At 43.0% G+C, this 71,587-nt stretch overlaps 4 protein-coding genes and 1 pseudogene across 4 annotated transcripts in view; 3 read left to right on the top strand and 2 right to left on the bottom strand.

The window, feature by feature from the left end:
- Positions 1–1,871, bottom strand: part of LOC149274398 (CD82 antigen-like) — a 10,324-nt gene extending 8,453 nt beyond the window's left edge. Inside the window, exons 1-3 of the mRNA XM_089505551.1 lie at positions 1,806–1,871; positions 1,401–1,473; positions 13–137 (exon numbers count right to left, since the gene is read on the bottom strand). Of these exons, the coding sequence (XP_089361677.1) occupies positions 13–137; positions 1,401–1,473; positions 1,806–1,871 (264 nt within the window). The remainder of the gene's footprint in view (positions 1–12; positions 138–1,400; positions 1,474–1,805) is intronic.
- Positions 1,872–36,292: 34,421 nt separating this feature from the next.
- Positions 36,293–39,345, top strand: LOC149274397 (NADH dehydrogenase [ubiquinone] 1 alpha subcomplex subunit 3-like). The gene is made up of 4 exons (XM_089505537.1): positions 36,293–36,356; positions 37,329–37,409; positions 37,922–37,999; positions 39,254–39,345. Exons 1-4 carry the CDS (start codon positions 36,293–36,295, stop codon positions 39,343–39,345), a joined length of 315 nt encoding a protein of 104 aa, XP_089361663.1.
- A 1,438-nt stretch (positions 39,346–40,783) lies between these two features.
- LOC149274396 (TCF3 fusion partner homolog) lies at positions 40,784–42,709 on the bottom strand. The gene is made up of 5 exons (XM_089505554.1): positions 42,473–42,709; positions 41,948–42,018; positions 41,781–41,850; positions 41,095–41,349; positions 40,784–40,918 (listed from the first exon to the last, which is right to left on the bottom strand). The coding sequence occupies exons 1-5, from the start codon at positions 42,707–42,709 to the stop codon at positions 40,784–40,786; spliced, it is 768 nt and encodes a 255-aa protein (XP_089361680.1).
- A 2,161-nt stretch (positions 42,710–44,870) lies between these two features.
- On the top strand, positions 44,871–50,822 carry LOC149274395 (U4/U6 small nuclear ribonucleoprotein Prp31). Its single transcript, XM_089505550.1, has 13 exons — positions 44,871–45,044; positions 45,349–45,409; positions 45,673–45,756; positions 46,101–46,198; positions 46,771–46,877; positions 46,993–47,162; positions 48,122–48,279; positions 48,366–48,455; positions 48,793–48,920; positions 49,004–49,076; positions 49,474–49,602; positions 49,873–49,971; positions 50,697–50,822. Exons 1-13 carry the CDS (start codon positions 44,871–44,873, stop codon positions 50,820–50,822), a joined length of 1,497 nt encoding a protein of 498 aa, XP_089361676.1.
- Positions 50,823–58,613: 7,791 nt separating this feature from the next.
- On the top strand, positions 58,614–71,445 carry LOC149274394 (CCR4-NOT transcription complex subunit 3-like; annotated as a pseudogene).
- The last annotated feature ends 142 nt before the right edge of the window (positions 71,446–71,587 follow it).

Genomic DNA, 71,587 nt, shown 5'->3' with positions numbered 1-71,587 from the left:
TAACTTTCTTACAAATCCCAGCAGGCACTTGATTTCCTTCAGTGATCCAAGACAACCAAGAAATCCGAGCAACATGGTGAGGATCCCTACTCCGCAGAATACATAGGACCAAACCTTTAAAGTTGGTGAAGAGGAACCTAAAATGCGGTAAGTAAAAAGGCAGGAAAGGGTTAATCAAATACCAAGTGCTGATTCATAATTTTTTTTTAATATGGTTTGTAAAGATTTCAGCCCTAGCCTGGAGCCATCAGAATTCTGCAAGTTTGAGCAAAGCCTCTGATTGTCCTGAAATCTTCCCCACTTTTATATTCTAAGGTGTATTTTTTAATTTCATATTTCTTCCGTCAAGTTCCTGAATACCTTTTTTATGTGCCCCTGGTTACATGATTTCTATTTAAAAATTCCTAATGACACTTTGAGCAAAACATATTATGTTCTACATGACAAATACTTAGACACTGCAAATCACTATTTTTCTTAAACTAATCCTTTCCGAGCCTTGTTTCTTGAAAGGGCTCAGAAAATAAAAATGAAAATAGCATGGGTGGGACCATTTAATTAAGAAAAATGACATAAGTAGGGGAAACAAAAGCAGCAAGAGAGAATTTAAAAAAATAAATAAATATAAAATAATTGTATGCATACACCAATAAAAGGCAATTCCCTGGGGAAAAAATGTGTATTTACATTTAAAAGAAATAATAGCAGGAACAGAGATAGGTACAGTCAGCACAGACTTGAGATAATTTTTTCCCATTTATATTATAAATCCTATATTTTTGCGGAGTACAAGACATACCTGAGATTTAAAAATAAAAAAAAAGAATAGAAACAAAATATGCTTAATATGTTGGCAGAGCTGGTAAAAAGTATGTAAAATTTAACACAATTTTAGTAACATAGTAATTTAGGTTGAAACAAGACATAAATCCATCAAGTTCAACTCTTCTAGGGATCCTTCCTGCTTTTGATCAAAAAGAAGTAGCTGATTTTTTACAAAAATTTATTTATTTATTTAAAAATTTCACTACAGATTCTTTCATAGAGATGCATGTAGGATGGCACAAAATTCGTAACCTAGTTCCGGGGATTTTTTTTACCAGGCCTAACACAATGGTCACGGTGTAAACATTTGGCCCTTCGTTTTCCTATAAAAGACTTTTAACAGTAAACAGTTCAGCTTATTATTATTATGGACTTTGGGATTGGAATGTTCCATCGCTTGCTTGGTTACCACCATCTATTGCTTCTCTTTGGGTAAATGGAGAAGGTACAAAAAGCACGTTCAATCACAGCGATGGGATGAGATGTTCAACCAAAATCATTTCAGTGTTTGTTGACGTAAACAAAAAAAGATGTAAACTTTTCAGAGCTTTTCCAAAAGGGCTGATCTCACTCACCTATCATGGATGCAAAACTGCTCCGGTCAAACAAGATCCATAGTCCAAAACAAAGCAAAACGCCTCCCAAAAGCTGTCCAGAAAACAGAAAAGTCAGATAATTTGCAAATTTGTGGTATCACACTGATCACTGTACAAAAAATAAATTACATTGTGGGGGGGGTTTAATCATAAAAAAAGATTACTAGGCCAACCTTATGGAGGAAGATAAAGCGAGTAAAAATATAAACCTGGAAGTTCCTATTTGATACAATATCGCTAAAAAAATAGAGTTGGGTTTTCCTTTTCTTTGATACAGCGAGAGATTTTTTAAATATTTTTATTTGATCTTGTCAAGAAAACAGAGAAATCACTAAACTTGAAGATACGGTATGTGGGGGGAAGTGGAAAACCAAATTTACTTACAAAGAAAAAAAGATTGAAGACAAACAGGAAATATTTTGTAACGCTCAGGCAACCTTTGATAGCCATCCTCTTTCTTTTCCTGTTCGAAAAAAACAACAAAACATATAGAGTTAAAAAAAAAATTAACCGATTCTCACGTTTTTACAACATGTAATAGCGGAAGCTTGAAAAAAAAATAACCAACATACAAAAGTATCCGGAAAGTGTCATGAAATTGTCCTGAAATGTACATTTCTGTTAAAGTGGAACTAATTCAACTCTACCTAAATTAAAACCTGTATGCTGTGAAACAGATATGTGTTTTAACCCCTTAAGGAAAATGGGCGGTCCCTAAACCCATTGAAAATAATGCATTTTACATGTATGGGCTTTGTCCATTAAGGGGTTAATATGGTTTTAGTTATCAGTCGCCTTGCTCTTTAGCTCCTTGTCTTCATCAGGATGCCACTACAAGGAGGCCCTAGCTAGTGAGGTATCGGGGATGTCATCTAAAGCCAGTAGCCTTATATGTTCCAGTAGATTAAAATGAGCTACAAAATTACTTTGGAGGTTGTGTATAAAAGTGTATAAAAAGGTGTAAATCCTGAAAAAAGGTCTTACGGAGTATGGGCCGGCCTAGGCCGAGCAGGCTTTTGGCAGTTCAAGGTTGAGATCGTTTAGATCACTGTAGATGTTTCGGGATGGAACAGAAAATGTAACTTTTGGGAAGCTGGGCTCTGTGGCATAACTGGTGGCTCATCCGACCATTCCAAAGGACGGAACCACACTCTTTCCGAGAAGAAGAATTGAAGATGTTTTTTTTCCTTGGTATACATATAAGGTGGGTTTCTAATACGTATACATTTATTATTATTGGTTTTAACTCCTTGTATATATGTTTATTCAGTGAACTGCAGAACGTGGGTTTTGGGCAGAGCCGGAACTATTGCCCTTGGTGCAGGGTCCGGGATCATGTCGCCCCCTGACATCACATCTCCTCTCAGGGCATTGCTGTTGGGGGGTTAAAGTGCACCCCTAGTCTGGGTGAGCTGTCACTCTTGCCCCATAGAAGCTATGGCCCTGGATTTGGAGAGGTGATACATCGACCTTGTACCCCTTGAACCTTGAATGTATAGACAATTCAGCCCTACTGACCAGTACAACATTATTATATATCCAATACATCATTTCCATCCCGTAGTTCTCTCTAACCGCTTTTAATTTTTCATGTGTGTTTAAATATACCGTATTTTATATTTATTGTTGTCGTATGGCTTTAATGGTATTGTTTAAACCACATTTCATTTTTTGTCTTAGCCCCTTCCGATATTTTCTCTTAATAAAACAAAAATGATGATCTTGTAAAATTTAGTTCCCTTTAGTTCCCAGCAATTTTCTAACCCCCAGAAACAAGGAGGCATACAATTGAAGGTTAATACGCGTTTTATATGTGAATAAGCGTTATATATGTGAAGCTCAAGGGCCACAATTACATTCTAGGTGACCCTAACTGCAATAGCGCATCCTACATCTGTGACGACAAAACAAGGCAGGTTAAGACTGGTATTGCAGAGGGTTAATGTTTAACCTCTTCCACTTTCCATTCACTTCCATTTACGATTGACTTTATTTTTGTGTTTTGGGTCACCCCACTTACATTTGTTAATTTTCCACCAATTCTTTAATAACCCCTTCAATTCCATAAGACGTGTATAGGGCCGAGATAAGAACACAATACCGTCACATGGCGGTTTATGGCACTAAAGATTAGGAAGAAGATGTCATGGTTGGCACGGTAAAAAGAACCTATGTTCCCGGCAGACTCATTCTCTGATCCATTGGTCTTTAAAGGTGATGTTCCACTTACACACATTGCACTCTCTAGTATGTTAAGGAAATATCTTAGCTGTTCGTTCATTTTGTTATTTCCTCTGATGGTTTATTCACATAAAATCAACATGGTAACCCTACAAACCCTTTCACGTTATATGATGACTCTGTTAGTGCCTGGCACAAATTATAAATGAAGCTAAATTTTATACAACTGAAGAATTGTTTTGGGGAAAAGGTTGGGGATTCAACAGCTTGAAGGGTGATGCTCCTAATACCCCGTAGGAGCCATTAAAGGGGTATTTTCATAGCTTTCTGTGTTAAATTTGGCCAGCAATAAAATACTTTCGATTGCACATGCCTCGTTTGGCCATTACGATAATTGAACGAGGCAGCCTTTGAACACAGGATCTGAATTAACCACTGAATATCAACCACTGTAATGTAATTCACCACTTTCCTGTCTGTTGACCTAGTATTTCATATATTTATGAGATAAATGAGTAATTAGCGGTGTTACTCAGGTTGTAACATGCAAAGAGAACTTTAAGACCAAATTGCATCTCAGGGATTCCACCGGGTAAAATAACCCAAAAATCATTAGGCTCTTACATGTTATTAGATGTCTCAATAATGGCCACTGAAGAAATTTTTTTCCATCCGGTGAAATCAATGGATGGGCTATAATAGCTACTTACAACCTGCTTTTATTTTAACCTCATCTCATTCCAAGCAGGTAAGCACCTGTTAGGAACATTTCAGACTCTAAAGGAGTCAAATAATGTTTGGGTCACCCACTTAATGGACCGGTTTTCCACCCTGCCTTGTCCAACACCCTCAAACACAGGTGTCCCGATTTGGACACCTGAAATGTTGTGTGCTATGTGTACATGAATGGACAAACATGTCGGTCTCTCTTAAATGTGAAGGAGAGTGAGACAGCAATGGGGTTCGGGCACAAGGCCCTGCAGCGTGTATGGATGGCTGGGCTTTTGGTGCACTAATGACATCAGCTGATGATGATGATTTTTCTATTACAAGTTTTTATCATGGGATCGGCATATGGCTCCAGAATCTAAGATGAGACCAATGACTGATTAAGGTTTGAGTCTTTATAGCAGGAAAAACAGGCTGAGTAGAAGGGGCCAAATGGGGCTGATCTGCCGCCATGTTTCAAAGGCATATTAACAAATGGTGTTTATCATTATATCGCTGGCCTTTTTATTTGCTTCGTAATATAATTTCAAAAAGCTGTCATTTAAAGGATGCGTACACAGAGCGGCGGCTTGTCGGAGGGGGCAACATTTTGTGTTACACCACTGGAAACAGTAGCTTTTCAAATAGTCAACACGCTCACACAACTCGGTATTTGGGCTTTTTTTTCTCCTTTGGGCCTGACGTGGACTGATACAAGGATTGACGCAAGTCACGCATATATTAAGACTGCACTTAAATGCGCCAGCAAGGAGTATGTAATACTTCTGTGCTGGGGATTTTTTCTCTGTAGTCTTTGTGATCGAACGGAAACTGAGTTCTGTGTGATGATGGAAAATGGAAACGAGAGAGAAACATCTCATATCAGTGACCTTCCTCAGCTATGTAGCTGGAATAAATGAAGCGTAGCTGCCTACACCATGGGGTTTTCCAAGTAAAACTCCCTTTCTTATTGGCCAACTACCTTTCTGTCAAAAATGGGAAAAATGACTAAATATTTACAACCCTATAATAAAATCTACATGGATTTATCTCCACATCACAGGAAAATTGTTTTTGTCAGTTTATGGTGAGGACCTGCAAGTGCTTGTGTTTTGTAGGGTAGAACTTTTTATTTTTAGATTTTTTTTTTTATCTATAGGATCATAAAGTTCCCAGTATCGGTAAATATACACATAAACGGACTGTTACATTAATCATTATCCTATTATATCCAACCCCATGAAATTCATTCTGATCTAAGGGAACTTAATACAATAAATTCAATTAGGGAAATTAATACAAGGGGCAGAAAAGGCAGCTTTACCACCCTGTCCTACGGAACGATAGGCTAGTTGTTTTGCCTTATTCTACCGATCTCTGAGCATCACAACCATCACCCTGGACTAAAGCAACCTGATTGTCGAGCAGATGGAGAGCTTGTGTGGAAAGGAGACATGATAAATACATGCTGTTATATAAAAGTGCCCCATTTTAGTGCTGTCATGGCTTTTTATTATACACAAGCTAATTAAATTCTGTCAACATAAATCATTATCACAACTATTAAATCAGTATATTGTTTAGGAAATAATTATGTTTAAACCCAATGGTCTGGATTGCTATAGGGAAGCTGAGATTTTCTTGGCAAAGGTTACAGTCGAAAGTGCCGGGAGATGCCTCCTTTTGCCCCAGGCATCTGCCCTTCTGTGCGTGGTCTACTCTGTTCTTTTGTTCATTTTGGTGTCCCGTCAATTTATATTTGTTCATATAGTCAGTTGGGGCTGTTTTTGGAGATAGAACACATAGCAAATCTATGGAGGTCTCAATCCAAAATCCAGAGCTCAGTGGGAGAACGGAACACTAGAGATCTCGTTGACGTGAGATTGTTGAACTCTGGAACTCTCCGGGTCTGCTTTCAATAATTGGTCTTTCGTTAACATGAATGACTGCCATGCTATTGCTATACCTATTTTCTGCCTATACCCTGCCTACAGGGAAATTATGTACATAACGCGATTATACAGCAGATTGAAAAGTGGACGTATCTCCAGCCAGTGGAATGGCCCAACATATATTCCCCATTGAGGCAGTACAGTAAACATGAGGAGTTGGCTAACCCACTGCCATCCATGGCACCATATGCAGACAGCTATAAAGCTGGGATTGCAGACATGTTTTGAGCTGTTCAATAAGTTTCAGTCGATGACAGACGCTGTAACACATTAAACTGCTATTTGACAATAACAAAGTCCATTGAGGCTTCCGACCTTGGAATTCATTAACCTTTCTCCTCGGCACAATTTTCTTGCTTCACAACACCATCACCTGTGTTTTATACACTGACTCGACTAATACACCGTAAATTTTTACAACCAGCGCCAGCAATTTTCATGAAGCAGGAAGTTATATATTCATCAGGCTGCTCAAGGCCTGTCGCCTGCAAATATATCTAAATGAACCATCGTCAGTGCTTGCTTTGTTCTCGAGTCACAACATTAAGGGGGTTGTATACAAAACATTGTGAGCTTAATCCTATCCATTTTTTAGCCTTTCACTCTAGTATTTTCAACCCTAACAGTTATATGCATACAAATAAAGGGATGGGTATAAAAAGAACTCTATTCCATTGGCTGCTGTGGTGGTAAGACCAAACTTCCCACCAGTTTCCAACCCAACATTGTAAATGGTCAATGGTTTTTTAAGATAGACCCAACATCCCAAGACATCCCAATATATGCCAGACAGTCACGGTTTTCTACTGTCCCTTTCAAGATGCCCCGCTCTCCCACCTTTGTGGAGAGATGACCTCAACCTAGCTATGAATGCAAACAGCTCCAACATGGCTCCTTAACAATGCAATGAAGCCGTGGGCTTCATTGAATGCCCATATGGTGTCCTACGCCAGCTCAAATTCTGCTTCAATTCACAATGCTGTAACCATGCCCCATTTGCCTGTAAACACCCCCCTTTACGAAGATGCCCCAAAACAAATATATGGTGGACCTGGGCCTCTTAGAGTTTGATTTGATGTAAGACCTGTTTGGTCCATCTAGTCTTACTATTCTTCTACTTTCTGCACCTTGCTCTAAATTGCTTGTTCCTTGGCCCAATGTCAATGAAATCTATACGCAATATACATAATACACGAAAAATCTTTGGGAATCCAGCTATGCCATACTGTGCACACAATGGGGGGATGGTAAGGGCTTGGATGGAAGGTTTTGCTTCATGATGGACCAATGGCTGACAGCAAGAGAAAAGTTTCTTGAGATGATGAACTTGGAGGGACGAGGGAGAGTTTTCCCTACAAGACGACCCACTTTGTACATTTGCAACGTTGGGAACTTTGTCATACTAAGTGTTTTTTTTAGTATACCAACAAAATCGGATACTGGAAATTAGAATATGAATAAGGACCAGTTATTTTAATTACTATTACCATATAACAGAAACACACCACTTCTTACGATCCACAACACCAATTATTTACAGGCAGCAGTATGAAGTGTACGGATAATGGGAATTGCATGTCTGAAATGGCTGGAGGTTGCCTAACCCTGCACGTTGCCACAAACTTCACTGAACTTGCTTCTTGTGACATTATGTACATAAGATTAACGTGAGCTCATGAAATCGCTCAGCAGGGCTTCAGCATGTTGCGTGTCACCTTTACCGTGTTCTGGTTGGATTGTAATGTGAAGCACACGGTAAAGATTAATAGAACCCGTATGTGGTATGATTACAGGGGCATTTATATTAAACACTTGGAGCAATGAGGCGCTACAGTTAAAGTATTCATCAATTCTTTAATTGCTCATTAGAGGTGAGCATGCCAATAACAATAAAAACACTTTTAACCCCTTCGAGCACAAGGGCGACAGACACGGCATGTTCCCTGTGGTCAGTGATCTCTGGGGGAAGTGTTGCCCCAGTGGGTCTCTGGGTCACTTTCCTCTTGTTTCTGTAGCTGTACCCACTCCACACCCTATTCACATCTCACTCCTAACCCATTTAATGATATACGGAGCTAGTCCAAAGCCTGTCCCTCAGAAATCCATCCTGGGATTTTCCCAGGTATGTTCAGCCCTACCTGACCATGACGTTCCATACCATCGCAGTAGACTTTAAAGCCCATTGTTTACTTTACGCCATTGGAACATCATTAAGGTTTAAGGGAGATAAACAATACTAAGGTTTTGTAGCTAGGTAATGGACCTCACCCACAATGGTAAATCAACTGTTGCCAACTCCTTTAAATTCTTTTTTAGCATTCTATTTCTAGCATTTGAGTAAAACCCCCTCTTGAAACTCTATTTGGGTTTGTGGCTGAGCTAAGCTAATGAATTAAGGGTGGCTGTAAGGTCCCAATTTGGATTTTTTTGATACCTTCTGTAAGTCTTCATTGTGAACGTAGATACCTAACAATGTAAGCGACAGTAAACTAGACTAAAGAACATCCAGGCTCATTAAGTTGCAGTGATGTCAAATGATGTGGGTGATCTCCTGAACAAAAGTATTCTCGCTGCAAGCATCTGATGAGTAAGATGAAATGGAGTGGGTCGGGAAAAGAGAGAGAGAATGAGTGCTCAAACAACATCACATTTTCCATGGTGTTCCCTTCTTTAAGTAAAAAAAAATAGTCTTTCTTAGCTGTTTAGCGCTCTGGCAGACACATCCAAAAAAATTTGTTCTCCTCACTTCTAAAGCTTAATAATTGAGACTAATAATCATCACCACCCACCCCATCTCTTCTTTGATATTCCGGGTATATAGAACATAGCTATACAGTAAATCTGCCGTAATATTTCAGGTTAAGGTTATCATCTAGAACATCTGCTGAACGAATGGAGGACCTTTTCTTTGCGGTAAAGTAGGAGAATAAACCTATTTCCAAAGTTAGTTCCTACATGCAGGGACCATGCTTCAAAATCATTAATAAAAAGGATAGACTTTGTACTTGGATTTGCTAAGAAGTCTCCGACCTATGAAAAGGTACATAATAAAAAATGAGTCTTCCTCAAGGGCGTTCCCAGAACAGTGGAGACAGATTCTGCCCAGAGTTGTCTCCCAGCTAATTAAGTTGTCGTGACGCCAAATGATGTGGGTGATCTTCTGTGAACAGTATTCTCACCGTGAGCATCTAACCACATGGATATAATGTATCTGCTGGCGTGGGGCAGACAGAATGAGGACATCTCATTACGAAGCACAGGCTTTCATCTCTATGCAGGAAATTGATATCAAAGAGGTCTCTTTTCTTCGGTGGAGGATTCTACAATCCACTGAGGGCCAAAACGACCCAGTAATCACAATGAGATTTATCAGAAGAATTATCATTTCAGTCTCCGTCAGAAATTTTTACACCTGCGAGTGATTTTCTGTGTCACTTTTGTGTATAGTTGCTTAAAGCGGACAAAGCCCTACAGTTTGTAGCATAATCTAAATTAATCCAGGCTGTGCTTTGGGTTGGAGATATTTGGGTTAATAAATCTAAATTCAGTGGCAGATGGTGGCAAAACCTGTCAAACTAATTAATTTCTCATCACCCTCTTCAACCCTGGCAGCGAGGATCTGTACTGTCGGTGACAGGCTATGCAAGGCTTGGACTGGCACACCGAGCTCTGTGGGCCACTGGCCGACAGCGTTCAATGTGTGGCCGCCGGCTTCACAATGCATGTGCATTTTTACTTTTTACTGCATCTAACTACTGGATAAACCTCAGTTTTATACAAGAAAGTTTAAACGTTTTACTGGTTCCCTATCCACACCAGATGGACGCCCATCGTTCCCGTGTAACTGATATATTTAAAAGGAATGCCCGTGGCATTTTTTTGGATTAACTAGAATGTTGATGGCATGACGGAGGCGCAGCTGGATTTAATGAACAGGGCAGATGAGTTCATGAGTGCAAAGTGTCCCTCAAACACAACAAAAATGCAAAGGAAAAAACATAAAAAAGCAAAAAAAAATAAATATATATATATATTAGAATCCAGCAGCCTCTGGGCTTCAGCTGCCAGGAACTCTCGCTCTTCGGGATACGGGTGGGCTTAGTGACATCCTTGGGAGGTCCCTCAGATGTCGGTGGGAGATCTGTTGCCAGTGGGTGATCCCCTTTGGTGTGAATAGGCCATTATCTTTAAATTACATTTCTCTCAAATAGTTCTCGCAAACTACAGGTAGTTTTGATCAATTAACTTTGTAACAATAAAAGCTGGTAAGGTTACTGTTCCTCTGTAAAATCTCAGAGTTCTTGATTTACTTTCGCCATATACTTGGTGATGGTCCATTCTTCATCCGTTGCCGTGTACGTTGTGTCCATTCATACCTCTGCTCTGCCTGTATGTTCTATCGTCTTCTAATGATGTCCCGGCCTAACGCTTTAATGTAGTTTAATTATTTTTAGAAGTACCACATGGGGTTACCAGGGATTCTTGTTCCATGGAATCTCACTTCAAGCTTTGCCAGAGTCCCACAGCAGCTCACCTGAAAACCAATTATCTTACAGGGCAAACATCCTTGTCCTATAAACGAGACGCTTTAGAACATATGGAATTAGATAGTTCCTTACTGGTGGTGGCTGATACCCAAACATTGCCAACTAAAAATATCTTTAGTCACGTATTGACTGCATCTTTCCGATATTCTCAGGGAATACCTACTGGTCACATGGACCAAGAAAAGCTGCTTGAAAGGTTCTTTGTTCCTTAGTTTTATTTGCCTCAACACACTGTGGCTCTAAGTTCTCATCCATGAATAAGGCACAATTTATTACTATTTGGCAGGAAACCACTTTTGAGAAAAAGGTTTATAATAAAAGCTGGTTTATTTGTATTTTCTTCTGGAAAGCATATACATATAAAGCTGGTTTAAAAAGATGTTACCTTTGGTATCTGCTCGAAAATGTATTGAGAAACACCAATGAAGGTTAGTTCTAGGAAAAGAGGAAGTAGTTGTGTTTTGTACGCCGATGATGGAGTAAAACTACCACTTCTAAAAACTGTTTAAATAAAATGAATTTCCGGTTTACATTTTTTATGCGTTCTGTTAATAAGATTGTTAACAAAACTGAAAGTGTTATCTTAATTATAGTCCTGGTTATTTTTTTTAAGCTTGTATTCAGGATGTAAATAAAAAAGTATAACCCATACTTCAGGGCTATCTGAGTCATATTGGTTCTTCAGTTTCTGCTCCAGGCCTGGGGCTGACAAATTAGTGCAGAATTTAGAAGAACACAGAGCTTATTTATGAGTCAAATGTGATTTCCATAGGAGCCAAGAAAGAGATTTTGTAAAACAAAAAACAAAGGGGTTAATTCATCGATAATTAAAAGACCGAACCTCACTTGGTTCCTCCTAGAAGTTAGTCTGAGGTTAAGCCCTGGTTAATGTATAGTCCAATTTCTTATAATTCATCTCACATCATCGTGTTATGGAAGGCCAACAATCTACCTCTCAAATGTCTCTCTTTTGAAGCAAAATCCATAATTCTTCCCTTGATGTCTTTGCTCTCATGGAAGCCACAAAGTATGATGGGTACTAAAGTATTACAATGTAGTACAGTCATAAAAAAGTGATTTGTGTATAAAAGTGAGGGCTGGCACCTTTTGGCCTGGGAGGGTAAAGCCGATCCAAATTAATCAATGAACCAAATTAGGTCTTCATTTGTTTTCATGTGGGCAGCAAAGCTTCCGGACTAGGGGTGAAAGTCTTATTCTCTCCAATGTAGCTCTGGAAGCGTCAAACTATGCAAAGAAAAGGACCAACTATTGCCCACCACTCAAACACGAACCCCAAGCAGGTAAAGCCAAGTGGCCCCCCTCCCAAAACATGTGCATTGGCGCACAAATTTACACTCTCACACTTGCAAACTCACGCTTATACGCACACACAGACACACACTAACGCTAAAACACCCGCTTCCACATACACACTCATTCGAACATGCATGCACATATAGATACATACATACTCACTCTCCCCGCCTTATTCCCTTACCCTCTAACTCTTTTACTCCTTCCCACACTCCCTTACCCAAAGTCATGTAAAATAATTATTATATTACATATCATGTCCCAGCCTGCTGCTCTGCTGTCCAGCTTTCCAGTAAGGGTACAATCGGATGGAGACGGACGTTTGTTTCCCTTGGGTGCTGCCCTAGGCCTGCTCCCATCCTAATAATCCGTGACTTATAGGTCCAAAGTGCCCTTTAAAGCAGTCTATGGAGGCTCCATACTGTTAAAGGGCCAACTGGGGAGATCAGAGTTGTTTATAGATCATGTTTATAACGCCAGCTGCCAAAATAAAATTTCCACTGCTTATTTTTCAGATCTGGGTAAATACAATGTAAATTATTTTGGACAGCTTGGTGTTATCCCGCTAGGTGTAAACTGTAGGGGTCTGTCTACAAAAATGTTTACTCTGTGATAGGGGAACTGCCACATATTCTAGTATAATTATATTTATTCATTAAAAACACCTATAGTTTGTGGGGGGTTTTTGTTTAAATAACAGCACAGACCTTAATTAATTTTAAAGTTCCCTGGGTAGTCAGGGCAGAGCAGAGGATCTCCAGAACTGGCCCACGATCCCCAGTGTCCACAAAAGAGGGATAGTGGGGCAGCGACCTGGGGGAAAACTTATGACTGTCCTGTGACAGGACTCTTAGGAGGTATGATGGAGGGGCAGGGCTAGTCTCAGAGAGCCTTTAACTGGGCGGGGAGCAGGGGAAAGTGGGCGTAACATGGGCAGAGACTGGGCGTGACCACACGGAAAAAGACACATTTCCACCATTCTCTGACAATATCCAAGTTTATTTTTCCTTATTTGAAAACATTTTTTTTGTTAATGTAGTACATTGGATAGCCAAAGCCATAATCTATAATATATATATATATATATATATATATATATATATATATATATATATGTATACGGTGTATATATATAGTGATCATATTTATTTAATTATTATTTGTTAAGGTTCCTTACATATTCATCAGCTTTTCCATACATATGATGAACGTTTTTGGGAAAGCACCTGCACCCTGTTCTAAACACAATAAAAACCATTCTCCCCCCATCTAGCTCTAGCGACAGAGAACGGAAAATAAAGGAAATTAGAGTCAGGAGGATAGGGGGTGTGGAAGCTGGAAGGGGGATACGTGTTTTCTCTGTTTTTTATTTCTATTTGGCAAGGAACTCTCCCAGAAGAAACGTTCCACGTTGAACTTTATTTCCTGCACATTCTGGTTTTCGGAAAAAAATCATTTTTCATCCTACATATTGGTTCAAAAACAAAAAAAGGATGGAATAGCTGATCATAAACTTTCCGATGCTTAAAGCATCTGTAGGATCTTTGTCCGTCCTGCTTTATGTTGGTGGAGCACAAACGCTTGAAGAGGGAGACATGGGGAGATCTGCAAAGTCAGCAACAAATTGCTGTGTAATGTCTACCAGATTCCTGGCACCACAATATTAAACCCCCCACCTCCTTCGTCCCTAAAAAAAACACTGAGATCTTTACCTCCCTCTGACTCAGGTTAACGTTCAGCCCCGTCTCTTTTCTGGCCAAAACAATAATTTCATTGTTATTGTGACTTTCTGTCTTTCTGTGTCTTGTGTATTTTGCTCTCCTAAGATGACCTCGAATTAAGTTATGACTCCTACAAACTCCAAAAAAAAGAGCATAAAGAAATATAATAGATTAAGCAAACTCTAATTTCCACCCAATAAAATCCATTATAAGGGTATATTTTAAATCCCATTATTCAGCTCTATGAAATATGATGGCACCATCAAAAGAAAGGACCTCTGAGGTCATGTCTATACCTGGGAACTCTCCGTGTTTGACCCGCGGGTCAACACCCAGAGAATTGTTTCTTGCCCCTGAGACAGGGCACCTGCACAAGCTTCTAGTTTCCCAGCGTTCTTTTTAGTGTTGGCTGGTTTTATATCTGGGAGAACCGCTGACTACAGCCTGAAACCTAAAGTCCTAGAGGGGGCTTGTATTTTGGGATCCGAGTCAATGGGAGAGCCATGTTTTTTCTATACCCATAATGGTGGCTTCAGACTGGACTATTTGCTTCTTAAAGGCCTGTTGGCTTTTGACGTGTCTGCTGTCTGCCTCTCCGGCTCAAATTACATTCACAACTTCGTTACTATTACAAAAACAGGTGTCATTGTTACCCACGGACATTGTTACCTGACAATCATGCCGGGAAAACTGGTTTGCCAATACAGGTTGACATGAATCGTGAACCTAGCTGCTGGGGGTGAAGGCATTGGAGCAGGTTAACATGCTTGCGCATTCCCACGCTTGTGCTTTACTGTTGTGAAAATGAATGAGATGGTTTTTTCCACTGAAAAGCTAATTCTTTTCTGATGGAATGTCAGTTGTTGTTTATATAATATTTTCAGAAAGGGGATGGGAAAGCTAGTGGACCCGACATGGTCTACTAGTTGAAGGACATACCATGAGCTTCTTGGAAGTAAGGGCAAGTGGTGGTGAGATGGTTTATTCGATTACAACATCATTGTTGACACAAGGGACGCATTGGGAATTTAAATTGGCCCTGGTGGTCATTAGCCAAAAAATATTTACATGTTTGCAGCATACGGCCACATGCCTCCAACCACTGGCTGCCAGGATCTGCGACAGTAAAGCTACATGGGATGTGCCATTAGGCATTTGTCCATTTGGCCAGATGGCCAGTCTAGGCTGGTTTCCACACTTCATCCAAACTATAAGCGACTCACACTAAACTCAAAGGAAGGCTCCACCAGCTGCATTATGTCCCATATCTCACTTAGAGTTTCGGTGCCATACAAAATAACCTGCTCAATATGTGAGTGGTTATGTTTAGACAGTCTTAGTAGAGCAAACACTGGAGCGACATGGCCTTTATCATTGATATCTACCTCCTATTTAGTTATTCCTCCCCTTTTCTTACGTTTTTCCTCTGCTTAAATTAAACCTGACACTTCTTCTTTCAGCCTATCCTTAGCCTTAAGAAACAACTCCCCTGGAGAGTAAAACTACAAAAAAGAAGCCCATAACTGTTTCCTCTAAAACAGAAAAAAGTATAGAATTTCTCTAAATAGGAAAATAAAAAAAAAATACATCATTATGGATTTTTTTTATTAATGTGCTCTGCATTCTACACTCGCTTACTCAACTCCGACACTGAATCACTCACTTTTGTGAGCGATGATGATGATGAAGATGTACACTGTAAAATTTCCACTTCCACTCAGACCTTAGTCATAATGGGTTTGAACAGTAATATTGTTATCTCACAACAAAGTTAAATGGGAACTCCCAGAGCTTTGTTTATTACTAATAACAGATTAAGAATACTTTTTCAAAAGTATTACACCGTTTTCTTTTTTTAAAAACCTCTATTTCTCGCTCTGTTATCTGAGCCCAATCTACTAGAAAACAACCCGACTCCTTATCATACTGCCTGTGGGAAACAATAGAATAGCTCAGTCTTAATCACCCAGTCAGACACTCTGACCAATGGAAGTCTACGCCATAAAGTATCAGCGCAGTGTGGTGCTTTCTTCTTTAGTGAGTCTGTTTCTGGGAAGTGCACCCCATTCTTACCAGTTAATTAATATTTTTGGGACCTGATGTAATGTCAGCACGATTAGATTTCATTAATTCATGCAAGGTTCTTCTGCTTGACAATAATTCTTGGGTTGCGAAAAAACAATTCTTGGATTGCAGATCCAGACAAGCAAATCCTCTACAGAGTGTAATTTAAAAGATTGCAAATTGACTTTTTTTTGGAATGAATTTTGGAAAATGTATAAAAAATGAGCCAAACTCAACAATACGCACAAGATGCAAGCATTTGATGTGTTCGGTTCCATTACCAAGCAACACGTGCGGAAAGAAATCTGGTGTCACCCTGTCATATAAACTACACGGTTTATTCCATTTTCATAGAGCATTGCATAATAAAATAAATACATCCGTCAAATCCCCGGCTTTTCCGTGCAGCACAAAAGCCTCTAATTTAGGTGCTAGAAAGTGCCGGGCTCGGTGGAGACGGGCAAACCTGGGAACTGAGTTTGACCCAGAGTCTCCGGGTAAAGTGCCCCTCTCACGCCTATATCCCCCTTAACATTCACCCACTTAAGACTGCCTGGGGCTAGCTCCGCCTCTACAAAAGGCTAGATCCGCCCCTCACGAAGACACTCCCCCAGAAGGAGAGCTCAGCGTAACCTGGGATGGAAATACGGCGTAATTTGCTATTTTAATGTTTTTTTTAAATAATCTATTGTAATAATAGATGATCTAATCTATTAAATCTAGTACATCCGTTGTTTTGTCTTTAACCCCTTAAGGACAATGGGCTGTCCTTAAACCCATTAAAAGCAATGGATCGGGGGCCCGTACATGTACAGGATTTGTCATTATTAAATTCTGTGTTGCGGGTAAACTATCACTTGCGTATTTGATCAAAGTTATTGTCCCATTGGCGAAAAGAGAAGTAAAAAGAATGAACGGAGCATTAATTTGCTCCAATATCTTAATGTAATACTCCTTGATGACACCCTCAACACATTGGGGAACTTAATATTACTATTCATAAAAACACTTTTCATTATGTCATTTATCTTTATAATATATTAGACTGATTAAGGTTTAAAAAGCAGACATTCACTTTACGATCAGGCTGTGGATACCGTATATATCTATAATGTTCTAGCCCTCTCAGCACTGCGGTTTTAGAGATCTGCGTGCCTCGTTTGTCTTGGAACTGGAAGCCGAGCTCTGCTCAGGATCATCTTGTAACCATTGTTCTAAACACAGAAATGTTCCTGAGAACTTCCAAGTTCAGACGATGTTCCAGACAACTGTTAAAGTCCAGGTCTCACTCGAGGCCTATAAATCCTGACTTGAAGTACGAAAGTAACACCCATATTTTTCCATGGTTAAGCTCTTTTGGCTGTTATTGAGATGTTGGGAAAATGAAAACACTTTTCTACAGTATAATATAATATCAGTTCTGAAGTAGCAATACAGAATTTAGGTTGAGTGCTACTGTAGAGCGGACCCCGGGCAGGGTACCAACCACCCCCCTATTGCTTAAAATCTACGGTCGTTTGCTTCTTCTTTTACGACTAGATAGGACGTAATGTCCACCTGCTTCATCTCAGAAGGGTGGGTTCTGTTGGGTAAATATACCATGGAGTCTGTGCCAGCTGGATACCTCCCAAGTGTGCGGATTTTTTTGCAGGACAGTGCCGGGAAAATGGGCCGGTTGGAGAAATCTCAGCTCTCCCCTTACCGGCCCAGGAAGCTGTGAAATTGTCGAAGGTCTGTGCGAGATGGCTTTTTGGGGAAGATGGACGGAGGCCACACTTCTGACCTCATTCCCAGCTCCAGTCCCGCCGTTTGCCACACCTCAACAGTCCTGAGTTGATATGGTGGGGGAGAGGTAGGAAGATATGAAGCAGACGTTTGGTTACTTCTCCAAAAAACGATAAATAGAGATTGGACTGTGTAATGAACTTTTTGTTTCGGATTTTCGTACTAAGCTTTGTAAAGGGAATTGCAGTTGTATGATTTCCATTTATTCTTGAGGAAGGGTGATCTCCATACCTGGGAACTTTCTTGGTTTCTCCTGGAGACTCCAGGGGAAGAAGCTGCTTCTGCAATTTATGTTCCTTCAATTAACTAATCAGGTCCTTATGTTAGCACAAGTCACATGATGGCACGTTAAACACGTGACCAGGTGACACTCTTTCCAGAATTTTAGGATGTTTCCATCAGCTTTGTTTTGTTGAACATAGTGAATTTGTTCAATGGATCAGTGAAGCAAACGATAGGTTGTGTTTGGAACGTGGATGAAAGTCGAACTGGTTAACTCCCTGATATCACTGTGGGCTATAAAGGGCCAACAGCTTGTTTTGTTCTTTAAGTAGGGCTAACCCTGCATTAGACCTTCTAGCCCCAGGGAGCATTACATGAGTTAGGAGTGGGTGGAGAATTGGATAGAGGGTGGGCGTGGCTAAAGGGAAGATCGACCCGGGGACCTCTGTAGCATGTGATCTTCTCTAAGGGGGGCACTTGGGATATGATGTCATATCCTGTTGTCTAGCGCAAAGAAGATGACCTCGGAATTGTAGGACTAGGAGAGCGGCCCCTGTAAATACATCTCTGCCAAAACATTTTCTATGGGTGTGATGATGGATATATGATTATCTACTACCCTGGGAGAGCACAGGAAACGTATAAGCTTCAACTGCCTGATATCGTATTAATATCTTCTGGTACTGAAAAGTTTAAGCACTCCCATACTGGCTTATCTCCAGAAACTGGTAGCCTCTCCTAGGTTTAAATAGTCTTTTGCATGACCAGCTCCGTGACAAGTAACGGGTAAGTCACTGCCCCGCGGGTCTGTGGCGTGTAAAGGTTTAGCATGCTGTCTTTGTGGTTTTGTGGCAGGGGATGGTTTTTCTCTGAGCTAGAATTTTATCTATGCGAGAACAGAATGCTGCTCTGGAGAGGATATCGGGAGGAAAGATAACCGTCTGCCTGCACTTTGTGACAGGAAAGGGTTACTAACGGCTCGCAGTGAGGGGGAAGGTTAATGTTTCAACGTTTTTTTTCTGGCAGGAAACCGATTAGTCTTTCATGCTCCTTATGAAGGTATGTTAGAGCGGCCTCGGAAATGCTTGCCCATGATGTGAAAAAAGAAAAAGTGATTGAGGAACCGATGTGTATCGAGTACGGAATATGTTAGGTGTAAATGAAGCACGTCACACTGTGTATATTTTTATCTTTTCCACAACTCTAATGGTACATTTATATGACTCCTAAAGATGGAGGAGCAGCGATAGATGAAGTACCGTACTAATTACTAGCAAGCTTTGATGGGCTCTCTGGAGACAGATTATGGGGTCTAATGGCCCATTTGAAGTGCAAATGTATCATTCACCCAGCAACTCCTGGCTTCCATTAGTTGCTTCCTCATTTACTATAATATGAACCATAAGGAGACCTGTGACACTCGAGTTGCAGAACCTGTGGAAATGATGAGTTCTGTAGGGTTATCATTGCCCTTCATCTAACTCTATGACACCCCTAGCTATGTTGATTATCTGCAGTAAAGAGGAACGTCTAACGTGATGGTTTCAAGAAGGTTAGGCTCCTAACCACGTTTTCCTTTCTGTAGATATAGAAAATGCAGCATTCCGGTAGAAGTGGTAGTGGTTAATACCGTTAATTACTCATGGGATAGGCATATGGCTCCTGAATATAAGATAAGACCAACAAGTCGGATACGCTTTGAGTTTTTTTCAGCAGGACAAAAAGGGCCAGGAGTGAAATGGTTCTTATTTGCTGTCAAGTTGTTTCCGTGTATTGAAATGCATAAAGCTCTGTATGAAGAATTCCGCGTTACGAGGAGACATCTGGTTACCGTACAATGTTCGAGCGAGAACTCTCCATGTAGGTGTTTGTGTGAAAAGCCCAAAGGTGACTCATTCAAACGCTACATTGCAGGGTAACCGTTTTTACATCTGTAACTATTTAAAGGAATTGAAACTGAAAATTCATAAGAAGAATATATGAATCATTAAGTGTCAGAGTGCCTCCACTCTCAGCGTTCATGTACTTGTTACATGTTCATGTATATCAAGGTTTTTTAAGCAACATTAAGATCAGGTTGCCCCGTGTTTACGCCCAACGATGGACATCCATGCATCTGGAGCCACTCCAGATTCTGTTGAGGATGACTTTAAGTCAATGTAGAGATGAACTCACAGGTCACACAGGGAGGTGACATCTTCCAAGGATGTCAGACGTTCCTCGCCTGAAGCCGCACATTTTGACGAAAATAAGGGTGCCGCCTGCGGCAATACACGGTTTCAGTACTTATGTGATGGCACTGTATGCGACATTGAGTGCAAGATCATCCCTGAAGTGTTTCGAGGTTCAGGAGGCTTCCAGGTCCAGAGGGAAGCCACTGAAGACAACGCGGGGTGTCATTCAGAATTAGGCACTGCTTGTAGGACTCTCTTTCTCACTAATGGCTAATGTGTCTACCTTTGAGACTTCTAGATATAGCTGGAAAGTATGATAAATTGTCCGTTTTAGGATAAAACATACTTCAGAAAAAAAAAATAAAGAAAATAGAGAGAGAGGCAGTTTAATGTTTGCGTTGTTCTCCCGAATGTTAAAAAGTTTTTTCATCAGTGCATCGAGGGTAGGCAGTAAATCACAAACATATGAGTAACATGCACGTTGACATCAAATTCCTCATATTAGGGCACTTGCCAATGAATCACTAACTATTAGTTTTGAAAGTAAACTTTTCCATTACATCTGGTTTGAATCTGTTTTCCTAGCAACCTTGACCCAGAAGAAATGTCACAACAACCGCTCAAGTCGGTACAATATACAGAATGGAAAGAAGCCCCACTGTTTCTATCAATCTGCCCCCTGCATCCTCAGTTTGCTCTCAGGGGTACTGTTAAAAAATTTTTAATCACTTGTTAATTAATAACGATTTAAAATTTTTATGAATATTAAATAATAATCCCAAATATCAAGTAAATGCAACAACATGACTGGGAAGAACCCGAAGGTCCACCAGACCATGGAACAAGACTGGACAGTATCACCTATGAGACCTATTATTTGGTTACAACAATATAGATTTCATGAGTTATTATATTTTGATTTACAATATGCGCGATATTCCAGCTTTAACTCTGACGTTCAGAGCTATGTTTTTAGTGCTGTATATAACCAGTATTTTTACATTATCTTAGCTGCACATATAGACCCAAGCATAGCACACAGCATGGATCTCTTTATTATATATATATATATATATATATATATATATATATATATATATATATATATATGTGTGTGTGTTGTATTAATATTTAGATTATTATGTAATATGATGTCCCTGTACCAAACAGAAAGCCTCAAGGTCCTGTGTAATGATCAAAGTCTTGCCCATCAAAGGAAGGCCTCATGAGGGAAAGTCTAGGATTGAAGGATTTCTGCCATGACCAGGGCCAGACTGGGAGTCACAAGGCCAGTGGCCGCCACATGATGTAAGTGCGGCCGACAAGGGAGCATTTTTTGTTCACATAGCCTGCAGTCAGCTATATCCAGCACCTGGCTGAACCTGTGTGCCCAATGTCTAGTCTGGGCCTCGCCATGACCCCCCACCCTTCCTTGGTCAAGCATTTGGATACTGTGGCTGCTGATTGTCTCTGAGTGAACAAAACCTAATGGCATAATCTAACATTAAAGCCAAGATGCACACAAAGCGAGGCACAGAGCTGCCACAAAACCCACCAAATGCATGTTCCCAAACCAGGAATAAATGCAAAAACAGGACTGGGAAGAACACGAAGGTCCACCAGACCATGGAACAAGACTGGACAGAATCACCTATGAGACGTGGTGGACCCAGCAGCCAGAGGTAAAGCCCTGACACCAATGCGGGAAGTAAGAAGAGTCTCGAGGAGAAACATCTCCAACTTTGTGGAAAGAAGACTCTATATCTTGAGGAACACTATTGCCTCTAGGGTCCGTAGTAGATGCTTGTTTAGAGTTTTTATTTTGTATGGATTTGGAAAAATCATTTTTATCGAATACTATATTACAAAGTCAGACATTATGGTCTCTTAGGGGCAGATGAGAAATGTAACAGCGTTCCAGGAAGGTAATAAACATTTTAATACAGCTGCTCCCACCACATTTCAGAAGACCCTCTTTGTTCCAGCTGTTTCCTCCTCATTTACCTTACAGTTTTCCAATGGCCTATACCAACCAACTCCCTGAATCTACAATAAGCTGTAAAAAGTTTATTCTAATGATATATAGCATGGTTTCTTTTTTTCTTAGAAACGGAATGTGCCTTCTAGAAGAAGCCAAGATAATGCTAGAAAGTAAGCAGATCTATCTCATAGATATTCAATTCCAACTGCTGTTACATGCAACGTGGATTCACGAGCCCTCCAGTTTAACCCAAGGCAAAGTAAGTTAAACAATTAGCAAACTGGCTGAAGAGATATAATCGGATGGATTAAAAATAGCGCTGCGAGAGATTTAAAAGGCTTTGGGACACTGTCAAAAGATTTATTTATAAAATACTGTCATATTCCATAGCTCTGCACAGTGTTTATAATGATTACAAACAAAATTACTTCTTATTGTAAATTATTTATAAGAAAGTAAGGGCAAGGGCTGGACATGAGTAATCATTTATGCCCAATGGGCTTAAACCAAATTAAATGAAACAAAGCACCAATCCAATCGAAGCATTTGTTTCCAATAATTGGAAATATTTCAAAAACTAAAATAAAAACTACAAATATGATTATATAATCCATAATGTGAGATTCCAAAAACCTCTCATTCATTGAACTTCAAAGCTCCCTTAGAATGCTACAGAATGTTGTGTTCTGTAACGTTCCTGAATGAGAACACCCAATGGTGCCCTATAGCTTGAAAACTCTGTGAAGGTGGCAGCCCTCCTGAGAACTCTATAAGACAACAGCCTATCTGACACCTTCGCAGGGGTGAGAACCTGCTCGAGAACTCCATTGAGCAAGGACCTTATGGAAAACAAGTGGTAGCGGACAATTAAAGGACACCAATGGGTACCACCTTTCACCTGACAGCTCCAGCTAGACTAAAAACCCAAAACATTCATATACTAACTGGGTAGATCCACCAATAAGTCTACCACGTGAAAATGGACAGGCTGGATGATGTACTATCATGGTACGTCCAAACCAGTCAGGCTTTCAAAATCAGGTATCCTTCCCTACACCTTAAGAAACGGTACAGCCTTTGCCTTTTATGTATATATTCTGTACTTTCTGAACAGAAAAAATAATGGGTTTCTTGCCCTGTCAATGAGTTTCATAGTTTGGTATACACCATGATTGGATGTGGTGAATACATTTTCTTATTACGGCTATGGCAGAATCCCTTTCAGTGATGGACCTGGCAAACCTTGTAATACTGAGTTTACACATTAAGCACCACTTATAACCACCTAAATAAAGCATACGTGTTTTACCTATATCAGATATCCCCCAGATAAACAAAAATGTGGCCCAATTCCATATGTTAAATGTTCCTTCGAGATAAGTTTAGAGTGTCAGGGAGTCCACTACAAAACTCCAATTGTGAGATCAATAATCCCAGAGAAGAACCATATCTGTTATCACTACTTTGATGGTGGATCCAGGGCTACATGTCATGGCTCTTCAGTTTAAACCATGTCCAGCTCTCCTACTCGCCAATTACCAAGTCTTTCGGTAAACAAATAAACCCTTTCAAACATGACCTCTTAAGCCTTAATCACATGATGAAAAGAGGTTAGCACGATTTACGGTTTGAAACGTGTCTGCTGAATCCATATGACTCCAACACTGGCTTTACCATCTGTAGACCCTCTGTTGTGATTTTTACCAAATGCTTTAACATATGTTACAATTTCCTCTAAAACAAAGTTTTAACACAATTCTAACAATCGCTTAATATTATACAATCCCATCTGGTATATTCATACATACATTTCTTTATGACATTACACACAAGCATTATTAATGCTGAAACTGCATATTTTTGGTGGACTGCGGTATGTGATTATGTTTTACATGTTATATTATGTTAATATAATGTTGTTGTTTTTTTACCATTAGCTACTAGCTGTAATGAGCTGCTGCTGTGGCAGAGACATTCACTAAGAACGCGATCTTCATACATACAGTGAGGTTTGATTGTGGAGCTGAATCGGTCACTTGTGAATATAATCTTAATGAGCGATCTTTTTTTCCGAGAGCGTAGATTAGACGGGTCATTGTAATGAGCCCAACATGACATCAGAATATAACTGATATTTACAGAGATTCTGGCGAAAATCAACAATATTCTAATATTTTTAATATACCGAGCTACAAATATTTGTGCTCCGTGAATAAGAAATAATATAAATATTTAGAGCTGACACAGCGTCGCCTGACAACATTAGATTCCAACCGGTTTACCCCTAGGGGGGATCCAATCCTGGATTTAAGGTAATCCAGCCCAAAATGGCAAAGTGCATGGGCCATGTGCTCTTATCTGACATAGTAATAGATAAATACACGGATACATCATAGTAATCTCCCCGACGCGTTTCTAATAAAGAAATGAAGCAGAAAGAAATAACCCGTCTTATTCGTCATCAGGCTTCCCTCAATGATCTCTCCTTCTTATTACTCAAACACACGGCTGCATCCTTTCTATGAAAGATAGAAAGATATTTCACAAGCCTAGCGGCTCCTAACACCCTCCGAATATACAAGTCATTCAGGATTTACAGTGACCAGCAATAAAAAGAATAGAAATTCCAAACAAAGGGGCCAAGAGGCGATCTACCGCTTTTACAGTGATGGTAAAAAGCTGGCTGAAAAGTGAGAGGTAGTAGATAAGCGGAGCAGCCTCACGGTAGAAGTGGTACAGCTTAACACAGTAAGGGAATGTAAACACACATGAGATATTCTGTATCTAAGGCGAGACCCGGGACTGTGAGCAGACTATATGGGTTCGAATGCTTCTTATCTGCCGTCACCTTCTATGTTTTTTTTATGTTTCTAATATAAGCTGAAAGAGGACTTCAGCGGCTTCGGTTACAAAGAGAAAAGCATAATGAATTATGGATGCAGCCAAACAAAACACATTTGAAGTTATACATAAATATTTATGAATGGCGTGTAAAACGTACGCGGGGACAGAGAAACGTGTATCTAGATACGCGTATTTCTAGGCAAATATTTAACTATTTCCAGTCTAGAACAAGTTCTAGGTCTGTTGCTGGGAGAGAATGGGTTAAATGCTGATACAGTAAAGTCCCCTAACATGGATAGACTATATCTTGATGTGTTAGGCTATGGGAAATGCTAAAGCGGTGTTTACTCACCAGTTAAAGGTAACAAAGGGTAATTGAGAAGGGATGCGTCTGCCAATGCCCCAGCTGCCTCTCAGATCCCAGCCTAATACCGTCTGAGAGCAAAGTTTGAAACTTCAGCCTGATCTGGCTCACTCCCCGACTGCTTTCTGTACGCTGCAGCTGGGGAGGGGACGTGAAGAGCTGGGCGGACTTAATGAAACCGGCGCTTCTGCATCTCCATTCATCTCCTTTAAGGTGGCCTGCGGGACATTGTCAGAGACTTTTTTTTTTAAAGATGCGGGGTGGAAAATTCCGTTATATATGCTCTGAATGTATGCGCTCGTGTGTAACGATTGCGTTGGAGGTTTCGGCGAATGATGTCGAAGCGAATGAATGACAGCAAAGAGCAAAAGGTGCGGATTTACGCTGACGCATATAGCGAAGTATAGGAGGCTGGCGCAACATTCGTTCATCGAGCCCAAAAGTTACGTCGGAGGGAAAGACGCGTCACCGATAACTGGAAGAAAGCCTCTATGACAAGGGTTTTTAAGCGATGGCAGATTCAAAACTTTGCAAATACGTAAAAACATAGTTTGAGCGGCTGATAAGAGCCGTCAGCCCATCTAAAGACTCAGCCGTCAACTCTTGTCTTTGTATTGGCTTCTACCGCCTCTGCATGAAATGCCAGGTAATATACAGCAGGATGAGATAAATGCCTCAGTACATGTCGCCTGTCTAACCCAGGAAGAAGTGCAGTACCGCCTAAAAAAAATCAAAATAGACAAATCACCAGGTCCAGATGGCATTCACCCCCGCGTTCTAAGGGAGTTAAGTAATGTAATAGACAGACCCCTATTTCTAATATTCAAGGACTCTATAGTGACAGGGTCTGTTCCCCAGGACTGGCGCATAGCAAATGTTGTGCCAATATTCAAAAAGGGGACAAAAAGTGACCCGGGGAATTATAGGCCTGTTAGTTTAACTTCTGTTGTGTGTAAACTGTTTGAGGGTTTCCTAAGAGATGCTATTTTGGAGTATCTCAATGAAAATAAGTGTATGACTCCATATCAGCATGGGTTTACAAGGGATCGGTCCTGTCAAACTAACCTGATCAGCTTTTATGAGGAGGTGAGCTCAAGACTGGATCGGGGTGAATCGCTGGATGTCGTATATCTTGATTTTTCCAAAGCATTTGATACGGTGCCACATAAAAGGCTCGTACATAAAATGAGAATGCTTGGGCTGGGGGAGAATGTGTGTATGTGGGTAAGTAACTGGCTCAGTGATAGGAAACAGAGGGTGGTTATTAATGGTACATACTCTGAGTGGGTGACTGTTGCTAGTGGGGTACCACAGGGGTCAGTTTTGGGTCCTATTCTTTTTAATATATTTATTAATGACCTTGTAGAGGGATTGCATAGTAAAGTATCAATCTTTGCAGACGATACTAAGCTCTGTAACGTGGTTAACACAATAGAGGACAGCGCACAATTACAAATGGATCTGCATAGGTTGGAGGCTTGGGCTGGGATGTGGCAGATGAGGTTCAACACAGATAAATGTAAGGTTATGCACATGGGGAAGAAAAATCCAGGCTGGGAATATGTATTAAACGGGAAAACACTGGGGACGACTGACATGGAAAAGGACTTAGGAGTTTTAGTTAACAGTAAATTTACCTGTAGCGACCAGTGTCAGGCAGCTGCTGCTAAGGCAAATAAAATCATGGGGTGCATCAAAAGGGGCATAGATGCCCACGACAAGGAAATAATTCTACCACTGTACAAGTCACTAGTCAGACCACACATGGAATACTGTGTACAGTACTGGGCACCAGTGTACAAGAAAGATATAGTGGAGCTGGAGAGGGTTCAAAGACGGGCAACCAGAGTAATAAGGGGAATGGGAGGATTACAGTACCCAGAAAGATTATCAGAATTGGGGTTATTTAGTTTGGAAAAAAGACGGCTTAGGGGGGACTTAATAACTATGTATAAATATATAAGGGGACAGTACAGAGATCACTCCCAGGACCTATTTATACCCAGGACTGTATCTATAACAAGGGGACATCCTCTACGGCTGGAGGAAAGAAGGTTTCTACACCAGCACAGACGGGGGTTCTTTACAGTAAGAGCGGTGAGATTATGGAACTCTCTGCCAGAGGAAGTGGTGATGGTAAACTCAATAAAAGAGTTCAAAAGGCGCCTGGACGTGTTTCTTGAAAGCAATAATATTACAAGTTATGGATATTAGATTAATAGGGACAGAACGTTGATCCAGGGATTTATTCTGATTGCCATATTTGGAGTCGGGAAGGAATTTTCCCCCTGGTATGGGGCAATTGGCATCTGCTTCATAAGGGTTTTTTGCCTTCCTCTGGATCAACACAGTAGGGACACAATATGTATATAGGTTGAACTTGATGGACTTTGGTCTTTTTTCAACCTTATGAACTATGTTACTATGTTACTATGTTACTATGCAGGGAGGCTCTGCCACTTATCTACCACCCTCCCAGCAAAGTAAAACTTCCTTACATTACGCCTAATTCGTACTCACCCCTAACAAATTGTGATTTTCTACCCTATGCATCCTTTGTGACCGAGCAAAGGATTTAGGAGAAAAATAATATTTTTTTATTTATAGACATTTTCTGTTGCTTCTATGCGCATTATTTCTCTAGATCGTAAGCTCCTGTGCCCAGGGCCCTTTTCTGTAATTCAAATTCCTGTGTTACATACTACTTGTCATGTCCTGTCTACCCATTGTACAGCGCTACAGAATATGATCGCGATATAAAGAACAATAAATAATAATAATATATAGTAAAAAATACTCATACCAAGCAAACATTTTGAGATAATAGAAAAGAGAGACACCAGGGGAGGAAAGAGGAGGGCGATGGGGTGTTTAGGGCCAAAAGAGGGACTATCCCGTCTAAAGAAAGACGCTGCGTTGTGATGATCCATTCCATTGAATAGACAGAGAATTCCTACCAGCCATCTGACTCTGGGAAGCTTCCAATACTTTCACAGATAGATGTCGGTTAGGTTAAGTGTTTTGCCGTAGATACGTTTGACGACCTCAAACCACTCTGGTCTCCCTGGGGTGCTGTCCGGGGTCAGGTCTAGGGCTGTGCCCCCCCATTAATACATTGCCAGGTAAGGCTTTTAGAAAAAAAAATATTTCCAGCTGTTTCCATATAGATTATTACATCATTTTGGGCTGAAGAACAAAGTTTGAGGTGGTAGATAATTGGAACAGTCTCCCAGTAGAAGTGGTAGAGGATAATATAGTTTAAACATGCCTGAGATCCTCAATCAAGGAGAAAATGGACTGACTTGAATGGTTCTTATCTGCTGTAAAATTCTATGTTATAAAGCGACTATGGATGGATGTAATATCTAGATAACCTTGAGTGGAAGGTCGGCTTTCTTGTTTTTAGATGGTGGCAATGGCCTTAAAAATTCATCAGCTCTTACTCAGCATTAAATGTGTTTTCTGTTCCCCATTTGGTATCTTTTGCAACAGGATCATGGTGTCATCACTGATGCCCCATGCATATTGAGGTCAGACACCCTTAAAACGTTCTTCCTGCAAGTCTAATGGAAATGAGCCAGGCCGTCCACCCAGCATTGCCCATCACAAGATATAGGAAGGATTACAAATCAGCAGTATGTAAAAAGTCATACGAGGAGATAATTAAATAAAATGATACGTCTCGGTGGATCGGGCCTTATCCACATGGAGAAGACCTGTGACTGTTGAGTGAACATGGAGTGAACCAATCCATGGAAAGCCCACTTCATTAATGCATCCAGTGCAGAAGAAGACTTCAGGAGAAGGATGAAGTATGTGGTGATAGACAATATTGTGTCAGGACTTACACAAGGCATAAAGAACTGTGTTCTAGGTACTTCAAAGTACTTCAAGCCATTCTCCTCTTCAGGAGAGGATGGATGTCCACCAATGTGCAATGGGATGGTATTTCTGCCCCATTGTAAAGGCCTTCAACCTACAGACGATTTACATCATTCCATGGATCTTGTCCAAAAGGTTTAAAGGGACAGGTACTAAAAACCCAACTGATTCACCACCCAAGTACTAAGAGTTAAATTCTGATTGGACTGTCATGACAGAAACATTCATTACAGTAAAATTAATATATTGCTAATTGCCCACTCTACAAACACCAGGAGTGACATCTCTCTTGGGTAGTGTATTTTTCCTTTGGATTTTATGCATCGTCCTATTTGCTCCTCAGATTTTTCCCAAATGATAGAATCCAAAATGTTTGAACCCATCTCTCACATCATACTATGATGATGGTTGAACACTGTTGATTATAGATGTTTCAAGGCGACCTCAGTCTCGACACGGAGTGACATGATGTCATCAGAGAGAACTCATCTACATTGGAATCAAACATCTCACGGGAGGTAATACTGCATGATTTCATTCTTCCTGCTACGTCAGTCTTTTAACAAAAGACCCTTGGTCACCCACGTCCTCCACTGCCGCTGTTCTCACTGCAGAGCCCCAGGATATGATGTCATATCACAGCACTCCCTGTAATAAAGTGTAAATTTGAGACCTTAAGATCTCTCTTGTAACTGGCCCATTGAGCAGCACAGCAGAGGGGCAGATTGCCCAAGAGTGCGATCTGACCCCCAGATTTGCACCAGTGGGACTGTCCCACGCCCAGACTCGCTGTCCTAAGTCTAGTTGGCTTAGGCCAGAATATGTCGCTAATAACAGGGACCAACCCTTCTATTTCCAGGTCAAAAAACTGATGACCAAGACCTTGTTCTATAGTTTTTTGTCTCTGAGTTTTTGAAGGAGGGTCATTGGTTCTTTTCAGTGTCCCCAAAAGAGCAAGTAGTCACAAAATTCTTAGGCTTAATTTTTTTATAGTTACGCTAAAACCTGCCATGCAAAGTTACAAATCTTAACAACATATTTGGGCAATTTTTATATATATTTTGCAATGTAGAGTATTTCATTTCTCTGGGTGGGGAGAGTACGAGTCGTCTCTCATAAACCTTAATTTAAACCTTAATATCTTGGAGTCAGGATTGGACTAGAGATGACGCGGCAGCTCCGGGACTTTAAGGCCAGCAGCCGCCAAAGTGTGGCCTACAGCGGGATATGAGAGGCTGCCAATTATGTCTTTAAGCTTGGCCAAAGGCCCACCGTCCAGAAGCCCACCAGTCATTGGCCAGTTTGGGCCTGCTCAGAGTATCCAATATTAAGCCGTTAAAAGTGACTCTAAATGTAGATAACTGAATTTTTTCTGAAGAAAATATATATTTTATTTGGAAATATTATTACACCAATAATCATCAACATGTTTTTATGGGAATAACAGGAGATGTTCACATCTTGAAAGAAGAATTTTTTTCACATCTGGGGAATTGAATTTCTGAACACGCAAAAGAAAACTTCTAAGATACTGAAAGGGAAAAAACCTACAAAAAGTTTTGTATTTTTTCCTCCGTACCGGCTTTTTTTGTTCACACACGGCCTTCGTGGCATTTCCCTTCTGAACAAAAGATTTGTAGCAAAGGCTAGTACTGATGCGTTTGTTCACAGCATGCGGTCAGGAGGAACCCAGCGTCATCCAGTAGGTTTCTCTAACCCCCTGCTGGTAACGCCGGCCTGGGTCGTCGGCACACTTTCTGAATTTTTTTTCCACAGAGGAAATACAATCTGGAAAACATCTGAACCGTCCACTGCATTTAGGAATATTGTTTATGTTCATGTTGAAGCACATACTTCCCAACCATCCTGATTTTCAGCCACTGTCCCACCAAATACCGATCCTGCCGGGCCCACCTCTAACCATGACCCCAACATGCCGCCCAACAAAAGTGGCCAGATTTGGACAACTGACATGTTGGGTTGTAAGGTAGGGGCTTCAGCGTGCAGGGAGTGCTAGGAAGGTTGGCATGGACAGGGGTGGACGTAGAGGGACACGCCGCTGTTTAAGGGGGTAATGGCCGGGGGAGTGGGGTATGTCAGAACACCGTGGCCCAGATGCGCTTCTCTCGGAGTCTCTGGGCAAAACCCAGGGAGGTCCCAGGCATGGTCACACGTTACGTATTTAGGAATAATACATTTTGTTTACAGAAATTAATTTATAAACTGATTATCTGCTGTTTCTGCAGACATCATGGCCGTAGAAACACTCAGCAAGCATTCTGAGCTCCTAGAAGAGACATCAGAAGGAAAGGAGGACAGAGTGATTTGGTTCTTGGTTCCTGACGTTGAGCCGCAGTGTGCAGCCATTGGCTGGATATACCCTGCTGTGTGCTGTTGTCATCAGGGGGTGGCTGGCCTTAAAGTGCCAGTCCCTGGATTTAATGCCTATTATGCCACCTTTAACACTGAATATGCAATAAGGTCACTATGGTAATAAATAATATGTCCTGTTCATAGCTGATGTGCCCTTCTTCTTACATAGATCATTTTACTGCAAGATGGTTCAAGATACATCAAGATACAAGCAAACCAGAGAATATTTTACTGATCACTCAAGAAAGCCTCAAGACTCGCTTAGGTTCAATGAATAAAGCTGTGCTGCCCTCTAGTGGCAGTAACACAAAACATCAATGTGAGTTATTGTGTTATTGTATATTAGTTATAACTTGTAGAAATAGGTAAGGGTTGAATTTGTGATGTTATTGTATATTAGTTATAATATTGTTGTATATTAGTTATAATTAGTTATATATGTATATTAGTTATAAGTTATTATTAGTTATTAGTTGTGTGAGTGTATGTTATTGGGTGCCAGCCGGCATCATCTTTAAGAGAACTGTCATGAAAAAAATATTTAAGTGTTCTTTAATAGTAAAAACTGAGATTTCCACACACTACTCAGAGCTGTCCTGTTTCAGATGTTACTGTGTGTGTATAAGTATGTTACTGTATGTGTTTCTGTTAGTATGTGTGTGTGTGTCATTATGTTTCTATATGTGCATGTGTTAGAATCTGTGTGCATAAATATGTTACTATATGTTTGTGTTAGTATGTGTATAAGTATGTTACTGTATGTGTGTGTTAGTATGTGTGTGTGTATAAGTATGTTACTGCATGTGTGTGTGTAAGTATAAGTGTGTTACTACCGTATATGTGTTAATTTCATACAACCCTCTCACAATTTGTCCCCCCCTTATTTTGGGGGCTTCTCGCTAGGTGCTGTGGGAGAGACGAAGCACTGATATACAGCAGGATGTTTGGGAAATGTTCTTCTGTTCAGATTCGCCATTAATGCTCTTAGACAACTCCCAGCCGGAGCCTGCGTGTGCTTCGTGAAATGCATCGGCTATTATCACGCTATTAGGGATTATGAAGCGAGAGCCGTGTAACGCCTGGAAGTCCATTAAGTACATGAAAGAAACCGCGTGTTTTATTCACGGGCAGTAAAATGCGGCACTCGGCATTCGTAGCTATTAAAGTATTTTCCTCTGAGACAGGCTGTGTGAATGTGCGCTCGTTCTGTAAATGGACTGAAAGTGCTGCGAATGATCTCTCCTGTCCTTTCATGCAGAAAACGGCGTCTCCCGTCCCTTGGTCTCATCTCAGATTCAGGAGTCATATTTTACCTTTACCACCTCTGCTGGGAAGCTGTTCCACTTACCTACCACCCTCTCAGTAAAGAAAAAAACTTCCTTACATTAATTAAGCCACCCACTAATGTCAGATTATGGCTTGTGGTGCTGGTTTCCTCCATAAATGCTGTTATTCTGCTGCTGCTTCTTCTGTGTCCCCACTGTGTTCACGTTTCTCCTGAGATCAGATCCACCAAAGGCAACTCACAGCCAACGCGTTTCACAACCCTACAAACCCAGCAACATCAAAGTACCAAATGCTGTTTCTATGACCCGTAAAATCAGTCCAGACTACAGAGAAAACATACGTGTGATAATGGCGGCACTCCAAATAGAAGGAATAGAAGAAAAGAAAGAAAAAAACAAACTATTTTTGTTGTTGTTTTGAATGCCAGAGTACTGCTTTGTAGTGCTTTGTACTGAGACACTTAAAGGGTTAAGGAACCCAAAAACTTCACCAGGTACGCATCACATTCAGTGCATGAAGAATGTGACATCATAAACTCAAGTGTTACAGCTGACTTACAGAGATTGTCTCACGGGGAGTGAGTATGAGATTGCTGGTGAGTACAGTTTGGCCCCCTGGACGAGATCATTTTACGCTGTTTCGGTAATCGACTGATTATCTGCAGCTGGGAATACGCCTCATAATTTCCACATGTAACTAATGCAGGGCTGTTATATGAGATAAAAGAGAGAGGGGGAGGGAGAGAGGGGGATGGAGGGGGGAGAGAAAGAGAAAGGGAAGGAAAGAAAAAGAAAGGGGAGGAAGAGGGAGGGAGAGAAAGAGAGGGAGGAAGAGGGAGGGAGAGAGAAAGAAAGGGAGGGAGAGGAAGGGGGAGAGAAGAGGAGAGAAAGAGTGAGGGAGAGAGAAAGAGGGAGAGAAAGGGAGAGAGAGAGAAGAAAAAAAAGAAGGAAGAAGGAATAAAAAGAGAAAGAAATGGATATTATGATCTGCCACTTACACGACTGTTACACTATATGAGTGTATTTTTATGCAGTAAAAAAAGAGGAATATTAACTATAAATGTTATAAATTTTATACATTTACATTATTTATCATTATTTATCATTATTTATCATTATACATCATACTCTGCAAACATTTTGAGCTTCTAGAAAAGGGGGCATCCAGGGAGGAAAAAGGAATTTGGGCCCCAAATAAGGACTGTCCCTCTTACATGTAAATGTGATGCTAAATATATATATATGTAGATGGATAGAGAGAGGGGAGCGACCTGTACCCCGACTGGGTACTCCCACCAAACGTCGCTTCCTCCTGCCGGGACACCAACAATTAACCCCTTCAGTGCCAGACAGACCCAGCATTGCAGAGAGAAGGGGGGGCATCGCTGCACCTGAGCTGCGTTGGCACTGTGGCTAGCCGAAGCTTAGCCCACCCCAAGCATCAGACAGCCCACCCCAAGCATCAGACAGCCCACCCCAAGCATCAGACAGCCCACCCCAAGCATCAGACAGCCATCCCCAAACACCAGACAGCCCACCCCAAGCATCAGACAGCCCACCCCAAACACCAGACAGCCCACCCCAAACATCAGACAGCCCACCCCAAGCATCAGACAGCCCACCCCAAACACCAGACAGCCCACCCCAAACATCAGACAGCCCACCCCAAACATCAGACAGCCCACCCCAAGCATCAGACAGCCCACCCCAAACACCAGACAGCCCACCCCAAACACCAGACAGCCCACCCCTAGCATCAGACAGCCCACCCCAAACACCAGACAGCCCACCCCAAACACCAGACAGCCCACCCCAAGCATCAGACAGCCCACCCCAAACACCAGACAGCCCACCCCAAGCATCAGACAGCCCACCCCAAACACCAGACAGCCCACCCCAAACATCAGACAGCCCACCCCAAGCATCAGACAGCCCACCCCAAACACCAGACAGCCCACCCCAAGCATCAGACAGCCCACCCCAAACATCAGACAGCCCACCCCTAGCATCAGACAGCCCACCCCAAACATCAGACAGCCCACCCCAAACACCAGACAGCCCACCCCAAACATCAGACAGCCCACCCCAAACATCAGACAGCCCACCCCAAGCATCAGACAGCCCACCCCAAACACCAGACAGCCCACCCCAAACATCAGACAGCACTCATGTTGAGGTGAAAACAAGACTCAGTTTTTTTGGAAACACAGGGGTATTTAACCAGTACAAGGGGTTGATTTACATCCAACAGACACACGAGGTTCTTTATCCTGCCCTCCTTTGCACATGACTCAGTATTTGCACTCAGCCCACCTCAGCCCAGCAGGGGGTCTCTGTTGTAGTCTGTGGGGGGAGAGGATGGTAAATACGGGCGGCTCCAGGGAACCTGCTGGATATCAGATCCAGGTACAAATACTGGTGATAGAGATAATGCGGCACTCCTAACCAGGGCCCACAGTCTGTAGGGAGGAGGCTGGCACTCAGGCCCCTCCAGGAGCCCATGGCATGGAGGCTTCTATGACAGATGGATGGATAGATAGATAGATGATAGACAGATGGATAGATGGATGGATGGATGGATGGATGGATGGATGGATGGATAGATGGATAGATGGATCAATAGAGGAGATGTGATAGAAACATTGAAGTACGAAGTACAGGAGAGAAGCTTCTCAAAAGAGGAGAAACGTTAGGAAAGGTCATCATCCAAAGCTAGAGAGTGGAAGGCCTGGGTATAATGAACAGAAGTGTTAATTTACTCATAGGGTGGTAGATAAGTGGAACAGCTTCTCAGCAGAAGTGGTAGAGGGTAATACAGTGAGGGAATATAAACATGCATGGGATATGGCTCCTGAATCTAAGACGAGACCAACGACTGATATGTCAAAAATAACGGGGGGAAACGATGGCAGAATGGGTCTGATCTGCCGTCACTTTCTATGTATCTTTATAGTCTATCTACCAATAGAAACATTTCTTGGATGATCTGCTCCATTTGATCCGGTGCCCACAGTGCCCACGCTCCCTCGTACGAAGAGAGTCCATTGTTCCGCAGTCATGCATTCAAGACGTCATCCCGACACACTTCCAATAAGCCGTTTCAGTTTCTGGGAGAACGGCCTATCAGCAGCCTACAATCGTGTCACATGACAATTAAGTGTTCCTGGAAAAAATCATGAATGATACAAAACTTTACCAAATTGAAGAATTATTTCTGGGAAGGGTCTATGAATTGTGTTGCCTCACCTATATGCAAAAGGTGTTACATTTACCAGAATAAGTGGAACAGCATCTTAAAACAAACATTAAAAAAGAGTAACTTGTTATTAAAAAAAGCTAGTTTTGTACAGGAGATAACGTAGTTTTAGGAAGTGAAAGAGTAACCGACAGATGATGGTTTTACATTCATTTTGTAATGTCACGTGAGATCTCTGCGCATCGCTTTAAAACACGCGAAGACTACAAGTTCCAGAATGCACAGCGACGCGGATATCCGCTTCCGGCAGGCGTCAGGGGGCAAGATGGCTGCGTTCGTCAGTAAGTGACTGTCAAGGAGAATGCGATAACATTGTAATGGTGGCTGTCTTGTTACCCCTGCTTCTGTTTTGTGTCTTGAAGAAGGGCGGCCATGTTTGTCACGGCATAACAGCCTGGGGCTGGTCGGTTTATCCGGTATTAAGGCGGAGACTTGGCGTCCTTGTTACCACCGGGCATTGCTGTCCCAGGCAGAAGCCATTATAGCCTTAATGCGTCGCTCGAAGTGTGCCACCTGACCCCTTTTCCTCCCCAGATGTCTGTCCTTTCCAGGATCTCATAGTGAGCATTAAGTATGACATATAAACAGCGGGAGATGTTAATAAATCACGTGGTGCAAATATATACATTATTCTTCTTTCACATGCACTGCTCCTTACATAAGAAGTCATCAGTTGGTTCCAAATTCACATAAAAAGTTTTTATAGCTCTATCTATATATGTATGTATGTATGGAGATATATAAAATTTTGGGTTCCCATCATATATTCAGGGCTTCATTCACTAAACAGCACCAAGCTGGAATTTTCTATTTTAAAGCAAGTTCACAGTGACTTTTGGTGAAATGGAAAATTCCACGTCGGTCCTAAAGGTGGGGGTGGTCTTTAGGGCTGTTTCTCTATTAAATGTTTCATATTGCAGCCCTGGCTTTATTGCATGGCTTCTCGTTCTATCCTTTTTGAAAGATAAAGGATCGAACACTATGAGTTTAAGACAAAATAATACGCAGAATACGTCCCATTTATAGCCCCCTGTATTTTCACGTCGCCGAGAGCAATCTTCGAAAAGGGGTTAAAATGACGTCCGATCGTCATAATCTTAAATAATCATAATAAATAACACGTCTCGGCAAAAAAAATCAACATTTTTACATTGAGTGAACCATAATGTGTAGGTTTATTTTTTTATTTTTTTTTATAGAGTGCGCAACAAGAATGAAAACTGATTTATTACAGAGATTTTTTTAAAATTTTCTTGCAGAATTTGGAGCATTCCTGAAAAATGCGTGGGCAAAAGAACCGGTCATAACCGCCGCCGCCGCCATTGGCATATTGGGTAATAAATTGCAGCGGCATAGTGTATTTAAATGAACGCCAACGCCAATTCGGTGTATTCCATGCACTATTTAGCATCTCCTGCCAAAAGAGCTGAGCTGTCCCATCCCGACGCATCTCACTGAGATGACCTTCTTGATCTATACTACATTGTTATATATAAAAAAAATAAAAAATCACTTCCTCCAAAGCCCTTACACCAGCGGTATTAATAATCTATAATATAGGGTAATAACTAAATGTGACACTCTGGAACATACGAAAGACATGTATGTTCAGTATTACAGCAATCCGTGTGTTGGGCTGCGGTACAGTGTAGAAGAAATTCTAGGCAAATTCTTTCCGACATGGAAAAGGGGGAATCGGTTTAACAAACGCTGCACAAATCACAAAAAATGCTGTTTTTAGGGTATAAAACCCCCTGGTCTTGAATGTGTTAAATGTAGGTATACGGCCCGGCTCGCCGACCCCAACGCGGTTCCAGTTGTTGAGCTGCCTTTCTTTGCTTCACAGCTGTTGTTGTTCCCGTTGTCAGCCCATACACAAAGTATTCCGCTATGATGAACAAAGCTGTGCCGTACGCCTATCCAGGTGAGAACCCCCCCCCCCCCCATATATTATGCCGGCTATTATGCAGGTATAGCTTTAACCCCCCCCCCCCCTCCAAAAAAAATCTTTTTATTAAACAGGTCTTTGTTCAGCGGGGGGGGGGGGGGTAATTCTGGTATAGAGTTTTAAAAGGTGGCACAATAATAACCAAAGAAATAATTGAGTGAGTAGAATGACTTCATTGGTTGCCCCCTAATGTTTTTTACTGAACTTTAACTGTTCTGTTCCTCGTAAACCGTTATTGTTCTTGGCGCCCCCGTCTCTTTTTAATATTCAATGCCTTTACGTGGAACGTCAGAAGCGAGTGGAAATACCGTATTGGCTCGAATATAGGCCGCACTTTTTCTTTAAAGTGGGGGTGCAGCCTATATTCGGGGTCTAGCGCCTATATTCGGGGACATGCAATCCCGGGTGCCGGGCAGGCAGCAGGGTTAGGATACAGATCCCCCGCAGCGGTGCAGGGGACCCGTATCCTACTCTCGAATGTGCTCAGACAGCCTCGCCTGCCAGCACTTCCCACCGGGGGGGGGGGGGGGGAAGGTGCCGGCACGGGAGATTGTCTAAGCGCATCGCGCAGACGTTCACCAGCAGCGGCGATGCGAGCATAAACAACCTCCGCTGCCGGCACGTCTGCACGATGTGCTTTAACAATCTCCCTTGCTGGTACTTCCCACGGCGGAAGTGCCGGCACCGGAAGTTGAAGTGTTATGTGTAGATGTCCCCCGCCGGCCCCGTGGAGTAAGCGGTAAGTCTGGTGGGGGGGGGGCATCTTGGGGACAGAGTGGCAGCATATCTCGGGGGGGGGGGGGTAGAGTGGCAGCATATCTCGGGGGGGGGGGGGGTAGAGTGGCAGCATATCTCGGGGGGGGGGGGGGCGCAGAAACTTTTTTTCATTAAAAAAGCACCTAACTTTTAGGGCGCCGCCTATATCCGAGCCAATACGGTAAGCTCTCGACAGTGACGAGGGACCACTAGTGTCACCTTATGCAGAATACAGAGTCATGACAAACGGGCGAGAGAACCTGAGCCTGACTCGCCAACCAACAATGGGTAGGAGGACCGAGCAAGGAAGGGAGAAGCGACATTTCATCCTGTTCCCCTTCATGAGGCCCAAGGCGGGCGTTGGACTCGACCTTGCCTGTAGACCTAACCTCAGTACCTGTAAAGGAAAATTGTTAACTAGGTAACTGCTTGATTGTTATTAATAATTTACTCTCTTTTCCATCTGTTGTTTAGTTCCAGTTCGAGATGATGGAAACCTGCCTGATATCCCCAGCCATCCTACTGATAACGTCGGACCCAACTTGGACTGGCTAAAGAACTTCTAATCACACGGATAACATGAAAAGAAGCTGCACGGTTAATAAACAAGTTCAGGTCGGATGCTCTCTGTTTTGCCCCTTTTTTTGTCCCGTTTCCAAACACAGATGGACGACGTTCGCCTCTGCCCTGTACGGAGCGCACGCTGCCAGCTTGCATCACCACTCTGTCCAATGTAATAAGAAATAAATGATATTATTAAAAACCAACGTATTTTGATAGTTGGATACAGAGTGATCTTTTTCTATATCCGCTAATGAGAAATGAAACATGCAGCGTGACGACCGCTCAGATATGCCCCAAACATGAATGACCAATATTTCAATTTGGGGTACGTGGTTAGAATTTCTGTAATTTAAGCCGTTCAGAGCTTCAGGGCTGTTGAATAATATTGGAGTTTTATTCAGTAAAACAAGGGTTGCATTTAAATCTCACTAAATCCATTGTGCTTTATAAAGGGTCACCCCCTTGCAATATTTTCGGCAAGAAGGGCCGAGCTGGCCCTGGGGAATCTCCCGGTACCTTGCTCCATCTATTCCACCAGAATGCTGTCTAGCACTACGCTGTTCAAACGGAAAAGCCGTATACAGCGGGAAACCACGGCTTAGATCAGGGGCGTCCAACATCTCCCATACTCCTCAGCTAGCCCCTTAGCTGAAAGAGAATTATGGGCGATGTAGTCCTGCAGCAGCTGGAGGGCCACAGGATGGACACCCCTGGCTAAAATGGCCAAACACTATCAGATTGAAACACTGTCCTGTGGAGACCCAGCCTAGAGTTACCCAAAGTTACACGATTGTATGTGAACAAATAGAGGGGTTTCTGGCTTCATTCATTGGGTCAGTAGCCAGCAGATGTTTGCCAGTCAAACTGCGATCCCTAAACATTGGCACGGGAGCGTATTGTTTTAAAAGGCAATTTGGCTATAAGGTTATCTTAAGTACGATCTAAACCGGCCTTTTAGCAAATATAAGATTTGTTCGTACGAGAGGCACCTAAAGCATCGCTATATAGTAAATAAACACGCAGTTTTATTCTGGAAGTTTTAGGAGATAAAATTAAAGCCAACATAAAGCATCTGTACAAATTCTGCAAATTCGATTAGGCGAGGCTGTATATACAGAAATAATCTGATTATCCAAAATTAAAGAGTAACATTAAAAAGGCTTTCACGTCACAAAGGTTGAGTTTAAGTAATCGCACGTGAGTTTTAACTATCCTCAAGTACTTGTCAATCCAAACTGTTCTTTAAAAGGTGACGGAACTGCAGGAAGCATCAGACGAGCAAAGGTGGAAAATGAATATCATTCAACCGAACGGGGACTCGGAAACGAGGAATAAAGCCCCGAAGCGGACTTTTTAACCCAATGGTTTTTCCGTATGGGAATTATTAATCCTTCCGCGTCCCCAAAGCACAGAACGAATACTCTCTGAGTAGGATTAAAATCAGTCAAAGTCTGGGCAGGGTCCAGGGCTGGAAAACTTTGTATACTGAAGAATCTTGTCACGTGGGCTGAGAGGCTGCCAGCTGAGAGGAAGCTCTTCATCGCCTTCACACAGATAATCCTCTTCAATCTTCACCTAGTAGCGAAAGACAAGTACTTTTTATAGGAAACCCTAAAAATGTATGTTTAAAGCCAGATTATAGATGATGAGACATTGGGCTATAACGCCAGAGGATGGAGCAGAAAAGGCTACGAATAACCCCGGGTTTGTTGCCTAAAGGGCCAGCGATTTTAATGATAGTGCTTCCATACCTGAGCTAATAGGGGTTCAGATGGAAGGAGAGATGGGGACAGCTTTGTGGCAATGTTATCCTTCTCCTCCTTGTGTTTCTTCCTCCTCTTGGCTGGAGGTCCTTCTGCCAGAGATGGACTTTCCGGACTAGCAGTCTCCAAACCGAGGGACAGCCCTGATAAGCCCCCCCGACTAGCAGGCAGCTCATCGTTTTCTGCGGCGTCGTTCTCCGAGTTGGCAGGGGATGGCGTGTTGGACCGATGGGGTCCTTCATCCTGCAAGAACAAGGTTTTCACACAATACATTATAATCAGATCAATAATGAGAAGGCTGCCAGCCGGAGAGAGAAGAAAGTGAATGGAAAGAACATTTCTGGACAGGAACTTAAAAAGGGAACCGAGGGGAGGAGCGGAGATTGTGAACAAAAATGGATGGACGCATTAATAAAATCAAGAGGTTCTAGAATTGGAGATGAAAGCCCCATATTTGGCATTATCTTCAACAATTCCAGGGTTGCCCGCGAAGGGTTATGTATAAAAAGTGATTATGGTGCCGCACCGGCAATCAATAGAACGGACCAATCAGCAGCGCAAGCGCATTTGCAGCTATGACGATAAGGCCACATTCCAAAGCAATCCAGATAAGTCACATAGGATGTGTTTCCGCAGGGTCAATGACCTCGTCTACGACACAGTAAGTTCCATACCTCAAGCATGATAGTGAGATGGCTCTTTCTATAATCATCCCCATACGAATCCAGGATTTTCATAAGGCATCTAAAAAAAGCAAAATATTTTTGTTTAACACAAGGGCCACGCAGCAGAGTTACATCTCTAAAAAAGAAAAAAAGGACTTGCTGGAATTCACGGTTACCTCCGTTCTTGTTTCATCCGTCGCGTTATCTTCTGCACTTCGTGGAGCCTGTTGAGAATCCTCTCGTTCACCTGGAAAATAATTCTAGATTTAATAGGAGAAGAACCTCTCAATACAACGGAAAACGTCATGCAAGATACCCGAAAACCCTCCCGCCGGGATGGGATTTCCCCATAACACATCGCAAAGCTTCGCTACCTTCTTACATAGTTCTATACATAGGCCTTCCCCATTGAACCTTTACGTCGAGGTGCATTCTGGGTACGGGTGGGCAATGATTCCATTATTTATTTAACTTCTTCCCGCCATGCTCCAAAATAAGTCTGAATTCTGTGCAACGGTGGAGCAGAATGTGGCATCCACAAACATGCTCGACAAGGTCAAATAGAGGTTATTGATCCTAGCAATTCCAAAATCCTGAAGAGGTATCCCCTATGGGGTCTGCAATGTATTTTTGTGCCGGTTCAACCACAAAGCATGCTCTACGTAGGGGACGCGTAATAAAAGGCGCTCCTCTGTGCCAACCTGTTCGATTTCTTTACATCGCCGGCTCAGGGCAAGGAACTTCCTCTTGTTGAGTTCTCTCAGCCTCTGCTGGGCTTCTTCTTCCTCTTCATCCTGAAGGTTGTCTCCGCTGAGGCCTCCATCCACAAACTCCACTTCGGTCTCGAGCTCGCTTTCCAAAATATTTCCCCCAAACAACGGCGGAAGAGCGAGTTCAGAGCCAGGGGGGACGGAGAACTCCTCAAAGCTCACAGCCATGATGGAATCTAGAAGCGTAGAAAAAAAAAGGACGTTTCAGGTTTCTGTAGAGATCCAAACTCCTGGATATCTTAATAGACCGAGCGAGACAGATGGCGAGGAAGTGCTTGGGGTGCTGTTCCACTTACACAAAATATTATTTTGCCCTCTGTGGCGTGTTAAGCAAAGACTGGCATTTCACTCTTACCTCTGAGGGTTTCATTCACATTAAAAGATCATAGGGACACAGGTTTCTATGGCAACAACCAATAAGTGCCTGCACGTGTCTCCTGGCACAATTATGAATGAGACAAAATATTAGATTGTTAAAGAGTTTAGGCATTAACAAATTCTGGGACAGTTGTGATGCACTTAGTCTTTCTTCTACCGTAATTACCTCTTCTCAATCCCCCATTCAGGATCTCCCCCCTTCTCTGGAATCGCCCCTCCAGTCAGACTTTCTGCCCTGTAAGGGATTTAAAAAGCTCTTTCTGGTACTCTTTTCCAATAAGAGTACAACCTTTCTTCCCAACACTCTCAGCCATCATCCTAATCCAGCCATCGGAATGATCAACAATCTCTACAGATCATCCGGTCCCGGCCAACCCATCCCCATCCGAGCCGCCGTCTCCCACTGTTCCCCCTCAACCACCGACTAGATTGTAAGCTCCCGGGAGCAGGGCTCTCTTCTCCTTTTGTACCCGTTTGTTATCGTGTGTGACTTTAAATGATTCCACTGATTGTAACAGCACTACGGACTCTGCTGGCGCTATAGAAATAAATGTAATGAATTGTTAATGTCTTTACGAGCCGAGGTTCCCGAGTCTTTCCTGATAATTTGTATCTTGCTCCCAATTTCAGAATTGGGCTTTATCCTTCTGGAGATGGGGGCTCCAGAACTGCACCCAATACTCTCAGCAATGTCTGACCAGAGATAGAACCCCTTCCCTCCTTCTACCCAGCACCCTGCATGCATTTTCCCTCCATTTTATCACACTCTTGGTCTCAAATACCTGTTCCGGTCAGCTGGTCGTGGATTTCACACACATTCCTGCAGAAGTCATGTTCCGATCTATGTAACCCCAACACATTTGTTAACCGTCAGCAGAACATTTCCTGTGTGACAAATAAAGTTTTACGTATTGAAATAATAAAAAAAAAGGATCCTAGCAACGGCAGCCAATGGGCACTATCCTTCGAAACGTTCTGCCGCGCCTCTTTCTGACAGATTCATATTTTAGCCAATGGGGTAAGAGTCGCCTTATATACGTCTGCGTCGCGAAGTTTAGTGCTGACCGGAAGTGAGGTAATCAGGAAGCGCCGCGCACTGTGCTTTCGTGTGTGCGCTGTACCGGGTGTTTCGGTGCGGTGAGGAGATTGATTTGGTTGGTTTTGTGGGGATACTTGGTAGGGGCTGCAGCCTAACAGCAGCGGGATTACTCAGTATTACGTCCCAGCCAGGAAGGTGAGTGACGTCATTTGAATATTTTTATGGGTATGCTGGTTCCATTATCTTGTGTGAATTTAGAATATGATATAGTATGTGTATATATATATATATAGGCGCACTGGAATACAGTTACCCCCCCCCATACGTTATTTCGTGGTGTGTGCCAATTGTGGCCCTTACATATACTTTTAAGGTCATTTAAAGAAACAGGGATGTGCTGCTTTGGTGAATTACTGTATGATTTTTAGCACATTTCCTGGATATGGGTTGTGTGTCACATTTCTGTAACCGGTGTCCTGGAGGAGTATGATTGACTGTTCTTGGCAACGTGAGGGTGTTTTTGCAATCTACTCCCGCTTGTGAAACGCCGGTCCTAGTAGCTAAATGTCCTTTCTTGAATAATGTGATGCTCTTAATGATAGTGGGTCAGATACTAGAAGTAATAATAATAATATGGTGATGGATATGTGCAACAGGGGGAAAAAATGCTATTTAGACATCTGACCCCAGTGACGGCTGCCAAAGCAACCCTGCAAATTATACATTTATTTATTTTTTAAAGCATCCACGACTTGTGAATGTATTTAGGCAAGTAGGGTAAATTAAGTTTGATGAAATAATCGGGGTAGTATGACTTTATTTATAGGATGTGAACCCGTATATATGTGTTTCTTTACATTCATATTTTGGTATTTCCAATCTTTTAATTTTAGACGCGATCATCGTTAAAACATGTCTCTGGCGGATGAGCTGCTGGCCGACCTGGAGGAAGCGGCCGGGGAGGAAGACGATAACCTAGTAGATGAGGATGACTTGGAAACAATCGAAGAGGTGCAGGAGGAGATGCAAGTGGACATGAATGCTGATTCGGTAAAAAGTATAGCCAAGCTATGGGATAGTAGACAGGTGAGTTGAAGAAATGTCTTCCTTCGGTTGAGTAACAAACTGCATTAAGGACCAACCTCTCCTGTTGTAATCTTTTAATGATAAACATGCATGTGATGTTTTAATAAGATTGATGACCTCAACAATGAATGAAATAAATTGGAGGATCCGGAAGGAGGTACACCCGTAGAGATCAGCAGTTTAGGAGTCACGACTACCTGGCTGCTGGGATTTGTCAAGTCCTATAAATTCATCTGTGTGTTGATGGCTTTTGTTCTTTAAACGAGGCATTCACGTTTATGAATCTTTTTTCTCTGTTTTTAAGTTTTCAGAAATATTGGAGAAGATAGAGGCTTATGTCAAAAAGCAACCGAATGCCGAAGGTAGTGAGTTCTATTCCACCCCACCTGTCACTTGTGGATGCGTAGAAGTTTGTAGCAATACATGCGCTTATTCTGCTAGGCTGTGTATCACACAAACATTTCATTGACATTAATGTAGATGTTCTGTTTGTGGAAAGAATCCACCATCCCCGTTATCTATTTTTAAATAGTCAATGGGTTGTTGGAGTACTTTTAGTCATTTGAAGATGTGAAATGCTTCTTGTTGAATATTAATATCTGTGCTTCTTCTTGCCGTTATTATCCAGTAATGGGACCGGTGGAAGCTGCCCCGGAATACAAAGTTATAGTTGATGCAAACAATCTGACCGTTGAGATTGAGAATGAACTTAGTAAGTATATTCTTTTATATTCCTTGGTGTTAATTTTATGGTCTACTTTTAGGAGTCATTTTTTTTGTATTTAAAATACTAGAGCAGGTGAAGGAAGGGTAAGGAGAACAAAATGGGGCCCTGGGGAAGAGCAACATGAGAATGGGGGAAACCCATGAGAGAGGAGGATGTTTGTCATGTATCATTGTGAGTTATTTAGGGGAATCTTGTGTGGCTTTTATACACCAATAAGTTTAAATCCATCTAGTTGTGTTCACCACAGGCTGTAACAGTGACTCCTGCTGCAGATGCTCATTGGTCAGATGTGCAGAACATAACTTTTTGACATCTTTGAATTCTTTCAGATATTATTCACAAATTTATCCGGGACAAATATTCCAAGAGATTTCCAGAGTTGGAGTCCCTGGTTCCAAATGCCTTGGACTACATCAGGACAGTAAAGGTAAGTGCCATAATGTAATACACTTTTTTTTTTTCTCTCTCTCAGACAGTCGTGTATCTTGCCGCTCACTGGATTGGAGTTTAAGGATTCCTACCTAATTTTATTTATAGTGAGCTCAGGGAGCTCTTGGATCACACACAGTGTCTATAACCCTGATTCTTTCATACTCCTGGCCAGCAAGGATTAGGGAGGTTGGAGTTGTCTTACAATAATATCGGAATCCGATATTCTGATATCAGAGCGACAGAGGACCGTAATCGTATGCAATTCTTCAGGGATCTTCATTGGCTAAGATAGGAGTCATCTGTACAATGTGGCCTTGTAAACAGATCATGTTATTATTGATCTTGCACACTTGAGCTTAATGTATAAAACTTGTTTTACTTGTATCCTGCGCATTGGAGAATCCACAGCGATTACAATAACCTGGTGCCTTTTTATTTTTTAATTAGATTATTTGTAACTTCTCAGTTTCCGTATTTTTGGGCAATTAATCACAAGATATGTGAAAATGCTCACTAGCCTTTTCTATGCTGCAATATTAAGAGTGGTGCCTTTTATTTCTATCGTAGGAGCTCGGGAACAGCCTGGACAAATGCAAAAACAATGAGATTCTGCAGCAGATCCTCACCAATGCCACTATAATGGTTGTGAGTGTGACCGCTTCCACCACGCAAGGGTAGGTCTATACCTGATTCTAGAGAAGTTCCTGGTCCTGTTCAGCGGTTCCGCTTTGCATTTGGTGTCCAGCGCACAATGATCAACGCAGACGAGTTTACGCGATCTCTTTACAGGCAGCAACTGACAGACGAAGAGCTGGAGCGCATCGAGGAAGCTTGCAATATGGCTTTGGAGCTGAACCAGTCCAAGCACAGAATCTATGAGTATGTCGAGTCACGCATGTCATTCATTGCTCCAAACCTATCCATCATTGTGGGGGCTTCTACTGCAGCCAAAATAATGGGTAAGGTTTATATGTAGTATGTGTTTTCTGCTGAATGGGGTTGTATTTAATTCATTGTCAGGGCAATAATAACCCTGTAATAACCCCTGTTTAGTATCCCAGGGTGGGTCTGTGTTGCTGACCACTTTTTCTTTGAGACAATCTAACCTCTATGATTTCAATAGAACTGCCTAAAAGTTATTTAGGTTTTATTATGTCTGTCCTCTGGCGATTCACCACTTGCGCTTCTCCCAAGGAGAATTAAAACATTGTTTAAAGGGGCCTTTATCTAAATAAATAAAAAATAAAAAGACTGCCGTCTATACTATGGTACAAGCAGGCCCTGTTTGGTTTTCTAGACTCAGTTGTACATTGTGGTAGCAATCTATATGGGACACGTTTACGGAACGGAGTCACCATAAGGTATGCAGAATTTCTAACATCTGTCCTAAAAGTACCGATGTGTCCAAGTGCTCCAATCCAGATGTTTCAGGCTTAAGAAGCAGCTGTTGGCTTTTAACAGGGGGTAAACTGAGCAGGATTTACGGGCTAACAGACATATTTATACTGTACAAATTAAGTCCACACTGACACATGGTTTTTATTGCATTCTGTTTTGTTATCTAAAAAATATAGTCTGCAAAGACCTTAAGTCTTAACTTAACGTTAAGGTTCTTACTTTCTTTCAGTTTGCAGCCTTACGTTTTATTTCAGGCGGGTTTATTCACTTATCATAGCAGCTTTTCCCGGTATGAAGGGGTAAATCCTTTTTACTTACCCTTTAATAATACAGCAGCCATTTTCGGTCTGTTTTGCATTACAAATCTGCTGCAGCTGGTAGTTCAGAACACTGCGAAGCCAGCGAGATGAAATGTTCCATCAACTGACCTAAAAATCTGACCCATTTAGCGAACAAGCCCCAAACAGAACACATAAGAAGATTGCGTATTACAAAATATCGACGTTCTGCTTTCTTACAGGTATTGCCGGCGGTCTGACAAATCTCTCTAAAATGCCAGCCTGTAACGTCATGCTGCTTGGGGCGCAAAGAAAGACCTTGTCTGGGTTTTCTAGTACATCGGTGCTTCCCCATACGGGGTATATCTACCATAGCGACATAGTACAGTCCCTGCCCTCGGTAAGTGAGGTGAATGTTGTGTTTCTTCACATACCCGCTGTAGCCATTCATTTTATTTATTCATTTCTCTTTGTTTAACCCCGAAGGACTTGCATCGAAAGGCAGCACGACTTGTATCTGCAAAATGCACATTAGCGGCACGTGTTGATAGTTTTCACGAGAGTTCGGAAGGAAAGGTCAGTAATAATATGCATTAATATTTATTTTCCTAGAAATTGGTTTTTATAGGAATAATTACGCAGATCTGAGGTGGGCGGAATATATATATATATTTTTTTTTTATTATTTATTTATTATTTTTTTTTTCTCCCCTGTCCTTGTGATACTATAAAAATACATTTCCACACCGACACAGGCAAGCTTGCATCTAATAAAAAGGGGGGGTAGCTCTTTAAGTTAATCAGCAAGAACCACCAAATCACTGGTACACCGGTATATGAAATGTGAGCCAGGAGGGAAAGCATCAGGTTATCCGTTATTCACTTTATCGCTGGCCTCTTATACTTGCTTCAGGTTGGTTATGACCTAAAAGAAGAGATTGAACGTAAATTTGACAAGTGGCAAGAACCCCCTCCGGTCAAACAAGTGAAACCTCTGCCAGCTCCCCTTGATGGGCAAAGAAAGAAACGTGGCGGGCGTAGGTGAGCAGCTAGGGTACCGACGCTTTCAAGCTGATGTCTGTCTTAAGGAAACCAACACCAAGCAATGCGTTTTACCCTTTCAGGTACAGAAAAATGAAGGAACGTCTGGGACTAACGGAGATTCGTAAACAAGCCAACAGAATGAGCTTTGGCGAGGTATGGGGTGTGTGTGTTTACATTGCCATGTGTGATCTCTGCAAGCAAAAGTTGTGTAAAATGTTTAGCAAGCAGCTAATGGAGGATAACAAGCAATGTGTGCGTTGGATAAACGCGTGCTATGAAAACAAGGAGGGTAACGTGTCCAAAAGTCTGGTTAAAACCATATTTTATATTAATTGGCCAATGTAGCTGCGCTTCATCATATTCTGAAGAGATGTACAACAGGTAAGCGGGACGTAGGTGGTCCAGAACAACAATTTTGACAGAAACGAAGTAAGGAGGGCCAAATTTCAGTCTATTACTAAAGCTTTGGAAGGCTTCCGGTTTGATTCTCAGTATATCGTGACATAAGGAGTTGACTGCAAGAACGTGGAATTGTTTTTTTTTATTTTAGATTGAAGAAGATGCTTATCAGGAAGATCTGGGTTTCAGTCTAGGACATCTCGGGAAGTCTGGAAGTGGCCGGATACGACAGGCTCAAGTCAACGATGCCACTAAGGCCAGAATCTCCAAAACCTTGCAGGTACGGCCCCCCGGACAGCGGGAGATTGACTGATCATATGTGCATAGTAAGGTCGCGTTCAAGTAGACTTTACGAAAGTACTTGGGGTGCCAGTGACATCTCTAGACCGTACAACAATATGGTGATTGCATATTGTGTCACACATTTAAACCTGTGATGTCACAGAGCAGTATAAGATCGCCCCCCCCCCCCCCCCATTCTACATGCTTTCCTTAACTCATTTACATTCTTACACGTCCACATCTAACTGGCTTCTATTACCCTTCACAGCGCACACTCCAAAAACAGAGCATGGTGTACGGGGGCAAGTCTACCGTCAGGGACCGGTCTTCAGGTACCGCGTCCAGCGTTGCTTTCACGCCTCTTCAGGTGAGCGTTTTATGTTGTAACGTGTAATGAATGCGGTAATTAAACATGTTGTATAGGAATCATACCAAGGCTTATTTGTTCATAGATTTAGATAAAATGTAGTATCGTCTTCCAGCAGCCCCTTTTAACCGTGACGTGCCTGATTACCATTCGAGTGGCACGCACCGATCCGCAGAAGTGATTTCTAGCGGACCTAGGGAGCTTTCGCTTGCCAAGCTGGTTCTGATTAGCAAGTAAAGAGATCAGCAAATCTCCCGTATTCCTTCAGGGTTTAGGAGTAAGGGTGAGCTAGGCATATAGTCGGAACAGGATAAAACATTTTATAGAGGGTACAAGAACATTAATAACATGTTGAGAACTACTAGTACGGGCGGAGGAGAGCGCCGGCTCTTGTGTACTAGAGATCATTGGGATTAAAGGAAGTCCTTGGCAGGGTAACTAAGCGGGTTCTTGTGAGATTGGATGGAACGAGACAGGAGAAATGTTCTCTCTTGCAACCTGGTACTTAGTGAATCACCCCCTTATAGTAAAGCATGGTTGTCCAACCTGCGGCCCTCCAGCTGCTGCAGGACTAAGTCGCCCATAATGCTCAGCTAAGGGGCTGGCAGAGGAGTATGGGATATGTAGTCCTGCGGCAGGTTGGACACCCTTGTACTAAAGTCTATCTGCCTATACCAGCGTGTTCATTGAGCGATGCTTTAATCACAATGCCGTGTTTCTTGTAGGGATTAGAGATTGTTAACCCTCAGGCAGCTGAGAAGAAAGTGGCAGAAGCGAACCAGAAGTATTTTTCCAGCATGGCGGAATTTCTCAAAGTGAAGAATGAGAAGAGCGGCACCATGACGCAGTGAGGCCGGCACGCACTCTCTAGACTTGAATCTTTGTTACTAGCGGGACGTCTGCTCAACAATCCGGCACAACGAAGAGTAGATCAGATACCTGCTGCGGGAGATGTCCGACCTAGAGTATGTGTTAAATTGGTGTGACTTGGAAACAAAGGACCCGGAATCCAGTGTTGAACCCCTTCTGGAGTAACCGGATTCGGAGAGGATCGCGTGCCGCATGCTTTTCATAGAGACCTGGATCCAGCAGAACACTTGTCTTGTTTTTAAACGTTACGGGAAGAGGATTGTATGATTTATACTTTTATTTTGGAGAATATTGGAAGTACTGAAAAATATAATTTAAGTGCCCCACATGAAACTTAATAAAATGTCTGATTTGTTTTTTTTAATGTAGGGCTTAAATGTGCATTATTTGTGGCAGGTACCATCGGAAAGGGTTATCTATATAGCTTTCGACGGCGGCTATTATTGGTGGGCTTTGGTTCTAAGGGTAATCACGAGCAAGTCAGACCCACAGCAAGTGTTCGGCTTAAACTGTGTTTTAATTAGATTTATATATATTGTATCGCTGCTGGGGAAAGGGCTTTCATGCAGAGGATGGGGGCAAAAAAAAAAAAGTCCCGAAGGCTGCATGTGCAGATCGATTAAACTGTGCTGCTTTAACGTGGGCTGTACAGGACGGCTCGTTGATGGAAATGTACATACATCTTGTTCCGGTGACGCGCAGGATTTGTTTGTTTGATAACGATATACGGTTTTTATGTCATTCAGAAAAATTAAACGAATAAGTCTTCATTTAGAGCGGTCTGCTTATATCTCTGTAAAAAATTTAGTTTTTGCCTGAAGCCAAAAACGCGAGGACAGGAGCTCAGCGCCAGGACAGGAGGACAGGAGCTCACCGCCAGTCCATTGAACGATCTGTTCAATGGACTGGCGGTGAGCTCCTGTCCTGCCGTCGGCTGTTTTCCTGGGGATTGACCGAAACCTGTTGTATTTAAGCCGCTGTACGCCGGCCGTTGAGTATATTATGGAGTCTAGTCCTGGTGTTCTATGCAGAAGTAGTAGCGGTCTGATCCCGATTCCAGCTCCATGGCTCCTCTTATTGTTAGCTACCCCGTCGTCATCATCTGACAAAGTGGGCTCATCGTCTGTTTGTATATCAGTCTGGCTTCGTCTATGTGAATGGGAAGTTCTTTGTTTCAGAGCGTTTGACGGCCGTGCGCGGTGACCCGGACTGTCACGGCTGCAGAAGACTTTCCCGTTTGTTGGCATCTCCAGGACGAAAAAAAATAAACAAGCTCTAAAACTTTATATAAATGGAGCTCGCAATAAAGTCCCCCCCCCTTTACATCTGTTTAATGGGAGAACGCGTTACCGCTTCGCACCGAGCCTGTAGTCCAATATCCTTTTCATGGACGGTGTAAAGCGGGCGAGAACGGAATCTCCACAAAGATGGAGCCGTATCCGTCGGCTCTTCCAACGGATTATGGTGTCGGCGAAATGTAACCGCGGCCTCCTCGAAGGGGTAAATGCGTGTGGAGGGATTCTGCAGAATCCCCCCCCATTCTATTGCAAGGTCGACCTCGGCTAGTGTACGCATTAAATGCATATGATGACTGGGGTGTCCACTTAAGGGGGGCTCTCACCAGTTTTGGGGGGTTCTCGGGAGAGGCAGAGCTCAGCTGGACTCTGGATAGTGATCCTGACATCACGATTCATTCTCCAGCGTCCGGTGACGGGTATCGCATTTAAGGGGTGTGGTTAGATAGAACAGTGGGTGGGGCTTAACAGGACGTGTGATTTTTTTTTTTTACCTACATATTGCTATTTATGTAACAGACATTTAAATCATTGATTTTGAATGTATTTTACTTAAGTCTTTTATAAAACATTTCCCAGCCATTCTTGGGATCAGGAGAGGAAACGGGGGGGGGGGTTGGGAGAGATTTGGGACCTAAAGATGGACTGTCACGCCCCCTAGGGCCAGGGGGTAGATTTATGAATTGTTGTAAAAGCTGCACAATTTATCACAATAAATAGCTAAACGAAACGCCTCATGTGTTCATCTAGCCAATCCGCTGCCAGAAATCCCCCTGATTGATAGATCTCTTTACCAATTACAGAGCAGTCGCCGCCGCCGCCGCTTGTACTTTGTGATCTCCGGTGGCTGGCAAGGCATCTTGTAACCGTTATCATAAGGGCTCGTGACTGACACGTTCGTTGTCCAATCAATTTGTAATCCCGCCTTCCGAGTATTCCCTCCGCAAAATAAAACCCTGCTGCCTCAGGTAACACTGTATCCCCGCATGGCCAATCAGGCTCGCTTCCTTTACTTACTAGCTGAGATTGACACTCGGGTCATCAAATCAGCCGCGCGTCCTACGCTATGCGCTTTATATTGACGTCTTTTATAGCCAATAACCAATTAAGTTCAGCCATGATAAACACGCCCACCTCTCCTCTGTCCTCTCTATGGTTTTGATTGACGTTTCGTTGTCCAGTGGAAGAGCGCAGTTCCTCCTCTTTTGCTCGCGGTCACCACCAATAGAAAATTGGACGAACGCGGGCTGAGAATACTGACCGCTCCACTGACCAATACCCGCCAAGACTTTGAAGGATTGACGTCTTCACAGGCCAATCGAAATTCAGAACACGTGTGGAGTGGGTGTGACTAATCCACTCCGCTGAGGAGAGTGAAAGACAGGGAAAGAGAGCAAACGAGCGAGAGAAGGGGGAGGCCGAGCCCGTCGCCGCCATTTTGGATCCCACCGAGCTGTGGACGGAGAGCGAAAGAGGCAATAAATAAGCTCCTAAAGCCTATGCAACCAATTAACTTGTTTTCTCGCCCCCTCCTCGGGAGACGAGCTCCTTGTTTTTAGAATACCATTGGTCATAAAATAATTAACGTTGGAAAAATAGACCCAAAACAACCCTCAAACCGGAAGCGGCTTTCCCCCACCTTTCTCCATCCTTCTGGGGGCGGTGAGAGCTGCTTCTTCACCTCTGTTCTCTCTATTTTTAATAAAAAGGTGGCCCACCTGGGCCCCTACCTGTATTTTACTATAGGGGAGAGGGGGGAGAGCTGCACAGGCCTGGGGCCTAATAGAGAGACGGGGTTCTTTTGGTACCTGTGAGGGGGGTTTAAGTAGGATGAGGGTATGGAAGGAGCTGGGGTGCTTGGTGCCAATCAGTCTGATCCTGGTTAAACATATGTGCGTTCAGTAGATCTATAGGTGCGATTTCCTGTGAACTGTATATAATAATAATAATCCTTTCTTCCTTACAGTCTTCTAGGTTTTACTGCATTTTTCCGCATGTCAAGATCTATAGGGTATGTTTGTAAGTCTTTAGTGTACTGATGTTTAGATATGCATATCCGTGTGTGTATGTACGTATATATATATATATATATATATAATGTTTATGATGAGCAGGATCTGTTTCAAGTAGTCAGTGTAAACTCTTCAAAGTTTAAGGAGAAGGCAGCAGCAGATCGAGGGCTTCATCGCACCCCGCATTGCGAAAGAAGGTAACTATTGGAGATCAGACCCGTTGCCCCTTTGCTGGTAGATCGGAGCCGAGCAGCGACCCCCCATCAAGCAGCGGTTGGCATGTTATGGATGACGGCTGTACTTGCCAGCCCCCCCCCGGCGGCTTGAGTTTTGGTTAGGAGTTGTCGGCGTGTCTTGTATGCAGGCGCTTGTACAGGTGTCCGGTAAGAGCTACAGTTATTAACGGTCTGGGTGATGGAGGTTAAGGTATTATAGTTTCCATGCGTAATCAGGGCTTCCTATAATCTATACGTTGAAATACTCTTGTTGTGATGACTTAAATAACTACGTCTAGGTGTTGATGTCCTAGTTCCTTTCGTGTAGTTGGTGAATGCAGACTGTTCTGCGCTGAGGGGTTAATATGTAGGGACCGGACCTGATTTACAGTAGAGGATGCCAGGATGTTGTTAACCGTTTCACGGCTAATGCTTTGAAAGGTCTGCCTTTAAATCTGCATTATTTTCCGTTTCAGTTGTATTGTTTTTGAAAATATTCACGTATCCGCTTTTGGCAGTTTGTTACAGGTAGCCTCAGCAGTCTCCCCCGCATAGGATTTGTTGTTACTGAGTTGATGCAACACATGGAAAGCAGGACCCATGGGGGGAATCTGTGATTTACTCGGCTTGGTTAAACAAGTTTTAGGAGATCGTAGTTGTTGAGACTATTCTAGCCGCCAACGTCTAACCCGGTATTGCGATCTTAAAAGAAGACTTCACCAACTTGCTTACTTAGCGGCCGGATATCTACCGGGGGCGTTGTTAGCTTGGTCTGGCTTGTCACGGTTTGGGGTTAGTTCGGGGCATTCAGTAATTCTCCCCATCGTGTCCTTGTTTTCTGAGACGAGGGGGGGCATCTGCATTTTTTTTAGATGTTTTTTTTTCTACTAACAAAAATGTTAGTTCGCCATTTGAAGAATTATTTAGCTGAGACCATCTGGCCGGCTTACCTGGCGGAGGAGGTCATTCTCCCGTCCATGGATGAGGATGCGATCCAGAGCAAGAGCTTCTCCACAACTTGGACCGCTGCTGCTAGTGTGGTGGTGCTGTGCCTGGATCCTCTTGGCCATCACGATTGGTTCTGCAGGTGAAAAACCGAAAACCCAATAAAATGTCCCCTTTTATAACCGCTGGCCCCTCCCACTCTGGAGGCAATCTAGGAGTTTAACCCTTGCATCCCAAAGGGATTTTGTGCTAAAGTACCATAGGCGTTGGGTAGAAACCGTTGGCGACCTTCGTAAAGCTTTTATTTTAGCGAAGCGTATTGGACGCTGCTGCTATGTCTGACTTTATAGGGGCAGCACTTCAAACACCAAGTTACTTAATCCAAGCTGACAACTTACTCAATTCTACACTCATTTGGCAAGTCTTGTTGTGGCATTTAACAGCCACCCTCACTTTTCCAAATGGATCTATATGGAATCTGATCAGCGAAGCCGGCGGTATTTGTGAAGCTCGAGTGGTTTTCAGATAACAGCACCTCGGACCCTATATCTCGGCCAGCAAACCGCACTTCACACCTCCTCTAATTAGTGTTTTGGGGAGGATGCTCCGAGTCCCATCTAGAAGAGGTATTTTGGTCAGCTGTTAGCGTTTGGGGTAATGTTTTTGGTGAATACCGGAGGAGAGCTCCGCACGGCTTTAAAACAACAATCTGGGTTCAGCTGTTCTTTCCTTTGCTGTTGAATGTTTATCACAAGATGTTTGGGTTGTTCCTTTTAAATGGGTTTTGACACCTTCTGAAAGATGACGTTTCACAGATGAAGTGTTTATCGCTTAAGGAGTCATCCCTTTGGAGCCAGTTGAGCAAACACTTTAGGTTATTCTTCCCACACGCGCGGATCATTGACAGAACCAATCCTTGGATCCGGCCCTCGTGGGGATGGTACCATCAGGATTTTGATTAAATCCTACCTAAAGTGTACCTCGCCGCTGACGCCTCAGTGGATGATGGTTTAGGACTGGCTCTCTATTATATGTGCCGTAGTAATTGTAATAGGATGACGGAGGCAACCACGCTGTGGAGAGAATGATGTAATATTTTTGTATGTACTGGCTTCATAAAGCATTATTAAGGGCAATATTTAACAAAACAATTACTTTATATATAGTGTGTTTTGTATATTTATTTATTTATTTATTAGCGGTCCAGCAGTTTTTTGTTTTTTTTTCTTTTTCTCCAAATTTTAATCTGATGACGATTCTTTTTTTTTCCTCTTCATATCTTCCTGTGGCAACGAATAGAGAGCATTACTTCCCAAGCGCTAGACTGCGCAGCGACTGACTTTAAGCAAGGGTGGTATAGACATAACTCCTGCATAACAGACGAGGCCGAAGTCCGCGAGGCATTACTGCAGACAGATACGTTTTCCTTCTGTCGTGGTCAGGTCATAAAAATCCACTCGCTAAATCGCATTCAAAGTCAGAGTCATAAATATCTTCAGGTATATCTTGGCATCTAGCAGTGAATGCATTAGAGTAACTAAGGCAGGCTGTCGTTACGGATAAAGTGGCTATTAATTTACCTTCTATTGGTGGCTCAAAGCCTGGGATGATCGCACCGCTCGCCCAGGTTTAATTAGACTCGCTTCTTTATCTGGTATTTATAGCCCAGCGATAGGCTGGGATGTTTCAGGTTAACACAGGACGGGGTCGACATCCACACCAGGGGGATCAGACTGATGGACCAAAGCAGGGAAATCCTCAAAGCCCAAGGCACTGGGATGTTACACAGTTCTGTGTCTCTCTTTGTCGAGGCAGATCTTAAAAATAGTAAACCATGCACCTTGCAGTTATAAGGGTTTTAAAGTTAACTTTTTCTTTTCTTTCCTCTTCCGTAAGGTAGGTGGTGTACCAATGCACTTAGGATATCTGTTGCCCATGTACCAAGAGTCACAACGAGAGGTAAGTGTGAAAATCCCCCCTCTTTGAGAACCGCGTACCCTTCCACGCAGAACGTATTCTTTTTCTTGTTGCATAACACGTCTTGTGGTTTACACTTCGGCAGCTAGCGTGAGAGCGAGCGAGCGAGCTTACCCCCGCAGGGCTCAAAAGGTTTCTATAAAAAAAAAAAAAAGTTGTTTATAGCATACTAATTACTTTAATTCTCATACACATGGCCTAAAGTACTTTGGCGATTCAGTGGCGTTTGGAATTCAATGCCAGTGTTGACAAAAGTGCTTGCATTATATAGGCGTAAATATTCTAACAGCATCCGAAACATTCCCTTTATTGCTCTGAGCACCCGAGGCTACAAATGGGTTAATATGGCCCGTTGTAATAATACATAAGGCCTGGTCTCTAAATGCCTTGTTTTTGGGTTTAATTATTCTTATTGCTTCTCAAATATTTAAATATTAACTTTTCACTCTGTGGACCCTCCACTAATGGTTTTAATGCATCGGCGCGGACAGGTTCCTTTTCCGCAGAAGTAGGAGCTGCGTTTCAACTTAACCCTTCCAGCAGAGGGTCTGTAGTTCGTTGAGAACGTTAACCCTTCCAGCAGAGGGTCTGTAGTTCGTTGAGAACGTTAACCCTTCCAGCAGAGGGTCTGTAGTTCATTGAGAACGTTAACCCTTCCAGCAGAGGGTCTGTAGTTCATTGAGAACGTTAACCCTTCCAGCAGAGGGTCTGTGGTTCATTGAGAACGGACCTCAGCTGATAGCTATTTTCTCTTGCTTGCAGCTTCAAGTGTAGAACCCTGCCTGCTAAGTAGGTAGGTATATTACCGCAAGTCCGCCAGCTCGCCCGCAATAAAGCAACGTCCAGTTACTGTGGAAGGAAAGCTAAGTAGGATCGTTGTTTCTCTCTTCCGTTAGGCTATCATCGGGTGTCTCTCGTAGCCCCTGTGGTCAAGTCACTCGGCCTCTGCTGAGCAAGTGCAAAGGTAAAGGCAGAGAAATAAATTTTTTTTATTATTTTGTAAGCATTTTTTTTTTAATATAACACTTAACAAAATAGTAATTTAATTTGTGGGTAGTAACAATTTTCAAAATCCCTATTAAAATTAATCTTTTTAATGAAAAGAGGCATCTGTAAAAATAAAAACATCCAAACATACCTGGACATTGCATGTGGTCACCGCTTTATTATTTGTTTCGTCGACTTGTGTCTATCACGTTACTGATCCGTAGCGGGAAGCGTTTGGAAGGTTCCAGCACTTTATAACGAAATCTTTTTTATTCTTTTTCTGCCGTTCAGCATCCTGCTTTTGTAAAGTATGAAGAAAACCCATCTCTAGTGAAGGAAATATGGCGGATAAAAGAAAACTACAGGGTAGGACAGTTCTGTTTATGGCCGAGATCCAGCGTCCTTTACTTCATTTGTACCTCCTTTTTAAGTGAGGTTATAAAGGGAGTCGGGGTGTTTTTTCTAATAAAAGAACCTGGACCATGGATTGAGCCACCTTCTTGATCTCTGAATGGGTTTGGATTTGAGGTTTAGCTCCTGGGAGAGAAATCTATAGTTTTAACCATAAAGTGCAGTATGGATCCTACCGATCTGAGAGCAGTATGGATGTATCCAGCTTTGGCTTTATTATTATCTATGTTATGATCAACTACATTAATTTGATAAATGCTGCACTGCATGTCTTTGCTACATTCACGTTGTCGCTCTTTCAGGCGAGATTGATCGGTGTTTGAAAAAGGTTTCGGAAGGAGTTGAGCAGTTTGAAGACATCTGGCAAAAGGTAACATAAAGGGGGGCTACTTGTCTGAGTTTTTAATTAGCCTCCGTCACTGGTCATAATTGAATTATTTCTGTTGTTAGGACTGCAGCCATCAACAGTATGTATGACCTAATATTAGTGTTACAGGGCTCATGTTACTGTGACGGATACCTTTCATGGTAGGACTGGTGACGCTGGTGTTTTTAAAAATCTTTTTTTTTGGTTATACCTTTTAATAAACGTATTAATAAAAGTCATGTTTTAGGGTGGGGTCATAATAAGGGTATTTTTTGATCCCGGGAACGGGATTGGTTTATTTATAAAGGTTCTCTTGTGCTCTTATTCCGTTCGTTTGCCCGTTAAGCAGATAAACCACAGACGCGCAGCCGCATGCCACGCTTCCCGGGTACCCGCGCGCCAAGTGCTCGGTATGCCCGACACCCAGTCCCAGCCTTACAGTGTCGTATGTCTGTTGTGTTTTGCCGCTGACTGTATGTCAAAAATATGTACTTTGTCCCCTTGCTTGTCATCTAATGGCGAATGACGGGAATAGAGAAAGCATGTAATGCATTCAAATAGCCAAACGTGTGTTCTAACCAGACAGAAATCAGCAACGCTAACGTGCAAGTGATAATGCTAAATTAGCAATACTGTAAGCATTGTTGTTTTTTTTGTTGTTAACCCCTTAAGGACAATGGGCGGTCCCTAAACCCATTGAAAAGAATGCATTTTGAGCCCGTATCAGGTCCATTAAGGGGTTAACTTGAGATTATGTGCGGGGAAAATCCATGCCGCGTTTTAAATTATGTCGCCTCCAGCTTTAAAAGTGTTTTGCATTTATGATAAAAAATATATCGGTCTTTACATGGTTTTAAGTTGCCAACAAAACATTTGTCGAATAACTTGAAAAGGCAGTCACATTTTCTGGAATCTTCGTCTCAAAGAAGCGCTGCAAATGATTTTGGGCAGTGAATGTTTGTAACTTTCACGTGTTTTATTAATGATTAAAATGAACAAAAAAAAAAAATTCTCACTATTTGGAAGAAGTGAAAGGAAAATGACGTTTGAAGTTCTTGTTTTTCAGCTGTGGGGAAAATTTACTCAAATGTGTTTATTTTTTTACTTTCCAGCTTCACAATGCAGCAAATGCCAACCAGAAAGAGAAGTATGAAGCAGACTTGAAGAAGGAGATTAAGAAGCTACAGGTTGTTCAGTCTGTTTCATCCTCTTAAATTACCTTTTGGAATCCCAAGAAATATGACTTCTGGGCGCTGATTTTTTAACTCTGAATTCAGGGATAAAAATGAAAATACTCCTTTAGAATATATATATATATATATATATATCTGTGTAATGTGTAAATAAAAACCCCGGCTGTAGAATTTCTCCGATATTTTTTTTGTCTTTGAAGACTTCCTCTGATTTAGTTCTAGACGCCCTGGATCTGTCCTCTCCAGAAATGAAATGTGCTAAATTTATTATTTTTTTCCCCATTATTTTGTACAGAGATTGCGGGACCAAATAAAGACATGGGTAGCATCAAATGAGATCAAAGACAAAAGGCAGCTTATTGACAACCGGAAGCTAATAGAAACCGTAAGTAAACGCGTATGATCTCCTATGGGGATTCGTGTAACGGTGCGGTGTACTTCTCATGTAGACGGTAGCGTGATGTAGTCAGAATCATCCTAAGTCGTAGTCGCCTGGGCAAACATGAAGATCTTGGAATTTTACATTTATTTCAAGTGCACCCAAATAACTTTCTTTCAGCAAATGGAAAGGTTTAAAGTAGTAGAGAGGGAGACGAAGACGAAAGCGTACTCCAAGGAAGGACTTGGTCTCGCTCAGAAGGTCGACCCAGCCCAGAAAGAGAAGGAAGAGGTTGGCCAGTGGCTAACGGTAAGATCTATTACTTGATGATTGATATGTGGCCTTTTCGATGTATTACAGAATTAATTACTCAGTTATATTTTATTAGCTTGGCTCACAACAACCCAACTAAATACTGGAGTGGAAGTGAACGGATTTTCTATCCAGGACTTGGCTTTCTTGTCTGTTTCTGATGGTCTTTAAGGGAAGGTGACCTCTGCGCCTTGGAAGCCATTAGACCATTTTTGCTTTCCCCTTCATGACAAAGCCCATACATGTACGGCCTCACAATGCATTGTCCTTAAGGGGTTAGGAAATCCTTTGTCGTTGTCTAGTCTGGGGTCCCAGCAGCTTACCTCTACCGTGATACATGAGGCAGCGAGGGCTGGCGGGGCGGGGGAGATATATTGTTGTCTGATTTGTGAACGACTGCTGTTTTTGCCATGAAGAAGAGACGAATGTCTAAAGCTCTGTTTCTACTTGTTTTCACACAGAGCACGATCGACGCGTTGAACATGGGAGTTGATCAGTTTGAAAGCGAGGTGGAATCTTTGTCGGTACAAACAAGAAAAAAGAAAGGAGATAAGGATGTGAGTTTAATCTGTTTGCCGTTGTGGGACTCCTGAAATGCCACTCACCGTATTGCTCTTGGGGGATTTCTGAAAGGTGCAATCAGTGTCTAGCCTTAATACCTAGATTAGTTCATTAGAACCGCCTGAAAAACCGGCGCATGTGATTGCAACGGGCTTCGAATATTCATATAAATGTGAAGCGTTTGCCAAATGTTTGTATCCATTACTGGTTTGGGTCCCGAGTGCACGGCTGGCGAATGACCTTTGAGAGGTGATAAGAAAAAGGGATTAACGTCCGTTGTGTGCTTTTTTTTCTTTTTTTTTTCTTTGCGGCACATTTTGTGTCTCTGCCAGCAGAAGCAGGACAGGATAGAGGGGCTGAAGCGGCACATAGAGAAGCATAGGTACCACATCCGGATGCTGGAGACCATTCTGCGAATGTTGGACAACGACTCCATCAATGTGGATGCGATCCGGAAGATCAAAGACGATGTCGAGTATTATGTGGACTCTTCCCAAGACCCTGACTTCGAGGAGAATGAGTTCCTGTACGATGACCTTGATTTAGAAGACATTCGTAAGTAGCTCCGGAAACAGTAGAACGTGGTTTTGCGCCGCCAAATACAGAAATATACATCGATATTCAAGATTTAGCAAGCAGAGCAATAGGGAAACGCTGTTCTTTCATCACAGTGAACCTTCAGAATATAATTAATAATGGGTTTTAACCTACCACGGTATAGCTTGCAAGTCCGCTAAAGGTACTCTGCAATTAATTGTAGAAAATGTTAGCACTGGGCATATTTTACAGATCACATTGATTCCTTTTTTTTTATGCGTTTCTTAGTTTAATTTAACTGTTTCATAAATAATAATTGAAAACTGGTTAATGTACACATTCTGTGAATTTCATATAAAACTATGCAGTGATGGATTAAGTTTACTAAAAAGAATCTCCAGCTTTAGTGAGACGTCGTTAGTTTCTGGTTCCTTCCAGTCCTGATGTTCATATCTTTCGCAGTGCGCGTTCTCAATCGTTTTTGGGGTTTTTTTTCTCTCTTCCAGCACAGGCGCTGGTAGCTACTTCCCCGCCAAGCCACAGTCACATGGAGGATGAGATCTTTAACCAATCTAGCAGCACTCCCACCTCAACTACATCCAGTTCCCCTATCCCACCCAGTCCGGCCAACTGTACCACGGTAAGTTACCACGGGGAAGGAAATCATTTTAATAATAATTCACACAATGTCAACATCTCTGGGATGGAGCTGATCCGTGGCAGATGACGCAGGGACGGTTATTATGCATTATGAAGATCTGTCTCAAGCTAATTTCCCTAGCAAGGAGGGCTAAGCTGGCCCTACATCATGCAGAGTAAAGAAGCCCCAGGCTTTCTTCAAACTACCACAATGTTGAATAAACCCCAATAGATTTGTCACCTTATGTGAGTTATTCTTCTGTGACTCCTTTTTCTTCTGTGACGACTTCTTTTTCTGTGACGACCACAACTTTTTCTGTGACTCCTGACACTTCTTTTTCTGCGACTTCTTTTTCTGTGATGACTTCTTCTGTGACTCCTATTAGAGCGCTTCTGCTCGCTCGTACTCGGTGGTTTCCAATTGCATTGTAGGCATTGTTTCTCTATATCTAATGGGGGGGGCGCATTCAGTTCCTGGAGCCATTAAAATGTTTAATAGGTGGTGCGAAAAGGCGCAGGAGTTGCTTCGCGTTTCTTGGACTCATTTGAATATTGCTTTCTTTTCCTTAGGAAAATTCGGAAGATGATAAAAAGGTTCGGGGCCGATCGACAGACAGTGAAATTAGTCAGGTGGGTGTTGTGGAAGCGCGCCGGCCGTCGTATTATTATCTATTATTATTATTAATATTATTACTATGTTCTCACTTTGTGGATGTAGAGGGTGGATATGTTTAATAATCTTACGCTTCCATTCCTATTTCTTGGCTGCCTTGTGTTGCACACCAAGAATGTGGCTCAGTTTTTTTGCCGTTGGCTAATAATTCAGCATCCCTTTGGATTTGTTTTAGAAGTGTAAAGGGGGGTTGGGTTCAAAACACACGTTATATGGTGAGTGAACACTTAGTTATGTGTGAGTAACCGTTCTTGTTTCATGTGATAAACCAGAAGCAATTGCAGAAAAGCAACGCAGGGGCTTTATGTAAGGCATTGGCTCCTGTATCTGTGTCACGTGGCTACTAAGTAAACAGAACCTTTAGTGCTACTTTGGCCGCACGGTATAGGTAGACCCTGTAGTGCTGTGCAGCTTAACGTAGCTAGCCAATCAGGGCTCAGATCTTTACATAGTGTATCACATTGCAGGCCACGTCAATCCACTTTTGAAGCATCCTTGATGCAGTAAATATATTAGTGGGTTTTTTTTTTTTTTTTTTTACATTTTCTCTTGTTTTTGTAATTTAGTCTCCTGCAAAGAATGGCTCAAAAAGCGTTCACAACAACCACCATCCGCTGTCCCCGGCTGTGACTACAAGTTACCAAATAGGAAGCAATTCCAGCACATCGTCTTCTCTTGGGAACGGGCCGGGAACCAACAGCAATGGGGCCGTATCTAACAGCAGCAGCAACAGCAGCAGCAGCAGCAGCACGGGCAGCAATAGCGGGAGCAGCGGCAAAAACAACCCAACCGCAGCGCACACGCCTGGTACACCCACCCCGTACGCACAGGCGGTGGCACCCCCGCCGTCCAACACAAACGCCTCCCAGCCGAGGCCACCCAGCGCCCAGCAGAACTCGAGCAAGCAGAACGGAGCCACAAGTAAGGAGCGCTTAAGCGCATGTGTGTTCGCGGCAACGGAGAATGTCAACGAGGCAAACCCTCGATTTTCTCTCCGTTCTGTGGAAATGAGTGGGGTTTTCACGCTTGGTGGCGATCGGGGGAACGTGCAGATTGATTTGGTTTTGAGGAAGGTGGCGTTTCTTCGTAGTATGTGTTTTGGATTTGTTTGGTGGATGCCGCAGGGATATACGGGCCAGGGCCAGCGGGGGTCCCAGAATTATCCGTGTACGAAGAGGCCTTCCTGCACTCCAGCCGCGCTGTGCGCTCTAATGTTTATATCTAATGTATATCCCTCGTAACATTTCCTTTTGTAATCCAAATGCATAGAAGGTAACGATCGGAACCTTCTCTGTACATACAGAGGGAGATGCATTCAGCGCTGCGCATGGGCAAGGACTCGCTGCCGGCGCCGTGTGTCTGAGCAGGCTTCGTTCTTTAAGTTTTATTGGATTTATTTTAGCAGGGTTGTCGGTGCGTATCTTTAATATGAATGTGTTGGGGCGGTGGTGCTGGCGTGATGTCAGCGTGATGTCGTTGCGATGTTTCTTTTGTATAGAATGATGTTTTTGGTAGATTTCCACCCTTTCTCTGAAATGTCTGATATGGACGCGTCTCGCGCAGGCATTTATATATCATTGTCTTTGCTGCTGCCCCGGAAGCTTTTTTTCGTGTCGCCTGCTATAGAAGCGGTCTGTCCGTCTCTCTCTCTGTCTCTGGCTGTCTGTCTCTCTCTTTAGAGACAGGCAGGAGACTGTATGAGACACTTTGCGGTGGGATGTCGTTCATCTCACCTGCAGCTGAGTTTGAGTTTTGTTCTCACGCGAGGATGGGGGGCTCTGCGCTGCCGCCGTTCTGCACGTAGAGCTGGCTGTGCATTTACTGACGAGCAGGTTATGGCTGGGAGATCCTGCAGGGGTTTATTCACTAAAGAGGTCACCCGCTTCATTCTGCATTTGGCACGGGAAGGGTTGGCCCTGGAGACTGCATAGTTAACTGAGAAACCCTTTCTCCGCGTTACCCCTTTAACTTCATTTCACTTCATAGTTAAATCAGGGCTGTTGAATGAGGCGAATGAACCCCACTTGGTTCCCCGGTTGTGCCGTTCCCTGGACGGAGTTACCTCCTCTACACACAGAGCAGAAATGATTCAGAAATACAAACTGATCAGACATCTCAGTCCTCCCCAGCAGCGCAGCCAGGCAGCTTGGGTTCATTGTGCTAACGATGAGACAACGAGCCAATTAAAGCCGCTCCTTGCTTTGCCCCGCCCTGGTTAAAGGGGGTGTGCCGTAAAAACATGTGCCCAGCCCCTCCCAGCATCCAATAATACCTCCCAGCATGCACCTGGCCGCTACTTCCTGGTTTGCCTGCCTGCTCTGTGGTCTTCCTAACCGGTGCAGGCGAGGGAATGTGTTCCAGGAGAGGAGTCGGCTAACGAGCTTGCGTGCCGGTAGCATGATGAGCTCCAAGAAAGGTAAACGCCTCGTTCCTGCTTCTCCCGGGCAGTTTCTGGTGAACCCGCAGATGGAAGCCATGAACTCGGCTGATACTTTGAATGTTATGGAAGCGGGAGATTTCCCCGTTTAAAATATCTTTTACCGGTCCAGGATCCTCATGTTTATGCAGTAATGGGGTCTCCGGTCCCCTTGTTGTTTAGATTTACTTTATGCGCTGTTTCGTAGGTGTTGTACACGCTATTTTTAGCCTGTATTTAAACATGTCATTATTAGCGTGTAGCATGACTTAAGGCAGCGGCTCCCTAACCCGGCCCTTTAACACTTTGTGTTCCCCGTTGCTCCTCGCGTCCCGGGTTGTTTCCTGACGCTTCACCTGTGCTGGTTAAACTGTTAGGGGGCTTTTGACAGCCATGACTTAAAACCACCGATCTTAGGGCACTTGGCAAGTACCGCTCTTACCGGAGAGAAGCCACAGAGTGTGCAGCTGAAATAAGGGTTTTGAGTTTGATTTGAAAAGAACCCCTTTAAAAGGCCCTGGAGTGTGCGTTGTGTAACTGGCGGTTTGTTTTATTTGAAGGCTGTTTGATATCACTTGGTGTTCGGTTGAATTTAAAATGATTGGGGGTGGGGATCGTCTCCTAAGTGAGACGCAGATGGTGACTCACGCTGGGATTCCCGGTTAGGTCGCAGGCCCTTTATTAGCCGCACGGGGTTTAAAGCCCTGCATGTCACGCGTTTTATGCGGCCGTAAAACGGGGTCCGGTCCCGTCTGTTCCACGTATCGGTAATCCACCAAGCTACAATGACTGCCGCCTCCTCCCCGCCACCCAAAGGGTTAAACAGATCATGGCACTCTTGACATTCACGACTTTGCAGGCATTAAGGGGTTAACCGGCTGATGAGAGGAGCAGGTGGTGTCGGAAGGCATGTGTTTTTCTGTACGCCTCTCCTGCCTGCTCCGAGAGATGCGGGGAGAGAGACACTGTCTTAATGACTGCCATTCTGTCACCGCTTACTACTACAACTGAGCCATAAACATGCCGAATAATATACGTTCTTCCGAGTTCACGCGCTCACGGGCTTGATTTGTTTTTGGGGGGGTTTTTTTTCCATTTATTTTCTTTTTTTTTTTTTTTTTTGTGCTGAAACCTCTGCTTAAATATACCGGCTGCCTTTAGTGTTTCCGGATTATAGGATGTATCTCGCATTCTTTTTCTTGATGTATTTTGTTGTATCAAGAATGTACGGTTAGCAGAAGTTTGCTGCGGAGTCCGGTGGGGGGGGGGGAGATCGCTGCCCGCCGTATACAATCTCTTCTATAAGACGATGGTCGGGGTGCTGCCGTCTCGCGCTTGTCATTGCAGACTAGTGTATGAACTATTCATTATAAAGGGTGGGCTGGCCCTGTGTAATGTATTGTCCAAAGGGGACTGAAGAAATCCAACTGACTAAACTATACATTATACAGGGCCAGCCAAGCTCTACCTGCCGCCTATGATCATTGGAGGTGACTCTTCTATAGTGAAGTAGAGTAATGTCCCTGACATAGAACGGTCTGTGGGCAATGACGTCGCCAAAAAAAAACCCCATTAATATCAAAGTACAAGCCCTGAGTGTTCTGACAGATTGGCCCCATTCGGCCCCTGTAGTCTGCCTGGTTTTCCTGATGTAAAGACTCTTAATTAGTCCTTAGATTGTTAATCCGGTACGTTTTTAGTAAAGTACCCTTTGATTGGAGGTGATGGGCAGGTTGCTGTGCGCTGAAGTAACGTGAGGGTTAATACGGGGTTAATACGGGGTATTTGGTACAAACCGGGTGCGTTTGTGTTTTGCAGGTTACAGCTCGGTGGTGGCCGAGAACTCTACAGACTCCGCTCTCAGTAACAGCGGCCAGCCGCCATCCAGCCAGTCCGTGATCCACAACCCCCCGGCCAGCACCCCGTGAGTACCCTGGCCCAAAGCTTCAGGGGGCCGAGAGTCGTCCCCGGACCTCGCATCGAGTGCCGTTTAACCATTTCCTCTGTTCCTGAGCGGCTTTAACGCCTGAAACACCGTATCGTATAAGAGTTCTCCTCGCTGAGCCCCCAAACGCTTATCTACGCATTAACGTGCCTAGAAGAGCCGCACTGGCCCTCCGTAACCCCTCGTTACGCTGCGGACATGCGCTGCCCCTTGCTGCTTCCATTGAGCTTAATGCAGGACAAATGCTGTCCTTGAGGAAATCTACCAAATCATGCCGGGGTCCGGCACAAGCCGCCTCCGCTGGACTCGGGTTTTCAGGCTGGTGTCTATTTCTGTAGGCGCTGGAGACTATAGATTATATAGATGTCATGATGCCCGGCTTTTTTATTTTAATTTATATATTTTTCTTTCTCTCTAGGAAGGAGCCCAGCAGCGTGCCCCCGCCGCCCAGCAGTGGTAGTAGCAACAGCACTGCACCCAGTTTATTGCTGCCCTTAACTGTAAATCCTCCAAGTTCACCCACGCCGACCTTCAACGAGCCAAAACCTAGCCAGCCGCTACTGAATGGCCGCCGCAGTTCAACTCTACGCCAGAGATCAAGGTGAGCGAAACCGCGTGCCTTCGATACACGCAACCATTCAAAAGTTTGGGGGCACTCAGCTGGAGTGATGGGAGTGAGAGAGGGCCATTAGAGGGGCTATGTGTTTACCATGTGTTAAATGCCTCCTGAATGCCTAAACCTCCCTATATGCCACTCTGCCCCATAATAGGCCTTTTAACCCTCTAAATGCCAGTGGCATATAGGGGTATAAGGCATTTCTGGAGGCAGAGTGCTCTGTGAAATGCCTTTTACCCCCCTTAATGCCACTCTGCCTCCAGAAATGCCTTTTTAACCCTCTATATGCCACTCTGCCTCCTGAATGCCTTAAACCTCCCTATATGCCACTGTGCCTCCAGAAATGCCTTATACCCCTATATGCCACTGGCATTTAGAGGGTTAAAGGCCTATTATGGGGCAGAGTGGCACATAGGGGGTCAAAAGGCATATCATGGGGCACAGTGGCATATGGGGGGTATAAGGCATAACTGGGGGGCAGGTTGGAAAATAGAGGGAAATAAAAATTCACATGAATTAACATTTACCGGTAAACTTTTTTCCTATAGGGTCGTCTTATATTCAGGCTTTTTCTCTTTTTTTCCTAAATTAATATTCAGATTGGGGGGGGGGGTCGTCTTATAATCGAGCAAATATGGTAGATTATATAGATAGAGATATATATCTCGATCACACACACACAACTATAATGAAATCGTTGCTCGTGTCAATCAGTCACAGATGTGATTCTACTGAATAATCGCTTTGCTATATCACGTGTGGGCACTTTATCGGCGAGCAACTCGAGACTCGTAACCGCTCCAGCTCTGCCGCTAGAATCCCACACTGCAAGTTTATATAAGCAGAACGTTATAAACGGCGCGTGATAATAATTTTACAGTTGCCATAAACATATCTGTTTATATGAATAACTTCTGAAATGTTCTGAAACCCTGTTGTGAAATATTGAAGCCCCCTATAGAATCGGCACTGCTTTTCGTCTAGAAGCCAAGCAGAGGAAATCCTTATTACCTGAAAGCAAATTAGGCTGTGGCTTTAACCCTTTAGTGCTTGTGGTCTTGTTGTTGTTGCCCGAATCCTTTGTGCCGATACGTTTGTCCGTCTCCTAAGCTCACCGATCTCCTCTTGTTGAACAGGCACCGGAGCCGCTAAGTACATTGAAATCAATGGCAGAACGAGCAGCTATTGGATCGAGCTTAGAAGACCAAGTTCCTACCATTCACCTGGCTGAACGAGGTACAAACTGTTGTGTTGGCTTTAGTTACGCAGGTATCTCCCTCCCGGGGTATTTCCTCTTCCTCGAGGCTTATTACTACTCCGTTTTGGGGAAAATGTCTGTAATGTTCCATTTGAATGAAGTGTCTTCAGTGACGGAGATCTCCTTTAAATGCCGACTGCTGGGTGCCCTGAAGGCTGTGTTTGGGAAACGGCGTTTTACTTAAACCTGTTTTACCGAAACACTATGAGGGAATTAACTGTACGTGAAACAGATCTTTTTAGGACAATCCAATGAGTTGTACACGCTGAACAATTAACTGTGATGGAGGGGAATGTCTTGATCCAATAATAAAGTACCATCCACTATTAGATGAAGCTGTAGTAATGGCGCTTACTTCCGATGAAGGAATGATACACGGCCAATGTGTCATTTCCATAACCAAATGTGTGTTTTGTCCCGGCAGAAATCCTCATCACTACAACCGCAACGCAGCCTCCTGTCACGCAGCCCCCAACGCAGCTTTCTGAAGTGAACATCCCGCTGTCGCTGGGTGTGTGCCCATTGGGTCCTGTCCCACTTACTACAGATCAGCTTTATCAGCAAGCAATGGAAGATGCAGCTTGGCATCATATGCCTCACCCGTCTGACTCTGAAAGAATACGGTATGCTGGAGCTTGTCTTTGCCTCATTCCAGGAATGGATCGCATCCTTGGTTTAGAGCTCAGCCTCTCCCTAGATTTTGTACGGTTTGAGCCAAATATACAAGTTTGAAGTATCAGTGTGTGAATGTAAGAGGATTACATTCACACACACTGATACTTCAAACTTGCATACTTGGCTCAAACAGTTTTGTAAGTGAAAACTGTTTCTTTGGGGGGAGGGGGGGTAGCCTCATTTGGCTCCTAGTAAGTTAAAAACATTTTAGACAACTTCCTTCCCCAAGTGGTATTTTTACTTCCTATGACTGGATTAACGTAACCGATGACGCTGTTTCTCATGAAGGGGTGAACGGAAAGCACTGCCCGCAATCGAAGAAATTCACTATATAGATCACTAGATAAAATGCCTTGTTTTGATGGACAATTCATTTTAAAAACCTACTTAGTTAGGATCTGTGTACATCCTTCAACAGACAGTACCTCCCCCGGAATCCATGGCCAACACCCCCATATCACCACCAGATGCCACCGCCTCACTCGGACACGGTGGAATTCTATCAGCGACTCTCCACCGAGACGCTCTTCTTCATCTTCTATTATCTGGAGGTAGGACCTTGTGGGTTCGAGTGAGTTCAAAGCTCTTTATACTGCCTGCCGCACGATCGAGTTCCGGGTGTTGGGGAAGCCGAGGCTCTGAACGGCAAAAACCCCAAGGGTCTCCAATCTTCTGTTTCGGTTAATTTTTGAGGGTTTGGTGATGTATGGAGTCTTATTAAAGATACTGGTTTTACTACGCGGCAGCATTAAAGGGCAGCCCCTTTTAATATGCATGGGATGGATTATATTCTCTCTCTCGTATATTAGTGGGTGGTTCTGCATGAATGAACTTTGGTTCCATACTCTGTCCCTGCAGAGATTGGGTAATATACAACTTAATAGAGGATTCTGCCCATGCAGGTCTCTTTTTCTTCCTGTAAAGACCTCAAATATTTTGATCCTTGGTCTCGTCTTAGATTCAGGCGTCACATACCTGTCCCACGCATGTTTAAATGCGCAGCGTGCTGGTTTCATCGTTGGCGGTACGTTATTGATCTGTAATCATGATTCCTGTCGTACGCAGGGCACTAAAGCACAGTATTTGGCGGCCAAAGCCCTCAAGAAGCAATCTTGGAGGTTTCACACCAAATACATGATGTGGTTTCAGAGACATGAAGAGCCCAAGACAATAACAGATGAATTTGAACAGGTATGTAATCGTTTGATGTTTGGGTGACATTCGTTCTGTATTTCGTGGCATGTAAACCTTTTTGGAGGGATCTGCCACGCGTTTGTGCTGCTTGGATGGAGTTGGAGATAGGACGTGTCCTTATGCTCGCACAGCAGACTTC

The sequence above is a fragment of the Sceloporus occidentalis genome, unplaced genomic scaffold, assembly GCF_023333645.1.
Source record: "Sceloporus occidentalis isolate IW3139 unplaced genomic scaffold, rSceOcc1.0.p SCAF_333, whole genome shotgun sequence".
NCBI lineage: Eukaryota > Metazoa > Chordata > Lepidosauria > Squamata > Phrynosomatidae > Sceloporus > Sceloporus occidentalis.
Note: the sequence above shows the minus strand (reverse complement) of the source record. Positions and strands in the feature narration are given on the sequence as shown.

Excerpts from the sequence above, each read along its gene's own strand:
- LOC149274395 (XM_089505550.1), top strand. The coding sequence starts at position 44,871 with ATGTCTCTGGCGGATGAGCTGCTGGCCGACCTGGAGGAAGCGGCCGGG. Across the intron at positions 45,757-46,100 it reads TGAGATTGAGAATGAACTTA|ATATTATTCACAAATTTATC; the intron begins GTAAGTATATTC and ends GAATTCTTTCAG. Across the intron at positions 49,603-49,872 it reads GAATCTCCAAAACCTTGCAG|CGCACACTCCAAAAACAGAG; the intron begins GTACGGCCCCCC and ends TACCCTTCACAG.
- LOC149274397 (XM_089505537.1), top strand. The coding sequence starts at position 36,293 with ATGCACAGCGACGCGGATATCCGCTTCCGGCAGGCGTCAGGGGGCAAG. Across the intron at positions 36,357-37,328 it reads CAAGATGGCTGCGTTCGTCA|TTGCAGAATTTGGAGCATTC; the intron begins GTAAGTGACTGT and ends TTTAAAATTTTC. Across the intron at positions 37,410-37,921 it reads CGCCGCCATTGGCATATTGG|CTGTTGTTGTTCCCGTTGTC; the intron begins GTAATAAATTGC and ends TTTGCTTCACAG.
- LOC149274396 (XM_089505554.1), bottom strand. The coding sequence starts at position 42,709 with ATGGCTGTGAGCTTTGAGGAGTTCTCCGTCCCCCCTGGCTCTGAACTC. Across the intron at positions 42,019-42,472 it reads GATGTAAAGAAATCGAACAG|GTGAACGAGAGGATTCTCAA; the intron begins GTTGGCACAGAG and ends ATTATTTTCCAG. Across the intron at positions 40,919-41,094 it reads CTGAACCCCTATTAGCTCAG|GTGAAGATTGAAGAGGATTA; the intron begins GTATGGAAGCAC and ends TTTCGCTACTAG.